At 35.0% G+C, this 71,533-nt stretch overlaps 7 protein-coding genes and 1 pseudogene across 8 annotated transcripts; 3 read left to right on the top strand and 5 right to left on the bottom strand.

The window, feature by feature from the left end:
• Positions 1 to 17,245: 17,245 nt before the first annotated feature.
• Positions 17,246 to 17,741, bottom strand: LOC112084448 (annotated as a pseudogene).
• A 4,655-nt stretch (positions 17,742 to 22,396) lies between these two features.
• LOC18014033 lies at positions 22,397 to 22,829 on the top strand. Its single transcript, XM_006418835.2, has 2 exons — positions 22,397 to 22,626; positions 22,783 to 22,829. The coding sequence occupies exons 1-2, from the start codon at positions 22,506 to 22,508 to the stop codon at positions 22,827 to 22,829; spliced, it is 168 nt and encodes a 55-aa protein (XP_006418898.1). The 5' UTR covers positions 22,397 to 22,505.
• A 919-nt stretch (positions 22,830 to 23,748) lies between these two features.
• LOC18014032 (UDP-glucuronic acid decarboxylase 5) lies at positions 23,749 to 26,690 on the bottom strand. Its single transcript, XM_006418833.2, has 11 exons — positions 26,509 to 26,690; positions 26,328 to 26,409; positions 25,571 to 25,657; positions 25,400 to 25,487; positions 25,100 to 25,256; positions 24,934 to 25,022; positions 24,768 to 24,845; positions 24,560 to 24,653; positions 24,343 to 24,473; positions 24,212 to 24,252; positions 23,749 to 24,124 (listed from the first exon to the last, which is right to left on the bottom strand). The coding sequence occupies exons 2-11, from the start codon at positions 26,403 to 26,405 to the stop codon at positions 23,942 to 23,944; spliced, it is 1,026 nt and encodes a 341-aa protein (XP_006418896.1). The 5' UTR covers positions 26,406 to 26,409; positions 26,509 to 26,690; the 3' UTR covers positions 23,749 to 23,941.
• Positions 26,691 to 36,264: 9,574 nt separating this feature from the next.
• LOC112084447 (helicase SRCAP) lies at positions 36,265 to 38,071 on the bottom strand. Its single transcript, XM_024153579.1, is given in 4 exon segments — positions 36,265 to 36,441; positions 36,443 to 36,487; positions 36,489 to 36,961; positions 36,964 to 38,071. Coding segments are annotated over 4 exon segments (1,731 nt in total). The 3' UTR covers positions 36,265 to 36,336.
• Positions 38,072 to 38,935: 864 nt separating this feature from the next.
• LOC18014031 (SEC14-like protein 5) lies at positions 38,936 to 42,180 on the bottom strand. The gene is made up of 7 exons (XM_006418832.2): positions 42,028 to 42,180; positions 41,394 to 41,824; positions 40,663 to 40,805; positions 40,379 to 40,474; positions 40,032 to 40,288; positions 39,731 to 39,951; positions 38,936 to 39,630 (listed from the first exon to the last, which is right to left on the bottom strand). The coding sequence occupies exons 2-7, from the start codon at positions 41,736 to 41,738 to the stop codon at positions 39,250 to 39,252; spliced, it is 1,443 nt and encodes a 480-aa protein (XP_006418895.1). The 5' UTR covers positions 41,739 to 41,824; positions 42,028 to 42,180; the 3' UTR covers positions 38,936 to 39,249.
• A 312-nt stretch (positions 42,181 to 42,492) lies between these two features.
• Positions 42,493 to 44,183, bottom strand: LOC18014030 (ubiquitin-conjugating enzyme E2 13). Its single transcript, XM_006418831.2, has 6 exons — positions 43,967 to 44,183; positions 43,775 to 43,877; positions 43,287 to 43,384; positions 43,094 to 43,194; positions 42,907 to 42,984; positions 42,493 to 42,800 (listed from the first exon to the last, which is right to left on the bottom strand). The coding sequence occupies exons 1-6, from the start codon at positions 44,007 to 44,009 to the stop codon at positions 42,723 to 42,725; spliced, it is 501 nt and encodes a 166-aa protein (XP_006418894.1). The 5' UTR covers positions 44,010 to 44,183; the 3' UTR covers positions 42,493 to 42,722.
• Positions 44,184 to 44,905: 722 nt separating this feature from the next.
• On the top strand, positions 44,906 to 48,587 carry LOC18014027 (2-oxoglutarate-Fe(II) type oxidoreductase). Of its 2 annotated transcripts, none has more exons than XM_024153934.1 (11): positions 44,906 to 45,054; positions 45,142 to 45,337; positions 45,421 to 45,519; positions 45,605 to 45,656; positions 46,010 to 46,131; positions 46,474 to 46,571; positions 46,678 to 46,727; positions 47,085 to 47,141; positions 47,285 to 47,330; positions 48,176 to 48,255; positions 48,355 to 48,587. In XM_024153934.1, the coding sequence occupies exons 1-11, from the start codon at positions 44,947 to 44,949 to the stop codon at positions 48,440 to 48,442; spliced, it is 996 nt and encodes a 331-aa protein (XP_024009702.1). In that variant the 5' UTR covers positions 44,906 to 44,946; the 3' UTR covers positions 48,443 to 48,587. The 2 variants fall into 2 exon arrangements, with proteins under 2 accessions (XP_024009702.1, XP_006418893.1); XM_006418830.2 differs by having other exon boundaries at positions 46,669 to 46,727.
• A 19,085-nt stretch (positions 48,588 to 67,672) lies between these two features.
• On the top strand, positions 67,673 to 70,332 carry LOC18014026 (sexual differentiation process protein isp7). Its single transcript, XM_006418829.2, has 11 exons — positions 67,673 to 67,780; positions 67,925 to 68,105; positions 68,185 to 68,286; positions 68,366 to 68,417; positions 68,659 to 68,780; positions 68,866 to 68,963; positions 69,324 to 69,382; positions 69,490 to 69,546; positions 69,641 to 69,686; positions 69,893 to 69,972; positions 70,061 to 70,332. Exons 1-11 carry the CDS (start codon positions 67,673 to 67,675, stop codon positions 70,152 to 70,154), a joined length of 999 nt encoding a protein of 332 aa, XP_006418892.2. The 3' UTR covers positions 70,155 to 70,332.
• Positions 70,333 to 71,533: the final 1,201 nt, after the last annotated feature.

Genomic DNA, 71,533 nt, shown 5'->3' with positions numbered 1-71,533 from the left:
ATAGGTTGCCAAACCATATATTAATAATGTCATTAACATCTATTTATTTATAAATTTTATTTTTCCAAATCAAGATACATGGAAAAAAAAATATTTTGAAAATAACAAATAGAGATATATGATATAAAATAACAAATAGAGATATAAGAAAATCATATATAATCACAGAATAACTTTTGAAATAAAATAGAGATATATGGTATAAAATCTGGCATGTTTGGAAAGTATATATTTTGTTTTGTTTTTGGTGTTAACTACATTGCATGTATGATTGTATAATATGGGTAAATTAACGTTTTAATGCATGAATATGACTTTTCCTTCTTTTTTCCTTTTGTATCTTTATAATATACATTAACATGATTATATTGTGCTTTTAATGTGCTTTTCCGTTTGGATCTTTATGACCATATAACTTCAAATTACAGCCATTGAATTATTTTAGATATCTTTTTAATTAACTAAACAAAATTATATACATCGTTATATATGTGCGTTAGCTAGTACATTAAGGAAAAAAAAATTTCAGAAAAAAGTAGATAAGGCATTGTTATAACACTTGATAAGAAAAACATATGTTTATGTCTTATTTACATTTTTAAAAGTCTTCTTCTCGCTACGATATTTTTTTTTCGACTCTCACTAAGACTAGTTTATATTAGACCATCTTCAACCCTATTCCAAACTTTACTCCAAAATAAAGTTTGGAGCAACATTGTCTCCAAATATAGAGCAAAAATAGAGTTTTTCCATTTTTTGGATCATGATTCCATTTTAGAGAAAAAATAGAGTTTACATTGGAGTAAAACACAACTTCATTTTAGAGTTACTCCAAAATAAAAAAATTATAGAGTTATACATTGGATATGCCCTTAAGAGTACTAAACCAGGAGCCCCTACAGTTAAAGTATATTAAATATTTAATATATTAAACTAATTATATTTGAATAATTAAACTAATTATATTTGAAAATAAATATTTATATATATAACAAAAAGTGATGATATATAGTGGCGAATATCTAATGTTTTTTTAACAAGTATTATTTTAAAAATAAATAGATATAACTGTCTAAACTATAAAAAAAACATAAAAATGAATGAAACCATAAACAAATAAATAATTATTTTAGATCTTTTCATTTGAGCTCATAGTATACAATATATGTAATAATGTATAACCAACCCAAAATACACATCCTTATCAAAAGCAACCATACAGTTTTAAGAAAATTGACATTGAGAATAAATGATTCAATGGTAACTCACATGCTCTTCAAATTTCAAAATGTCCGAGAAGAAGGTAAATAACAATTTTAAAAAGAAGAAGTTTAATTTTAACCAAAAAGATTTCTATTTGATAGAAATCAATGTTGATAGATATCTTTATGAAAAGTTTTCAAAAAAACTATCATGGTATGAAATGTTAAATTCCCAACAAAAAAAAAAAGAATCATTCTCTTTTAGTCCAAAATTATGTGGGCAAAAGTTCATATGAACTTCACCATGCCATGCTGAAATTTGTGTCCATATACATATTATCTGGTACAATGAACATAAGTGAATCATAACACTAATTAAACATTTTTGCCTTGCCAGAGAATATAGAACAGGTCGGTTGGCCGAGATGAGCAATGTCTACAGCTTTGGGATTGTTCTATTAGAGATTCTCACAAACCAACGTGTGATTGACCAAAACCGTGAAAGCGACGCATAACAGAGTGGGTAGCGTTTGTGTTAATAGAGGAGATATCACCAAGATCATGGATACTAATCTTCGTGGTGATTACAACTCAGCTTCTGTGTGGAAAGCTCTTGAAATTAAATGGCTATGTCATGTGCAAACCATTCTTCAGAAAGACGACTAACCATGTCCCAAGTTATTAGCGGGCTAAAAGAATGCCTTACTTCTGAAACTTGAAGAGAAGTAAGAATCAAGAAATGCAAGAGATAGTTCCCTTGAAATGACCATGAGCTTTTATACCGATGGTTTCCCTATTGCAAGGTAGAATGTGTAAGGAAACCCTGTTTATATTGATGTACTCTTGCTTTTGGTATGATTCTCTCGCCAATGTTTTTTACGACATAATAACTAAACAACACAGGAGAGGAGCAATCTTTCGATCTCATGTTTTTTCTTGTATTGAACATTGCTGTTTGGTATTTGCACAGTTACCCTCCACATTCGTAATCTATTTCTTTCTCAAAACAAGACTTATAGCCAACCATGATATCGGCTATATGGATGCGGAAGAAACTGATGCAACAAGTTATAACTTGAAATTTCTTATTGGATATATTATATAGGGGGCGTGACAAAGCCATGAGTTCCCTTCAACACCATGAATCAATCACAAGTGTTGTTCAGGACTAATAGCTTATATAAATCATAGAATAAGAAACCCTAATTGAAAACAGAGCTTTCACGGCAGAGGATACAATGGTTAAGCTATAAAAGACGGAAAAGAATGGCAAGCAGCAAACCAGAAAGGACAACAAAGGGTAGCAGCGAAACCTCCAGCAACGGTGACCCAAGATGGCCGTACATCATGTTCTTTTTTATGGCGCTTGGAACCCCGAGAAGAATCAAGGAGGCATGGGTTGGTGTTTTCAAGATGAAAGAGGAAAGAAATTTATTCAGGGGTCAGAAAGCATGTCTTTCATTCCATCCTCTCTAGTTGCAGAAGCCATGGCTCTGCGATCAGTGCTGAAACATCAAACATGCCACAACGATAGGGACTTTGGAGCTCCACGTTTTCTCAGTCCAGTGCCCTTAACTCGGGCTTTGATCTGAACGAGATTGCAGGCATCTTAAACGACATTAGAAACCTTGTGTCTCTTCATATCTTTATCTTTCTTTTACGTTTCTCGCAATTTTAATGTTCCTGCTGATACTCTCGCTAAATCAGCTTTATGTATTTCGAGTCCAAGATTGTACAGAGTCTTTTAAGTTTGAATGAAAAATTTACTGGTTGACCAAAAAAAAAAACTCTAGTTAATTTTGAATTTTAAAATTTAAGATATATAAGCTGACTTGAAAATCTATAATCAAAACCATTGAAAAATTTTCAAATTGTGGTAAACAAAGAAAGTCTCCAAATTATATATATATATATATATATATTATTAGCATCTGAGGTATTCAAAGCCCGCATGAACCCGACTAATCACTTGGTAGAGTGTGAGACCGCCCAGTTACAATCCATGTGGCCAAAAGTTAGTTTGATGATTCCACATTAGAAGAGAGTCAATCTGGCCTAACCATCAGGTCGGCTGTTCTCACAAATAAAAACCATCCTACTATAACCTTTTGAATATTAATATTTACATCTAAAATTTACTATCCAGATTCAAATTTAACCATTTAAAAAACATAATTTCCCAGAATGGATATAACCTCTTCGATATTGTTATTTACATCCAAAATTTTACCATTCAAATTCAAATCTAACCATTTCAAATACCTAATTTCCCATAATGGATTCTAAAATTAGATTTTCAATCCTCGTTAATAATTCTGGTTGGGCACTAGGCAAATACCCACTAATTTTCAGATACTTGCTATACAGCTTGGCTTATCTATATTAGTATTTGTGAAGTGAATTTGTGGTTTAACGCACAATTTTTTGTGTCGTTTTTATTAATGAAATTCTGATCATTTGATTGGTTGATAATTGTTATAATTTGATTGGTTGAATTAGTTAATTTTAAATCATTAAAATCGATATTAGTTGCTTTAAAAATGGAAAACTTCTTTAATTCAGATAAAAAGGGTCTAGGCCATAATCTATTCTCTCGAATAACTTGGCCCAAATTTCAAACCCAAAAAAATTATACATACCTTCCAATACGTCATTTGTGCTGAATGAGATGGTAGTTGTGTTGGTTAAGTGCTTTGTCCATTTATTGAAGGCTCACGGGTTCGAAACCTGTGATTAGTTTTTTTTTATTTTAATTGTTAGAATTTAGTTATAATTCGATTTTTGGAAATATTTTGTATTTATTAAATATTTTATAAAAGGGAATATACCATAATTTCTTTGTTATTATCTAGAATAAAATCTTTACATTTTTATTATTAATAACTACGAAATTCATGGGAAGATAATATCGCATATAGATCAATAATTACATTTTAGTATTTTTCACAAGAAAATAAATCCTAGGTTGTTTAGACGTATAAATATGAGCATTTTCAACCAAACTTCTCATAATTTACGCATTAGTTTTTCTATTAGGATTCCGTGATTATTTTGCTAGGGTTTTTATAATAGGATTGACGTTTTGGATCTCTTTAGAAAAGATTCAGCATGTTTGTCTATTTGCATGCAAAGCTAACAATGTGTTCGTCTAAGTACAACTTTGATCATCCATCTAAAGTCATCATCACTTGGGAAGTTCCGTCTACTGATTCTGGTATATATATATAACTATTATCAAATTTAATAATAGTATGTATGCTCTCAACTTTTTTAGATGAATTCTAAAAATTTATACGACTATAGGTTTTGATAACCAGGCTTATGCTCGCGGGTTAAAGTCTGTGTTGAAATCGCATCGTCAGAATATGGATAACAAAGGCATGACTGATTATCGTTACGTGACTCCATACGTTTTCGTGGATATCACCAAAAAAAAAGGTTGTTGAACCTCTTTAGGTTATTCATTCAATTTATAATACTTATTAGTAGTTGTTTGTATTTGTAGGTTATCCATGCAAGCTACTTATCGATTCTGCTATCGATGAATGGACCTTGCGGACATAAAATCCTGTTATCGAAGGTATTCCTGTCTATTAATCTTACAGTTTTTACCTTTTGTAATGCTATATCTTAGCCTTTCAGATGCATACCCTTATTATATATTAATCTATGAACGTTTTCAATTTTTATGTAGATATTGATTCTTCGTATCATATATTTATTCTTGATCACGAGCTTTTTATCAAAGGAGGTATTTCTGCTCTTAATGTAATATATTTTTGTTAATGATGTATATTAAGTATTTATGTTTGTTCTAATGTTTGTTTTGTGCATTTAGGTTCTGATCGTGTTAATACGAGTGATCATGCTCAAAAGACTTTTCTATGGGATTTTGCGAGGAATGCTTGGGTTATGAATAAAGAATCTAATGGTTTCAATTCTTTGTTTTTTATTTTGAACACTGTTTTTTTTTTTTTAAGAATACTAATTACACCGTTTTTATATATATTTATCTATGCAGAAGATAGTGACTCTGATGATACCGAGGTTTTATCGGGTCGTGGTACTGATGATGATTATGGTTTTGAGGATTATATGGGGTCTGATTCAGAGACGGGTGAAGATACTGATGATATGGACCAAACAGATGAATATGATTCTGAGGATGATTTTATTGACGACGATGAGTCTTGTGAAGAATCTGATGGTTCAAGTGATAACTCAGAAGATGATAGCGGTGATGACGAAGATGAAGATGGTGACGATGCCGATTCAACTGATGATAATGAAAATAATGATGAAGATGTTATGTTGGATGATGAGACTGATATTGACGATGATAGTGAAGATCAGCGAAACGTCGAACTGAGTGATATACTCATCGAAAAGAATATTAGTATATCTGGACACCAGGATTCGGTGTGTACTTATACAGTTTATCTTGGTTCAATGTGTTTTGGTGGGTGTGTTTCACGTTTGAGTCCTTCCAAAGATGGTTGTAATATCTTTGTTAAGGTTTTACAAACGTGGGTGCATATGCTAATTTCAAAACGTTCTTCCATGGAGCTCATATTGTCGGATGAACAGGTATTTATTGTACTATTACACAAAAATATTCTAAATTTTTGTCGGTGTCTAATTGATTGTTTTATTCACAGGGTGTAAAGATTCAGGCCACTGTTAGTGATGGTGAGATCAGTGTTGCATCGTCTCGCATAGATGTTGGTAGTTGGATTATTATCAGTCGTTTTTCTGTTATCGATTATGAGGATAGTTGTAGACCGACTTCTCATAGATACAAAATATTGTTCCTACCATCAACTATCATTGACAAGACTTCACGTAGATGTGAAAATGCCTATTTTGACTTCGTTGATTTTCAAAGGATATTGGATCGTGCCCATGATGATGACTATTTAGTTGGTGTGTTTATTTTCGATTTAGTTATTGAATTTCGTTATTATTATCTTACTGATGTTAACATTGTTTAATTTTTGTTGTTTATGAAGATTTAATAGGTCGTGTCTTAAATGTAACTCGATCTGGGACGTCCTGTGGTTTACTGACTGGGGAGCATTCTTTTTCTTCATATGGCAGTCTATGTAATGATATATGTGATTCCGAGATATGGGGCTCATATTCAACCGTCACGTTCTGTCTTAGAGATAAACGGTACTGTCTGCTGAATGTTTTAAACTGTATAATGTCGTTTTAATTATTCTATTCATCTGAATATGTGTGGCATGTTTTAATTTAGTGGTGTTGATTTGAGTTGTGAATTGTTCGGTGAGATGGCGAAAAACTTTTATGCATCTTGGAGACGCTGTGATCAAGATATCATTGTGTGTGTGTTTAGATGGGCAATTATTGATTATTTTGGAGGTATTTTTAGTATACTAATTTATATTCTCTATGTTAGTTTCGTTTTATTGTTTTGACTCTGTATTTGTTTTATCAACATAGGCAAGATCACTATATCTTCCACATCTCCTACTAAGTTCGAACTCAATCCCCGTATTCCTGAGTTAGATGAGTTTTAGGAACAGTGAGTTTCTAATACTTAATGTTTGTATTTGACTTTTTAGTATTAATTTGTGGTCGCCTTCTCTCTCTCAAATCTTTTTTATAACAATGCAGATATCCGCGTAAGAGGCCATGCACGCGTGGTAGTGTGAGACGTCTACATTGAATAGTGTTATGACGTTTACATTGAATATCATTTTAAAAAATGATTTACCATGTATACAAATTATAGTTTAATTATTCTTTGTTCTTCAGACCTCCTTATTTTAATCAATAAATATATTTTTTTTAATGTAATTATTATTGTTGTTTGATATTGAAGTATAGAAAGCAGAGAAAATAATATAAGTTATATATTCACATAAACAATGCATGTTTTTTATTGATTTCTTGGACTGCAAGTAACTCATATTTATAAATATTTAAGAGGATTCGAATATATCCTCGATCATATCACAACTTTTAGTTTTTTCCATTTAGTGTCTATGAAAATCATGGTGTTTTCCATGGATTATTTTATTGATTTCTTGAACTCCAAGTAACTCATATTTATAAATATCTAATAGGATTCGAATACATCCCCGATCATACCACAACTTTTTTTTTTTTCATTTAGTAGCTATGAAAATCATGGTGTTTGAATAAATTGTTTAATTACTTATTAAAAAGGAAAAACTCGGTAGTTGAGAGGTGTATAAAATGTAAATAAAGGAAAACATTACCCTAGAAAAAAATAAACAACGCGTATACCACATAATTCTTATATCTCTATATATATGCATATATTTTGGTATAGGTATATATATGCGTCTATCGCGACTTCACGAGTTATCAGTCTGCATTGTTAGAATTGTTTGCATTCGGGTTCTTCGATGGAAGCGTTTGGTAATTGAGTTTTATATTATGTTTTTGAGGACGTCACTAATCGTTAGTTTTTTTTACGGTATTCTATTGATTGTTGTTATTGTATATATGATTGTTGTTCTATTGTACATGTCTAGGTGCTCACAGGCGACCACATGTTAATTGGCAAGTTATGCCGTTTCATCTCCCGGGGGAAAATATTGTGTTTTCTAATAATTTAGATAGACGTGTTGCTGCTAGAAAACCTAAATTCCTTGCTTGGTTTAGGTGTAATCAGTCTTATCCAGAGGCAATGAATCTTTTATACTCGGAGATTCCTTCTATGTTTGTATGGGATCGTAAAAATAGGACATGGTGGCCAAGACTAAAAGGAAATTCTGGTGCTTGTGTTGTGGACGAATAGCCGACAGAGTACGGAGAAGAGTATTATCTGAGGCTATTATTGGACATAGTAGGGGTCCACGTAGTTTTGATGATATTAGGACTGTTGGTGGAGTCGTTTATCCTTCGTTTAGAAGTGCATACCATGCATTAGGGTTCATTGATTGATTATCAAAAGACAGTAATTTTTTACCATATTTTTTTTTTAGTTTCTCTATCGTGGTATACTTATTTCTTATTTTAACAAAAGTAATATATAATAAATGATATTAGAATAATTATATATATCAATTTTGTTATAATAATAAAGTTTAATTATAACATAGTATTATTCCGCTTTTCCGTAATCTTATCGTTGCTTATATTTTATCAAATTAAAATAAAATAAATATATATTTTGAGATATGATACGGCGTATATATAGAGTTGTTTATCATTCTTTTGGTGTTTTGTAAACTGCAAACTTCGGTCGGTGTATTTGTGATGGATAACTCATATCTATTGACATTTCATCGAGAATGCTTCAAAACCAAATTATCATGTCATCGAAATAAACTTAATAGTTTTTAGAAAATAAAACCAAGTACATACTGTCTTTAAAGTGATCATTACAAACAGGAAAAAAAAACATGAAATTGGTTTGAAACTGATATTGTTCTTGATTAAACTCCAGATCTCCTCTTTTTACGTTCCTTCGCCTTTCCCTTTAAACACAGACACAAACAATCCGATTTAGATTTTTGTAAAACTATATAGCTTTGAACTAACTCAATATTATATTTAAACATGAATTGTTTCTACAACATAGAGTTCAATGGGCAATCAATAACAAACTATAATGACTCAATAACATAGATTTTAGACAACTTTTCATAATTTAGATCTAAATATATTTCTGATCACGTACCCATTCAGCGGTATCCATGTGTCGAATTTCTGTCTCCACAAAACCGCAACGCTTGCACTTCAACCCTATCTCCAGATCTAGAATCAGGTCGTGTTTTCGTTTTGTGCAACTTGATTGGGGTGTCTCATTAGATGTGTTGCCTTTGTCATCCTCCATAAGTAGAATATACAGATTTTATAATTCATTGTGTAAGACATAATTAAAACAAACTTTAGTAAATAGGATGTATTACCTGAGGAGTGTTCTGTTTGGCTTTCTGATTTGATGCGGCGAATAAGTGTATTTGTTCCCACAATTCTTCTTGCTCTATCTCGGAATCTGTTGGTGAAGGTGGTGACTTTGGTTCCACGACACCAAATCTCATTACCAATGGTGGGGGATTGATGATCAACAAGCCATTTTCATCGAATTTTTTTTCGTTTGTGTTCGCCATCTTCTTATGAATTCTCTCAGAAACGATAATGGTACTTATAAAATATTTTAAAGTTTTTTGAAAAGAAACCATCAAGTCAGTATTTATAAGGTGTGCAATAATAATCAATTTTCACATTTTTCAATTTTTTTATGGGGAAGATTATGCGACTTTATGTTTGCAACTAACCGTTTGACTTTCCAGGTTTCCTATTTCATATAATTTTAAGGAAAAATGCTCAAGTAGATACATAAAGTTATAACGTAAAAGTCTACATAAATGGCATTTTTGTTATGATGTTGTATGAATATGTCATTTCCTAAAATATTGAAACATAAAATTGTCCAAATAACATAAGCCATAGAGAGAGATCATATTATTTTATGGAAAGTGTTGCAATTTAGCAAAAGTTTATATTTAGTAAAATAGTATATTTACTTATTGAGATTGCGTTTATATTTGGTGAAACTTAAAACATGGAATATATTCTCTCTGGCACGTGAAACAAACAAATCGGTCAATATCAATATGGAAGTGTCTTGACATAAATTAGTGGATTGTTGTTGGTTTTGACAGTAAAGAGGTTTTAAATGGTAACTGTTCAAATTTTTTCTTTTAAAATAATTCAAACGAAAATAAATTTATAAGAAAGTAAGATAATTCAGACAAAACCATATCGGGCAAAGTAAGATAATTATTTTGACATTAACCCTACTCCCTTAATATAGTTTTTTGTGATACTATATTGTTTACATATATGCTTAAATATTAATTTCAGACTTGGGTGAAGATACGAAACGATGTGCATGATTATGATTTAGCTAATGTAAATTTTCATTGCAATAAATTGTCATTTAACATATATAGATGGTTTTATAGTAAACTATCTTAATAATTGGTAACAATGAGAATTGGAATATTAACATAATTTAAAATAGAAAAGTCTCAATAATTTAAAGTAGAAAAATCTCAATATATATATACATATATATCTATTTATTTTACTCGAAAATAATATTGTTTCTTTATCTATATTTATCCTGAAATGTTAATATTCTTAATTTTTGGTTATAGATTAATATAAAATCACATTTTTTCTTATAAATATACTATAAATTGCATAACCCTAAACGATAGGCATCACGCAATGGCGGATTATGATTTTGTTCGTCAATTGGACTCTCAAAGATCTGACTGGAGAATTATAGTGAAAATACTCAAAAAATGGGTGGTGGATTACTCGGACGATAATCGAAGTCTAAATTTCATTATGGTCGATGAAAAAGTAAATTTCATTAACTTAAAATGTTATTTGTGATAATTATTATTGATTTTGCTTATTGTTTTAACATACAATAATTTGTTCTTTTGTTGATCTAATGTTATCGTATAAACTTCTAGGGTTGTAGAATACAGGCTCGGGTAAACAATCAGATGATGGAGCATTTCAATCAAATATGCGAAGAAGATCAATGGTTTATGTTGACTGGATTTCTTTTGAATCCTTACAACTGGACTAATATCCAAAGTATTACAAAACACGATTACGTTATTACACTGACACAGGGAACAACGATCTCACCAGCTTTACCATTAACAAATAATTCGTTCTATAATTTTGCATCATTCCTCTCGATTTATTAATTCCCAGATGCTCATTATTATCTAATTGGTAAGAATATTTTGGTATCTTCTTATAATGCAAAATTTATAGTTCGCACTAATGTCTTAATTTTGACTAATTACAATCGCAGATTTGATTGGAGTCGTTGAAAATGCTAGATATTTTACTATTACATACCCGGATGGGACGACTACATCATCAATTCGATTTAATATAATAGATGATGAGTATGTATATCTCAAACTGTAGGTTTTTGAAGTTTAACTAATTAATTATTAACTACATTCTTTGTCAAAATATAGGGAGTACATGCTAGAATGTGTTGCACATGGTGAGTTGGCAACTGAAATAAGAGATAAGTGTAGAGAATACGAAGGTCCCTTTGCTATATGTGTGTTAACCGATTGGTGTGTAGCAATTGACGGGGGTATGTTCTCTGATGATACATCAATATGTTATTTATAAAATCGTTGTATATAACATAACAATATTCCAATATATATGTTTTAGAGAATTTGTCTATCAAGGATCATGATGATGATGGTGTGTCCCGTTTTATCACTGATTCACCTATTGATGAAGCTTTGACCTTGCGCAATAGGTAAGTATGTTTCGATGTGTTGTTTAAATTGACTTATGAAAAAAAAATGTATATTTAGATCTACATGATTTTGTTAGTGAAATTTCAGGATTAGAGAGAGATTATATGGGCTGGATACAGATGATGTCTAATGGTTTGGGCCGATTAGAATGATTCAAAATCGATAACCCATATATATTATTAGTTTTGTTAGACACTTTTTTTTTGTATTTACCAGACTGTTTTGGGTCAAAAAATTTCGTGTTATAACCAAAATTCGACTCTTCCTTTAACAAATAAATTGTGTTAACCAATAATCTATCTAGAATATTCATCATAAGTTGCAACTTTCCAAAAATGAAACATTTTTCTTTTGAAAAATACGTAAAATGAACTGATTCACGCGACACTTTCTATAACCGTTATTTGGGTGTTATATATATCCTCATTTTCTCATATACATTGTTAAAAATAAACAACAAAGTAACCCTTCTCCCCAACTGTTTCTTTGGCTTTATAAAAACATTGTCCAGGAAAATTACGTTCACTGGCTTGATGTAATGATTATATACTGAAGAAACTATTGTATTTTTTGATTATTTTTGACTCGGTATGCTCGCGTATCTCGGTTGCGTGTATGCTTAGTACACCAGATGCAATTAGATTTTATTCTCTCATATTGCATGCTGCTAATGTCTCGAAAAAGTACATTAACGGATGAAAAGACGCCTTTGACAGACAATTGTTGTTATTTAAAATAAAACCTATAAATAAATTAATCTTTATTTTAATAATACATATTCAATGTTGTATGTTTCCATAAGTTTATTGGGTTGAAAAAGGAAATAACTGTCTAGAATGTAACGCGTATATATATATATGTGTTCTCTTTCCTTCTTTTTTTTTTACTTTTCCTTTTGTGTTCTTGACAGAGAAAAAAAAAATGTCTCATGTTGTTGATATCTCTAGGTTAGATTATTACACCACCCGCGGTGAAGTTCGTGTGCAAGTTGTTCGACTCTGGAAGAATGTAAATTTCTTTGGTGATACAATTGAGATGATTCTCGCTGACGATCGGGTATTTCGTTATGTAGTTGTTATTTCTTTATATATTTCATAGGGTTGTTTTTAAAAGCAATTTTTCTTTTTGATTTTACACTTGAACTTATGCGAAATCGATCTTAGGGTCATCGTATCGGCGCAACTGTCATGCCCGATGAAATCGCTCTGCATGGACCTGTACTTAAACAAGGTTACTGGTTTAGGGTTCGTCGATTCGTTGTTAAGAAGGCCAGTGGTTCGATATGCATAACAGTAAACAGGCATCGGTTTATTTTCGGATCTCATACGGTCGTGATTCCTATCTCTCCAGTAACCCATAATTTACACTTGCATCTCAATTGCACACGCTTCTTTGACATCGTGACTCGCGGATTAGATTTTGAGTTTTTAATTGGTAATATTGGTAACCATCTGTTAGTTTTGTGACAATTTTAGTATAATATATCGTTTTGTTAATATCACTTTTTTTTTGTACTCGATATAGATGTAATGGGAACCGTGTTGAAGATGGGTGATCTCTGTGAGATAAACAGCGATGCTTATGGGGATAATGCAACATATGTTCGATTCGAACTTCTTGATGCAGGGTAAGATCTATGAGTTTATATCCATAAGTCGTTTGTTTATGCAAAAAAAAAAACAATGTATCGTTTTGGTTTTATGACATCTAAACTGGAAGAACCTTTTTGTTCTATTTTAATCAATTATGAGAGATTGTGTATTGCCATGTATCACCCGTGGGAATTTGGCTAAGAATCTGCATAGTGTTTATCAGCGTAATCAAAGTGAATCAGTGTTGTGCTGAGGTTTTGGAAGATGACTAATGGTCATGGTAGGTTTTTATTCCTTTTTTTAGTATTTTAGAATAGCTAATCTTGCATTTTTCTAATTCTGATTCGTAAAATTAATGATAGGTGTTGATAAGAATTCGGTTGTCCTATGGTCTTACCCTCCTTGCTCTGATTTCCTGTGTAATCCTGTTGATGACGAGATTGACGATTTCAGGGCTAAGTAAGTATTAAATTTAATTTTTCTTTATTGACATATTTTGTTAGTTGATTTTTAGATATATTGATCTAACATATCGATTTTGTTTTTTGTAGGCGATACCGCCTTAACTAATGCATTATCGATGGAATGTCAATTCCTTATCTTTCTTTTTAATGTTTGTAAAACTATTATATTATGATACTTATTAAATGATATCGGTTGTTGTTTAATCTACTATTTTGGTTTGACTATATGCATACTGCATTATGTCTTATTTATATTATGAATGTTATGAATGATTATGTCTTATTAATATTATGAATGTTATGAATGATATCGTTACATTGTCTTTAGTGTTTAGAATAAATTTGTATATCAATGATTTTGTAGTGTTTTGTCTTTTTTGGTGATGTATGGTGATTTGAAAAGTTGATTTTTAAACTATAGTCTACTCAAAGGGCTAAGTATTCATTGCGTTTTTGAAAATATATCTGACAACTTCTTATAGATTTGAATAGATGGATATCTATAGTTTTTGATATATGTATATGTATAATATTTTGTAGATGTATATCTCCAATATACAATAAACTTAACATTTTTGATTATATATATAATATTAATGCCTAAACCGCATGTAAACGATAAACGATTGTGTCTTAATCGATTGGAGTGTAAATAAAATAAAGGAATGGATAATCAGGCATATGTCATTATTCTTAATAATGTTCTGTCAAAAAATACCGCGTGTTGGATCATTAAAAAGTATGTCAATAACATATATAATAACTGATTTGATTCTAAATCTGTTTGATGTAAACGATTTATTATGTTACATTAAAATTATATATCATCTGAGCCCAAAATTTGTATACATCTTATGGGCCAAAAAATTTCGTGTTGTAACCAAAATTCGACTCTTCATTTAACAAATAAATTGTGATGGTCTTGGATGGTCAAGAGGTTAGTCCTATAATTTATGAATATCTCGGTTATTGCCCTGATCTATTAAATTTATTAGTAATTAATAATGTTTTCAATATCAATCATATTGTTAATGTGTTATCTTAATATTTTCTAATTTTATTACGTATAATAATTCTTTCATCTAATTAAAGGGTTTTAAAATTCAAAATGATGAGAAAAAAGTCAAATAGAATTGTCAAACAAAATAAATGAAAACATCAAATGAAATTGGTAGATTCAATGGCTAGGGAAAATAGGTGAGTGATCAAAAAAGTAGCCATCTTCAATGTTGTTAAAATCATCAGTGTAGTCAAGCCTGCAAGAACAAGATAAATAATGAGTCGAATATTCAACAATTTTGTTTAGTAAATTTACAAGATGATAACGGTGAACAATGCTTACATAAAATGAGAATTTTCGACTTCAAGAATTGGAGGATCGAACAATATTTCAGAGAATTCTCGACCAGAACAAACACATATTTCATCTGTACAATATAGACAATTATATTAGCTACAATTGATATAAATATAAATTGATATATAGTTGGTCGATAGAATGAGAAATAACCTCCATATCGACACATCTCCCAAAATCTCAATACACAGAAAACGATTTTGCGACGAGGAGTATTTTTCCATAAGGACTCAAAATGTTCAGCATCTCTTCCCCACGCTATGCAATTGATGTCGACACCCCTAAAAATCAGAATTAATATATCATTTTCCTTAACATCGAGAATATGATAGTAAAGATTTATATATGTATTAGTCTTTGTATCAATGGATTCTTACTCAAAATCTCTTATTGTAAATTTTAGAACACTTGAGTTGATTCTCTGATTTCCGATCCAAAATTGGTCTTGACGTTCCAATTGACAAACTTTGATAATACCTCCGATCAAATCAACTAGCATAAAGCAATATATTCATATAATTAAGTAGAGTATTAATTAATCTAATTGAGTATAATGAAATACTAAGAAAACATACCAATGTCTATGTTTTCCATCAGAGATTCGTCAAGGAAATTTCTAAAATTAACAAATGAATACAACTGGTCATCTGATTTAGGCGATGTCTTCTTAACATGAGTATCCTCATCGATACAGATATGGAAACCATTGACTGTAATCCTCGAAGTTCCTATGTGTGGAGTAATTTTGAAGTTACCAATGAAATACCAATCTTTATCACACATCATGCCTTCATAATGGTCTACTAAACGATTCGGAATCGATGCACGTATTCGATCACCCTAGATTTTCAGTTAAAAAATAATGATGGTATTGATAATATATTAAGATTCAGACAGTAATATATTAAGATTCAGACAGTATGTTATTTTTGAAGTTATAGTTACATGTTCGTCTGCGAATATAAACGATCGCTGAATACCGTGAACACCTAGGCTTTCCTCGACACTCTTGATAACTTGAACACAGATAGAAGATCGATCAGATGCTATACCTAAATCAGAAATCATCGTGCAAGGAGACATTTTTTTCAAAAATAGATGCAGTTATTCTTAACAATGTATAGAATCTGATTACGAGTAACAAATGGGTACTACTTTAAATTGAAAATCACCGTTACGACAACCAATAGTAGTGTTTGCAATGTTTTGAAAAATAACAGTCATATTTACCACCGCTAATTTAGTTGACTATATATGTCATGTTTTGTTATAATTATAATATAATAATTATGAAAATCAAAAATAGAAAGAACCTCATCAGAATCATTACTAGGTGATAAAATGACATATAATTGTGATGATTATTAATATTTATTTTATTGTGATAATAATTGTGATACTAGCTTTTTTAGAGGCTTAGACATAGAAATTTTTTTTCTGAAGGAATATTTATTAGATTTTATTTCGTTTATTATATAAAGTACAATTTTTTCTATATTTGATTAATATTAATGGTATAATTTCATTTTATTATTGTAAATAAGTGTTGTTCATCTTAAAAAATGATATATACCGAAAGTTTGACAAAAAATATTATATAATTTAACTATTATTCATAAACTCAAATATAAAAATATTATACGATTTCTTAAATATATAAAGCCCGTGCTTGGCGAAAATTGAAAATAAAAATGTGATGTTTATGTTACGAGAATTTCAATAATCAAATTATAATAAGGTTTATATAATGATTATGTCCGCGCGACGCGGGCAGATACTTAGTTCAAATAATAAAATTTGTTATTTTGTAATTGACTCGTCTAAAACACCTATCCTTAAAATGTATCAAACCTTGGTATATCGAAAAGACATAGATACCTTTATATTAAAAGCTTAGACCACTTCCAATGATAGAGCGAGGTTTTAATCATTATTTTAATAGTTATTTTTGTTACTTTTATATTTTAGAATCTTCATTAGATTTTTAATGTGTTTCAGTGTCCAATGGTAGGTTCTTTAAGAAAGGTTTTTTTTTAAAAAAAATTTTCATTTGAAAAATGCACTTTTATTTTGTTTGTTTCTCAAGTAACTATTGTTTTATTTTGAGTGTCATGTAATAATTTTTTAGTCATCAGAAATTACCATAAAAATAGGCACACAAACATAAACGCTGATTAACTATAAGTTTTTTTTTTTGAACCTAAGCTAACTATAAGTTTTAGTGATAATAAATTTGAAAAATCCAAACGCAGTGAAACAATCGTTGTCATAATGTGACATCTTCTTCTAGCAAATGAAGATCATCAATCAATATAACTTAGGGAAGTAACCGACTGGTTTCATCGTCGTTTTGGTATATGTCTTCGGTTTTCTTAACAGCTGCGTGAGACAACACAGCCGCCGCTTCTGCCACAACGGCCACCGCGATATTGAGCTTTGCATCGGTTTAGAAAAGGATCGAAAGAGTGAGAACGGACATGAAGATAATGACGAGACGGTGGTCGATGTCGCGGTCGAATACAGTGAGCGGTTCGTCATGGAGGAAGTAGAGGAAGAGCCACGCGCCGATTAAGGTGTGTAGGATAGAGGGAGAAGTAATTCCAGACCAGGCTGAGGAAGACGGAGAAGAGAACGACTATGGTGTAGTTGGTTTGGAAGTAGACGGCATTGGCTCCGACTCTGGTGATCACGATGGCTATTTTGCACGGGAAGTCGAAGGAGTGGAGGTCGAGCATTTACTTCCATGGGCGGCGTGTGGCGAAGCCTGGTCTTACGTTGTGTTGGCCGTTGGCTCGTGTGATGTACTCGAGTTTTGGTCGTTAGCCGAAGGAGAAATGTCGAAGGAGAAAATGTCTTTCTCAAAAAAAATGTGACAAAGACTCTACCAGAGTATTTAATTAAAAAAAAAAAAACACATGTGACCAATGAGAAATGGACACGTATGAGTTTTAATAGAGGTTCTTCAACCTCTTAAATAAGACCATGTTTATTGGAGAAATCCATTTGAGTTTCTCTCTTATTATCTATTATATAAAGACTCATTTGAGTCTCACAATCTTGACACATCAGCATCCTTTTTTTTGACACATCAGATTAAAAAAAATTATGAGAGAATTAAATTATTAAATTATACTAATTTCATTTTTAATTGAACACAGAAACCGAAAGAAAAGTGCATATTAATTTATGGTTCATAATGAACTGCAAATTAATTTCCATTTTGGAAGTTGGAAAGATGGAATCTCAAACAATCTCAAACAATCTCCAATGTTTTCTAATATCGACTCAAAATTCCACAAGTCAATAGGTAAGATTTTTTATTCTTCGTCTCCTCTTTGATTTATGGGTTTTTGAAAGTTACATTATATTCCTTGTATTCAATTCATTCTGATTTTGTTTACATAGACATTGATTCATTTTCTTTGAATAAAGGCATACCCACCGATGACAACGCTATCACCGGGATAAAGGATTGAGACTTGAAGTCTCGGGTAGAAATCAACAAGAACAAGGAAGAACACAACACTGTTTGGGCACAAAGAAGAAGCACGACAACGTAGAGAAGACACTTGGTGAGACGAGGCAGAAAGTAGAGGATAAGATGGTTTTGAAGGGAAGATTTGAAGTAAAGAGTAAGCTCTTATAATTGTTTATGTTGGGAATTTGGCCTGATTGTTAAGAAAAGCTCATCTCAAAGGAATTTAGCTAATCTCGAACGATTAAGTTCAAATTATGCTCATTGATTTTTTTTTCCTTTAATCTTGATTGATTAGTCAAAGAAGACAAGGAAATGAGCTGTATTGTTTAAGCAAATCAATGACAAAGCTTCAAGGTCAGCTCTTGAAATTCTAAATTCTAATAAAATCTATTTTGAATTTTGGTTGAAAGTCTCTTACTTTATTATTCGATGTATGATTTGAAGTTTCAGTTATGATATTAAATATGGGATGGTAGCTATAACTTTTCGTCAAGAAGGGAAGTTTGAGAGTGGAGCTTGAGACAAAAGTGCCATAGATATGTGCAAAAAGTTGATGTCCTTATCCTTTGGTTGCCTGATTGGCTTGTGTCTCATCTGCTCTTTTAGACTTCTGATCTTCATCTATGATATCGAAGACATGTTTCCAATGGAAGGTAATGCGGAATTTTTTTTAAAGGACTTAATTCTTCAAATAAACATGTAATATGGACTGTGAACAGGACGAGTTTGTAGGGTTTAATTTCATTTAAATTCAATATTTGCTCTTTACTTCCAAGTGCACCAAGTCTCTCGACAAAAACCATCTTCCTGACGCTCTTCCTATTTGTAGTGATTAGACATAAGCTGAAGAATCATTAATAAGGTCAGTTGGGGATATAACATTTCAGGTTGCTCAGTTCATCACAAAAAATAGAGGTTTCGTAAACTACAATATCATATTTTTTCCACTCTCACTCTCTCTGCTTTAATCTTTAACACAAAATATATGCGAAAACATATCTCTGAATGATGGAAATGCGTTAAAAATACGATTTGGTGAATATTTTAAATTTGTCTTACAAAATATATATTTTATCATTAAAAATTAACTAACAAACAAAAAAAACAGGTTGAGAAAAATAATAATGAAGAAATATTTGGTTGGGTGCAAAAATAACAAGTATTACATCTACAAAAAATAATGACTACATTTTTACGAGTTCATATGATATTCATATTACCAAATACAAAAAATTAGATTAATCTTATAAAAAAATGTCTATTAATAAATTATATTAAACAAAAAATCACATTTAATGACTTTATTTTTACAAATCTAGATGATATTTATATTATCAAAAATAAAAAACAGGTTAATTTTGTAGAAAAATGTAGTTCTATAATGTATATTAAAACAAACAAAACACCCGTATGTACACGCGGGTATTCATCTAGTTCTATTATTAAAGTTAAGGGAAGAAATTCCTAAAGAAACTTATGTTATTTTGTTGTATATTGGAGAAACTTAGATGAATTTCTGTAAATTTTTTTTTTTTGAAAAGTTTATTATTTAGGAAATTACATTATTATTTTGAAAATAACACAAACTTAAGATATTAATAATCAAAATTAGAAAACAACACAAACTTAACAGAATATTCTTAATATTTGAAATAATCCAAATTTAACAATAAAACTCAGTTATTAACTTAATGATCTCCAAATCGTTGCCATATATGCTCAACCAAATCTGCTTTCAATTGGTGATGAATTTGTATATCCCGAACTCTTTTCCGATTATTGAACATCTCAACGATATTTGAACGCATGTCTGTAGAGTATTCTTGATCCACCTGTGCATTTCCTTCTCCTTCTCCTTGTTGGAACTCAGTAACATTAAACTGGTATCCGTCACGTTCGTCTTCTACTATCATGTTGTGGAGAATGATACAAGCCCTCATAATTTTTCCAATTTTTTCTTTATCTCAACTAAGAGCCGGATTTTTAATAATGGCAAATCGAGCTTGCAGAACTCCAAAAGCACGCTCCACATCTTTTCGGAACCCCTCTTGACGTTCAACAAATAATGTTGCTTTCTGACCCTGAGGAAGGTTAATGTTGCAAACAGCTTCATTTATCTTCTGCCACCGCTGCTTACATTGAATGGCTTCTCGGGTTTGACTTCCTGCTGGCTTTGACTTTGCGAAGTACTCTGCTATTCGACTCCAAAAAGTACCACTCCTCTGCTCGTTGGAGACCACCGGATCTTTAGAGGTGTTGAGCCAGGAGCTTATGAGAAGAATGTCATCACTCGGCGTCCACTGCTTCCTCGCTGTTCTATCCTTCTCCTTGTCTTCTCCGCAGCTTGCATCTCCATGGATCGTTTGTGAGCAGAAGAATGGAGGCTGTGATGATCCAAGTGCCACGCAAGGGTAAGTAGCTGCACTCTCTTGTTGACTGTTCAACAGTTCAACAAAATGAGAGGAATGGCTGAAGGGATATGAAGACATATCCTGAATGAAGGTGAACGAGTTGAAGGAGTTGAAGAAAACGAAGAGAAGAGGGTTTAGAAGAAAGAGAACAAGGCAAGAGGGTTGAGAAGAGATGGAAGAGAACAAGAATGAGAACAAGAAGAGAAGAAAGATAACAAGGCAATTTGAGAAGAGAGTTCAATGACTCGTTTAAGTAGAATGAGAAGAAGTAGATGCAAAAAAAGGTAACAAGAGAAGAGAAGAAAGAGCACAAATGCATTCAACACACACACAACCATATCGACATGACACAAAGCATTCATCACCATACCAGCATTCAACACAAAGCGAACCAAAGCCCCTAAACCATTTATTACTATCACTTTATTACACGCCTAATCACTAATACCTATACAAAGCTACACTAACCCTTTTACAAAGCTAAACTAACCAGAGCAGTGAACTAACCTTACATATTGGTTGAATGATCCCTCTCTCCTCTTTGTTTGATGAAGAACAAGGACAAACCTGCAACCAAAGCTTGGAACAAACAACAAAAGATTAGCACCAAAGCCAACTTAAAAAACAAACACCAAAACATGATTTATAAGAAGTTTACACAACCAACAAAACCATCGATCAAAAATAACAAGGTCTATGAAGTTTCATTCTCTAAGTCGAACCAAATGATATCAAATCATATCAAACCATATCGCTATACCTAAACCCCAAATCAAAACATCTTAACCAAATCATATGCATCTAAGAATCCAATACAAACGTCTAGCCAAATCCCAGAAACAAGATTTCCAACTCAATCTAATTTGAAACAACATTTAGCCTAAACACAAATCGATTAACAAAAGCTATATCGATTACCAAAGGGGTTTAGAGGAAATAACACTTGTAAGAGATAAATGAGAAGATTGATAACGAAATTACCTACCATGCAAGGATTTGAAAGCTCCGAATCTTCAGACCGATTTCACCACTCGGTTCGAAGTAGATGAAGAAGCATCGCCGACGCCACCACGAAGTCGGAGAAGATGCGAGACGCCATCACGAAGTCGGAGAAGACGCGAGATCAAGTAGAACCGTCGACGCCATCACGAAGTCGGAGAAGACGCGAGGAGGATTCAGAGGCGACGGAGAAGAGATGAATGTCTCCCGAGACAAGAATGGTCGCGGAAAAAAAAAAATTTGTTCAGAAATTTTCTCCCCAATTTAACCTCCTATCACATCCTGCCACGTACACAGGAGAAACGATCCTTTAAAGTCGCGAAAGAAGGATCGATCCACTTTATTAAACCCATTTTTGATTTTTAAAAAAGCCCAAAATTTAAAAAGAAACCCAAGAAAATCGACCGATAATCATGGTCTAAAGGACCGGTTCTGCTTTATTATGCCATTAAAACATTTCTTTTTAATTAAAAGTACCTGTAAAACCCCTATAGATACTTGCGTTGGAGCTGCTTTTAGTATGGGCCAATTTAGGGCTACAAGCCCACAGTAAATGCGAGCCTTTTTACAAAACTAGTTCAGATTTGTCTCTCTCACGCGAAGCAGTCAGCTGACAACAACCGGAGCTGAGAGAGAGAGAGAGAGAGAGCGAGAATCAGAATCATTTGCGCAGAGAGAAATTGAGAGAGATGAGGCTGTTCGATCCATGGCCGGTGTTCTTGAAGAGGGAATGGAAACGTTGCTGGCCATTCCTCACCGGTTTCGCCGTCACCGGCGTCCTCATCACCAAGCTAACCGCCGGACTCACTGGTAAGTCGTCGGATCCCAATGATCATTTCTCTTCAATAAAAAAAGATCCATTTTTTTCTCCCCACTCGTTTCTGTATTATGGGTTAAGATCGGATTTATGTTTCTATTGGATAAGTTTTAAAATTGTGGAAATCCCTAATTTCGCATAATTTGCAGAGGAAGATGCGAAGAACTCCAAGTTCGTCCAGCAACACAGGAGGTAAAGCCAAAACTCAACCTTGATTAATTTGATAGTTTTGGATTTCGAATTTCATGAGTTGATTAGATCAAATGAGCCTTCAGGTTTCTAAGGTTTATGTTAATGGATCCATATTCGTATGAAGTGGATGTATCTCAAATTGCATTTTGCTATTATCCCAAGTCGAATTAAAATTCATCAAATTTTAGTTGCTAGATTGATAATTAGACATTTAAGTCTATGAATTGCCTAGAAATGTCTGGTACTAACACGAGTCTCTTTCCTTGTGTTGTTCTTGCACGGTGTGACATTAGATAATAACAGTATTGATTGCTTTGGTTTGCTATTATTGACTCTCCTTAAAGTTGTAGCCAAATCCTTAAGATTTCAACTTGTGTTTTGGTGTTTCAGGTGATGATGAACAGAAGCAAATGTAGAAGTTGAGAGCCTTATTTCTAGCAAATAGGGTGGATGCTTCAGCTTTTGAATTGTTTCAAAACGTGAATTTCTTGCGTCTTTATTGAAACTGTCTCAAGAAAGTAATAATCTGAAATTTATGTATTCTGGATTCTCTTTTTCTCCATTTCTTCGAGTTTTGCAAAAAAAAAAATTCATGCAAGTTCACATCTCAATAAGGCTCTGTCTTCCTTCCCCAATGAATACGTTATATATGTTTTGGTTTCTAGTCTCAACAAATCATTGGCTTTCAATAAAAGCTTGTATCTTATAGATAGAGAGTTTCTTTAGGTTGTAGCGTAATTAGCTTTTGGTTTTAACTTTGATGATCGATTACAATGCGAAATTGTTTTCATAACGTAGTTCCTTGTCATCCGCTTTGAAAAAAAACGAGCCTCAAGATCAGACTAAACACATGTTTTTGAAAAGCGGAGTTTGAGCTAATATTGTGTTAAGCAGGACGAGCGATACTGTATAAGCAAACGCAATTGTAAGAAAGTAAATTTTTCTTTCTGTAATAAAAAAGGTTAAGTTCCTCGTACTCTTTATTTTTCTCTACGAACAATTTGAGAAAGTAGAAACATTACTACATATGAAACCAATCACCTGCACCGTGGAAACTCAAAGGTAGAATCGACTTATAGTGCATTTACGTTTGCTTTTGATTTGGTGATCAAGTTCTTAGTTCTTGGGGACTCCGAGCCTTAGCCTGAAGTCTTCTTCCATAAGAGGAAGGCCTTCACGGAGCTTCACCTTCGGTTCCCATCCCAACACTTCCTTAGCCTTTGTGATGTCAGGCTTCCTCTGTCTTGGATCATCAGGTGTGTTTTCAACCATCTTTATCTCTATGCTCGGGTTTATCAGCTGCAACCAAAATCAGCTTATCATTACAGGAACACACAATAATCTAAAGACACTTAACTCATTTCCATCGAGAAATCAGTCTCTCACCTCCTTCACTGTCTCAGCTAGTTCCACCATCGTAAACTCACCTGAGAAACCAAAGATTAAGACACAAAGAACAAGTTCAGGAGATTGGTGGGTTTGTGTTTGGTTTAATGGAGGAGTGTTACGAGGCTTACCTGGGTTACCGATGTTGATGGGACCAGTGTCATCTCCTTCCATGAGGCGCATAAGTCCATCGACCATGTCAGATACATAACAGAAACTGCGGGTCTGTGTCCCAGGTTTCTGAACGGTCAATGCCTCACCCCTTTATATTCACGGCAAGAATGATCAATTTGGGTTAAAGCTCGGAAAAAGAAAACTTTGATTGAAAGATTCAGCATAGAAGCTAACCGAAGTGCTTGAGCAATGAAGTTGCTTACGACACGCCCATCATCTATGTTCATGCGTGGACCATAAGTGTTGAAGATTCTGGCAATGCGGATTTCTACAAAGAACAAACAAACACAAGGTAAATCAGTAGAAGAACAATGAGAGAATCTTGATGAAACTACAGGCAAAAAAGGTCGACACATTAAAGTCTTGGGAAAATACAACTGACCAATTCCATGCTGCCTGTGGTAGTCAAACATTAAAGTCTCAGCCACACGCTTGCCTTCATCATAACAGCTCCTAACCCCTTTTATAATAGCAACCAACTTATAAGGCCGTGAACTGACATGCATATATAAGATATAAAATAAAATGTGATGAGTGTGTGAGCCTACCAATTGGGTTGACATTGCCCCAATAGCTCTCTGGCTGGGGATGGATGAGAGGATCACCATACACCTCTGAGGTTGAGGTAAGCAAAATCCTGTTTGGAATAAGAGTTAGTCACAAAGGCGAAGGGTGAACAGAAGTAAGGAAGAAAGAAGGGAACGTTTTGCAAACCTAGCTCCAACACGCTTGGCAAGACCTAGCATGTTCAGTGTGCCGATCACATTGGTCTTGATCGTCTTCACGGGGTTGTACTTGTAGAAGATGGGAGAAGCAGGACATGCAAGATGGTAAATCTGATCAACCTCGATCAAAAGTGGCTCCGTGACATCTGTTAATGCCAAAACCAAATAGAAATGAGGACAATGTTGATCTTCTTGAGATAAGGAAAGAGGGAGCTAGAAAAAAATCAAACAAGGAGGCTATATACTGTTCTCAATAGCAGCAACAAGCTAGAGAGTTTCAAGACCATACCATGACGGATAAGCTCAAATCTCGGATGACCAATCCATTTCTTAAGGTTGTCTTTGGAACCGGTAAAATAGTTATCAGCAACAATCACCTGGTAGAAAATTATATAAACCATGAGCAACTGATCAAAATGACGAATAAACTGTTCAAGGACTAAAGCATTTCAATCCAAACCTCATTCTTTTCGTTTTCCATCAGCTTATCGACAAGGTGAGAGCCAATGAATCCGGCTCCTCCTGAGATCAAGATCCTCATATTGGACTGTACAAGTGAGAAAACAAGCTCATTACACATGTTCTTGAGAATTCCTCACAAGGGGCTATCAAAAAACTTTACTACACACATAGTCAAGAAGATGAGGAACGCACAGAACATACAAGATCAGCAGAAGAAAGTACAACACGAACCTAAAGATTATAGTTCAGTTAAACTTAACTAAGCTCTCTCACAGGGCACAATGTAGCGAAGAAATAGGCCAAGACTGCTCACGGACTATTCTGCTCACAGGTCAGATCTGAGTAGAATATCCAGTATTCAATCTCAATTACCCATGTGACCAATTAAAAGATCCCTTAACCTAGAAATCCGTTTGATTCTATACAATGCCAACGAGATAAAGTAAATACAGACTTTCTTAATTACAAAATCCGGACGAAACAAAACGATCAATTTCACCAAACTAAATAGGACCAAGACCACAAATGATCCGACATAACAAACAAGGATCAGAACACGAGATTCACCGTCTAATCAAGCTAACGTACACGTGATTCCATGGGTGGGAAACTTTTTCTAGGTAATGGTAGATTTCAAATGGGGAAGACGAGATCCAACTCATGAAATTAATAAGGGTCGGTCACAAATTGATGGGTATCGCCAGAATCGAAACAAAAACCCAAAATTTCCACCAAAAAAAAAATGTGAAATTCACCTGACAAAACTTGGAATTGCGGAGAGGTGAAGGCGAAGGTGGAGGCTTTGGGCTAGATTGTTTGTCACTTGTCGCCATTTTTCTGAGATCGCAATTCGAGCACCAAAAAAAAAAACGAATCAGAAAAGCCGAGAAGTTAAGATTGCGATTAGAGAGAGAGAGAAGGTCGAGAGGAATTTACGAGATCGATTCCGAAATCAGATGAAACAGAGAACCCTAAAAAACCAAAATTGGTGTGATCTGAAGAGTGGGAGAGATCGTATTACTTATACTCCCAAGTCCCAAGTGTCGGAACTTCCTCTTGCAAAATTTTTGAATATATTTGGGAATTAAGGTTATTTTTTTTAGCAGATTTTTTATTTTTCTGTATAGACTTCAAAAACACGAAAAGCGGATTGATAATTAAATCGAAATTAATTTTGTGGTTCCCTACTAAATTACGAAAACGTTTGACCAAACGCAGATCTGATGTCGCATTTCGTTAAGTACGACATTTTTTTGGCTATTTCTTATTCCAATTGGAGTTATTAACTAATTTTTCACTTTAAATATACGTATCAATATGTTAAACATTTCACATATATTAAAAACATATTTCTTAATTGATTTTTCCCTGATCATAATTAATAATAATTTGACTTAAATTATGCATGATTTTAATTAATTTAATATCCCAAAACTAGTTAAAAATATTTTTATTTGACTTATTGACCTTAATTAATAGTACATTTCTTGAGGTATTCAATCAATTGTGTAAACTTGAATTAATATATTTATTTGACTAATTGACCTATCTATAACTATATGGTGAGATACGTGTTTTCAATTCAACAAGATATTTTTATTTTTAAGAATTTGAGAGAGAACTGAGTTGAGCTCATATCGTTTGGTGTATTTGATGAATAACATGCAAAAATATCTACATTCGAAATAGTGAAGTTGCAAGTTCTGCTACTTCCAAACTGAGTACATAGTAGGAAACTTTCAAACAACTTGTGAAGAAAATATTATGAGATGTCAAACAGATGGCGAGTATCTGTAAGTTCTAAGTTCAACTTATTTGTAATTATAAATTGTTGATATATACATTGTATGCTAGGGAAATGGAGTAGTACTTGTCCAAGATGATGTATACATTTTTTGTTTTGCTAATTAACTACGAATGATATTGCTTTAGGTATATGTTCTCTTCGTGCTCTTCACAACCAAGGCTTTACGTAATATTGAAAGAACAATGTGAGATAAAAACAAATACAATGATTTTTTTTTTCGATTGATTGGTATGCAGTTAGTGTAGTGTGATAACGCACCAAAGAAGAATATGTTTGGCAATGATTAGATAATTTATTTATTCTTCTTTGAACGATAAATGTTTATCTATATGATGTTAAATTACAGTCTGGTATGAATCCTAAGCCAGACACAGATGTAGAGTTTACTCAGATGGCCTAGTATAGTAAAAAATCAAAAATTAAGACACAATATAAATTTGCTTTGGTAGTGTATTAATGTAGTAGAGATTAAAAAAAAAAGCTTACAAAGAAATAATTGCAGATAAAACTGAAATGTGATAAATGTTTAGTGATCCAAAAAAAAGTATTATGGAGAGCTAAAACTTTATGGAATTCTATGACTTTCAAAGTTAAAATTACGAGAGAGTGAGAGAGGAAGGTTCTGCTCCAACAGATTTGCGTATTGTGTAGACAAGTAACTGCATCAACCACTACAAGAAAAACATCATTTTACGATGGTCAAAATAGTCGTTATTTCGTCGTAATAGAGCTATTACGACGAACTATCGACGATTACGAAATCGTCGTAAAGTCATCGTCGTAATAGACAAATCGTCGTAAAATCGTCGTATAATATACGACGGTTTCGTTTCGTCGTAACATCGAGGGAAACAAAATCGTCGTAAATACGTCGTACAGTTTACGACGATTTTACATCGAATTGCGTCGACTTGGTCTTCGCCTGGACCGTCGTTAAGTGGTCGTTAATGGTCGACGTAAGATCGTTGTAAAATATACGACGCAAAAATCGTCGTAAATCAATCGTAAAGTATTTAATCATTTCGTCGTAAAATCGTCGTAAAGCACGGACGTATAATCGTCGTATTTGTGGTCGTATATTTTGGTCGTAAATTTGTCGTAATATTTACGACGAATGTACGATGGTTTTAAATAAAGATATTACGACGATTAGACGACGTTTAATATAATTGAAAATTAAAAAAAAAATAATTCGAACTAAAATTTAAATTAAAAAAAATAATTTACAATTTTAAATTTATTAAAATTTCAAATTAAAATTTCAAATTAAAATTAATTGTAATTTACAAAAAAACCCTACAGCTCTAAATCTAAATCTATATCTATATCGTCGATCCTGTCACCGGCCTGCTCCCCATCGTCCTAGACGTGTTCCTTGCCGGGTATTCGGTTTGATGCTTCCGCCGGCGTCTGATCTCCGGCTCTAGGAGGCTCAACCCCGAGAGATCGGAACATCTCCTCGTCCGTCTGCACCGGCGGTTGCGTCCTAGTGGATGACCCGGCGGCAGACGATCCAACAATCCCATCAGCCCGCAGCTTGTCCAACTGCGCCATGAGCACCGGGTTGTTGGCTCCCATGATCTCGAAGAGACCGTAGAGCTGGTCGATCCTCGTCTCGTAACGGGTCCGCATCTAATCGATCTCCTGACGGATAACCGGATCCGGGACCCGGACGTGACCAGTCGCTGTAGCTCTCGGGGTATCACGGATGTACTCCATCCCTAATATCCGCCCCTTTTTCTTTGGGGCAACCTAAAAATATTTAAAAACATTATGGTTAGAAATTCAATTAAAAACTAAAGTTACATTAATTAAATATAGTAATCAAATTTACCTCTTCGAAAATATGGTCCATCTCCGCCACCGTCAGCGCCGGAGTCAATTGGACCGAGCTACCTCCGGGAGACGTTTGACGCGCCTGCTGAGTCAGCTGCGTCTCGCTCCTCGATCGCCGCACAGGCGGCGTTGTAGATCTCCTCCGCCCGAGGATCCGTGAATTCGCCAATCCGCTTCTTATGCGTCTCGGCGAAAACCTTTGTCATCGGAGGAAGTTCTCCTCCGTTATCTTCGACCTACAAAATCAAAATGAAAAAATTAGGATCGACAAATAAGGGTTAATTATTTGAAAACAAAAAAATCAGTAATTTTAATTTACTTACCATCATAAGCCGTCTTCCGGCAAAAGGAATCTGGCCGGAAGTGTGCGGAACGTTCTTCCGATTTCCCGCATCGTCAGTAGCGTTCCAGAAAAATATTTTCATTAGAATATATTATAAGAATTAATAAAAACAAATAATATAAATATTAAAGGAATTAACTACTTACCTAGATCCGGAACACTTGGCGGTCGTAGTCTGGTTGTGCGGATCCAACCAGTACTGGACAAGGCCCCGTCAGACGGAATTGGCCATAGGCGTCGGCTTGGCCTTGTCGCCGTCAACCTCCCACTTCCGTTTCCAGTCGAAAACGGTGTTGTTGAGGCGTAATTTGACCTTCTCCTTGAAGGCCGTCTCCACACGTCCGTGTGCGGATGTTTCCCAATGCCAGTTTTGCTAGGAAAAAAAAGTTAGTAATTATTGTAAAAAGTTAAAATTAAAAATTAAAATTAAACGAAATTGTAAATTACTTACCGCAAAACACTTGAACCAAGTGTCAAGTGTAGCCTGATCCAGCTTCTTCCAGCTGGTATGGGGTTGTACGAAAAACCCCTTGATGATATCCGCAACGTTACGACCGACTGCATTGTCGGTCGTAAACCTAGTCAAATGGAAAGAGAAAAGTAAATTAATTTCAAATATATAAGAATAAATATTAATTAATTTAAAAATATTGTAGGAAAAAATTTACGTACCAAAATGTTCTCGGGGCTCGATCCGGGTCGAGTTTGTCATGGTCTCACGACCCGGCTATACCAGAAGATCCTGTACTGTAAACTGGGCATACGGTACAGGCGGGATCGGATCAGCTTCAGGATCGGCCGGTGCAGGAGCCGCTGGTTCGGCTGGTGGTGGTGGAGGCGGTGCCGGCTGCGGTACAACGACCGGTTGGGAAACCGTCCGTTGTGTTCCCGAGGACTCCGGGATGGCTGATCCGGTCGCCGAGGTAGACGGGGCCGTACCATCAGAATCGACTAGCTGTCGGTAGTGAAATCTCTTAGCCCGAGGAGCCATATCAACAAAATCTACAAAATTTAAAAAAAATTGTTACTAATTTTTCAAATAGTTATTTAAATTTACAAAATCCGAGCCTATCTAAATTCCGAAACCTAAATCTAAATTCTGAACCTAAATCTAAATTCCGAACCTAAATCTAAAAGAATATGTAATAAAATTATTTTAAAACGAAAAACTTACAAGTATTTGGCTTGGAAGAGGTTTAGGAGATTAGGGAGGTAGAGAGAGAAAGTTTATTAGAGAGAGAAGGGAGAAGAGAGGAATGAGCGACGAAATGGGGAAAACTCGCGTCCCTTATATAGATTTTGTGATCGTCGTAAAATCGTCGTAACTTTACGACGATTTTACGACGATTTGGTTGTATTTCAGTCGGTCCACTGCATGACATGACACGTGTCATGATAAGAGCGTTTGACCGTTACGACGGTTTTACGACGATTATACCATAAACCGTCGTAAACCCGTCGTAACGGCTAAACATTTATAATCTCGTACCTCGGATCAAGAGCCTTTCCGGTGCAAACGTTACGAAGGTTCCACGACGGTTTCAGAGAACTTAGTCGTAAAACCGTCGTAAAGTTACAATTATATTACGACGATTTTACGATGTTTTTTAAAAAAGTAATTAAACCCTAAATCTTAAAAAAGGGATATTGCATAAAGAACAATGCGAAGGTTATTGTATCCTAACATATAACAAAAGGTTTACAACTTTGCATGTCTGATGGATTTATGACATGAGATAGTAAATATTGAAATTCCGTAATCTAATGTATAATCTTTTACTCATGCATTTACGAAAACATATAAGAACATGTAAATATGTATGTTTTTTTTCAAATTTTTAATTTTGCTCAGATTGATAGCATTTTATATAAAATAAGATAACCAATCAAAAACATTTGTGAAATACCTTACAACCAATAAGATATAAAAGATTCAAATTCTTGGATTTCAACATTACGACGATTTTACGACGAAATAGTGTACTCGTCGTAAAACCATCGTAACTTTACGACGATACTACGATGGTTCGTCGTAAAGACGTCGTAATGTTGAAACCCTATTCATTCTGGGCTTAAAACCTAGACTTAGGGTTCAGGGTTTAGAAAAACCGTCGTAAAACTGTCGTAAAATCGAATTTTAGGGTTTTTAAAAAATTCAAACAAACAAAGTTACAAATTACATAATAACAAACATTCACTAAATACAATGCATGAAACTCAATCAGATTCATCTTCCTCTATTACTTCATCACCATCACCGTCTTCTTCCGCCAAATCGTCATCATTGGTTTCAGCAAACTCATCATCACCTTCTTCTTCTGTATCATCGGGAAGATCTTCAACTTGCCTGTTCCGAGGGTCTATTAAGAAAATCTCCTCATCAACATCTGGTTCAGACAGATCTACGCAAGTGTCCTGTTGAAGTGGAACATCCTCAACCCCTACAATCTTGCCCCTCAGAGCCACTTTAACTACAGCTAACCATGAAATTCCTGTTGATCGAACTCGAGGGTATGGCATAAACGTTACCTGTTCTGCTTGAGAAGCTAATATAAATGGCTCAAACCTGTTGTACCGCCGTGATTTGTTCACGTCAACAACTCCAAACTTGTTTAGACGTACCCCTCTTCCAACAGTTGGATCAAACCAATCAAATTTGAAGAGAACAGTTTTCAGCCTTAACAATCCAGGATACTCTACTTCAATTATTTCTTGCAGAACTCCATAAAAATCTATTTCACCCCTCACACAAACTCCATAGTTAGTTGTCGCCCGCTTTGCACCATGACGGTATGTGTGAAAAACATAGCCCCGAGTGAAATACATGGAGGCTGTAGTTATTTTTGCCATCGGACCTAGTAGTAACTCATGGAACCATGTTGGAAATTCATCCGGATCATTAGGGTCCACCTAATAAGAAAAAAATTCCGCTTTAATTTCTTGATTTGGATATATAGCAAAATTAAAGTAGTCTTTTAATTAAAATTTTATACGTACTTGTCCTTTTAACCACTGGGCATAGTGTTGATCTTTACGATCATTGATTTCAGTTTCACAAACCCTAGATATGCATTCTTTAACCTCATCAACAAATGTGCTGAGAAAAACAACAAATAGTTATTAATACTGACAACTTATGTAAAGATATTATTAATTAAAAAGTACCTTTCATACGATGACAATTCTTCACAATTTAACAGGATATACGTATGTGCACTGTGATAATCTTTTTCATTGGACCACCAAACTTCTTTTAGTTTTCCACTAAGACGTCCGATCGGCGAGAATATGTCAGGTACACCTTCAACGGCATATGTATGGCCAACTCCTCCATCATCATATCGACGAGTAGCTCTTTTGCGTGTTCGTACTTTCGGTGCAAAATAGTATGAAGTGAAGTGTGAAGTCTCTTGCGTCAAACTTCCCGCCACAATTGAGCCTTCCACTTTAGCTAGGTTTTTGGCTTTACCTTTAAGATGCTTCATGAAACGCTCGAACGGATACATCCACTTGTACTGAACGGGTCCACCGAGCTCTGCTTCGTGTGGGAGATGAACAGGAAGATGTTCCATAACATCAAAAAATGATGGTGGGAAGATCTTTTCCAAATTGCACAACAAGATTGGAATATTCAATGCCAGTTGTGATATTACATCAACTGATAATGTTTGTGTACTAAGATCCCAAAAAAAAGCACCAATGCCTCTAATAGCTTCATGGACATTTTTGGGCAAGAGTTCAGCAAATGCAAATGGAAATAATCGTTGCATAAACACATGGCAGTCATAGCTTTTCATCCCAGCAAACTTTACCCTCTTCTCAACAGATTTGGAAAGATTAGAGGCATACCCATCAGGAAATTTAACGTCAGAAGAAACCCATCTGAACAATGCTGACTTTTGATCTACACTCAACCGAAATACAGGAACTGGTGCTTTTCCATTTCTCAGTAGATGCAACTCACTTCTATTGCATAAATCAGGCAAGTCCAATCTTGACTTACCATTGTCTTTTGTTCTTCCCGCTACGTTCATAACTGTATGCATGATGTTATCAAAAAAGTTTTTTTCAATGTGCATGACATCAAGATTGTGTCTGAGCAGATGATCTTTCCAATAAGGTAGTTGCCAAAAGATAATTTTCTGTGCCAATTATGATGAACTCCATAACCTTCAGGCATATTTGCAGGAGTGTGCCAGTTTCCCCCACGCGTTACTGTTTCCTCTGCCCTCCAATGATCGATTTGCGCCTGTATATCAGCTCCTCTTAAATTAACGGGTGGAGGGACATGTACACTTTTGTTCTTCATAAATAACCTCTTGTTCCTCCGATATGGATGGTTATCTGGTAAAAACCTCCGGTGACAATCAAACCAACAAGTTTTTCTACCATGTTTTAGCTGAAACGCATCAGTTCGATGAAGACAATAAGGACAAGATTGCCTCCCATGTGTAGTCCATCCTGATAGCATACCATAAGCGGGGAAATCGCTTATTGTCCACATAAGCACAACCCGCATAGTAAAATTTTTCCTCATAGAACAGTCATATGTACGAACGACAGTATACCATAACTGATTCAACTCATGTATGAGTGGCTGCAGAAATACATCGACAGCTCGCTTCGGATGATTTGGACCTGGAACCAAAATACTTAAGAAAAGAAATTCCCTTTGCATGCACAAATCTGGAGGAAGGTTATAAGGAGTTAGGATTGCTGGCCATAATGAATATTGTCTACCAGACATACCAAATGGACTAAAACCATCAGTGCACAGACCAAGATAGACATTCCGTTTGAACTTAGCAAAATCTGGGTATACCATATTGAAGTGTTTCCATGCCTTTGCATCTGATGGATGAACAACTTCTCCATCTACTTGTGTATGTTCTGCATGCCATCTCATTGATGCAGCTGTCTTTTCAGATTGATAAAGCCGTTTTAACCTATCAGTTATAGGGAGATACCACATACGTTGGTACGGTATCCTTTTACGCCCACCAGTTTGCGGCATGTATCTTGGTTTTTGGCAAAATCGACATTCCTCCAGCTGATTATCATCTTTCCAAAAAATCATACAGTTGTCAGCACATACATCTATCATCTCAGAAGGTAGACCAAGACTAAAAATCAACTTCTGAATTTCATAGTATGTTCCCGCTGCCAAGTTATCCTCCGGTAGATACTCCTTCAGAAGATCAGCCCAATCATCCATGCAAACCTCAGCCAGGTTATGATCTGTTTTAATTGACATCATCCTAGCTGCCAACGATAATTTAGACAAGCCTTCTCTACATCCTTCGTAGATTGGTTGATTAGCATTGTCTAACAAATCATAAAATCGTTTGGCATCTACATTAGGTTCCTCAACAGCATTACCAGTATGCGTTTCATGAAATGCATCAGTCACCATTTCGTGCATCCTATCATGATCTACACTTTGATCATATTGATACTGATTAGGCTGATGACCATAATTCGATTCATCAATATCAACATGAATTTGATAATTACTACTACTACCAGCATTCCCATAAGTATTACTGCCATATCATTCTCCATGTAGATACCAAACAAAATATTGCGGCATAAACCCTCTATTTAATAAATGCGTCCACACGGTTTTGGTTAGTGTATACCTCGTATTCTTGCATTTCAAACAAGGACAAAACATCTTCCCACTATCTTTCGTTCTCTCCATATTTGTAGCCTGAAACATAAATCTTTCTAACCCGTTCTTGAACTCTTCCGTCAACGCCCCAACTGAATCTTTACGCATATACATCCAACTTCTTAGCTCGTATATAGACATCTTGAAAATAAACTCAAAATACTATCTCTTTTTATTGATTAGACAATTGTGTCACGTCTAGCCACGTGAATGGAGTAAATTAACCTTATAACATTATTACTTCTTTTTTTCAAAGTAATATAACTCTTAATTCGGGTTTCCAGCAATGGACAACCCAATATATAAGGATTTACAACACTATACTAAAATTTAAGAGACCTACAATGGGTCTCAAAGATGAAGATGCTCTTATGTTTGAATGATGATGTGTTCTGATTGAAAGAAGGAATGAAGATCTATTTATAGGAAAATTTCGGGCTATACAACGCTTTTACGACGACATTTTACGATGAATTTACATTCAAAAATAATATTACGACGAGTTTACGACGATTATGCGATAAAATATTTCCCCTGCAATTGTTAGGTAAACATGTTTTAAATGTTTTCCACCTAACTTCTTTTTTGACGTAAAATCGTCGTAATATGTACATCGAAATGCAGTCGTCGTATATTCTTTGTAATTTTACATCGAATTTGCGACGATTTTACATTTACTAGCAAATCTCTCGTTATCGATGTATAATCGTCGTAATTCGTCGTTGTACGTCGAGTTTACGACGATTTTTTTATACGACGGTGTTACGACGATTTTAAAATTAGACGTAAGATCGTCGTAAAATCGTTGTAAGCTTGCGGCGATTTGAAAACCGCCGTAATGGACCGTTGGAAAACGATTGTTTTCTTGTAGTGAACATGAGAGAATCTATAGACAATTGAACAACATAGCTCCGCCCTTTCAGCGGTTAATATATAGACTTTTCGTGACTACTACTACATTGGCACATGTCTGCAACTTTGTTTTATTCTTAGAGTATATATATATATACCACCAAAAGAAGGTGATAGTAGTGGTGTTATTAGTGGAGGAGGCAAAAGTGTCGTTGCTTGTGGAGTGAGTGTTGCAGTCTGTGGAGGAGGTGATGATCAAGGATTCAACGGTGGTGGTGGGATAGTTGGGGATAGTCCGGGACAGCTAAAACCTTGTGGAATTCTGCGACCACATACCTTGAAGAAAATATTAAAATTAGGGAGAGAGTGAGGATGGTCTTGCTCCAACAGATTTGCATAGACAAGTAAACTGCATCAACATCAGAGAGATCCCGGACGATGGAACAACACGGTTCCGCCCTTCCAGTGGTTAGAAGACCGTCCGCAGCTGCTACTATATTGGCACATGTCCGTAACTCTGTATCATTTTTATAGCATATGCCACCAGAAGAAGGTGATAGTGATGGTGTGGTTAGTGGAGGAGGCAAAAGTGTTGTTGATGGTGGAGGGGGTGGTGCGATCTGTGGAGGAGGCGGTGATTGAAGATTCAACAGTGGTGGTGGGATAATTGGGGATAGTCTGGGACAGCTAAAACCTTGTGGAATTATACGACCACATACCTTGAAGAAAATATTAAAATTAGGAGAGAGTGAGGATGGTCTTGCTCCAACAGATTTGCATAAACATGTAACTGCATCAACATCAGAGAGATTACGGACGATGGAACAACATGGTTCCGCCCTTCCAGTGGTTAAAAGACCGTCTGCAGCTGCTACAATTTGGCACATGTCTGTAACTCTGTATCATTCTTATAGCATATGCCACCAGAAGAAGGTGATATTGGTGGTGTGGTCAGTGGAGGAGGAAAAAGTATTATTGATGGTGAAGGGGGTGGTGTGGTCTGTGGAGGAGGCGGTGATCGAAGATTCAACAGTGGTGGCGGGATAGTTGGGGATAGTCCGGGACAGCTAAAACCTTGTGGAATTCTACGACCACATATCCTGAAGAAAATGTTAAAATTAGGAGAGAGTGAGGATGGTCTTGCTCCAACAGATTTACATAGACAAGTAACTGCATCAACATCAGAGAAATCCCGGACGATAGAACAACACAGTTCCGCCCTTCCAGTGGTTAAAAGACCATCTGCGGCTGCTACTATATTGGCACATATCCGTAACTCTGTATTATTCTTATAGCATATGCCACCAGAAGAAGGTGATAGTAATGGTGTGGTTATTGGAGGAGGCAAAAGTGTTGTTGATGGTGGAGGGAGTGGTGCGGTCTGTGGAGGAGGCGGTGATTGAAGATTCAACAGTGGTGGTGGGATGATTGGGGATAGTCTGGGACAGCTAAAACTTTGTGGAATTCTATGACCACATACTTTGAAGAAAATATTAAAATTAGGAGAGAGTGAAGATGGTTTTGCTCCAACAGATTTGCATAGACAAGTAACTGCATCAACATCAGAGAGATTATGGATAATGAAACAACATGGCTCCGCCCTTCCAGTGGTTAAAAGACCGTCTGCGGCTGTTACTATATTAGCACATATCCGTAATTCGGTATCATTCTTATAGCATATGTCACCAGAAGAAGGTGATATTGGTGGTGTGGTTATTGGAGGAGGTGAAAGTGTGATTGCTGATGGAGGGGGTGGTGTGATCGCTGGTAGAGGCAATGGTTGGGCACTGGATGATGATGGTGGTGCTTGCTTATTGGGTGGTGGCAGCAACGATGGTGTTGGATTACAAATACAAGGTGGTGGTGGGGGACATTGAGCGGATGATGTATTAGGGTTATAACTGTTTTTGGCTCTAACGAAGTTGATCAATAGAAAGATACAAAATATGAGGAAAAAGCTTACGGTGGTTGAGGTGAATTTTGATTTCATATTTATTTGGTTTTTGTAGTTGCGAAATTTGGACTATATATAATAGATGAGTGTGGATATGAAGATGAAGTTTGTGTTATCTTTTTGGTACAATTGTAGTACCATAACATGTTGACTAAATTCTGTTTGTCTAACCTAGCGTTTACATTGAAGCTTTGAAGTTTGTTTTCCATGCGTTTTTTTTCTCCGTTTGACCTATGATATTTTATGAAATGAAATATCAATCTAATTTTGCCTTTGACTAGTAAGTCCATGCATCCAGAGGATCATTGTTAATATGCGGATTCAAGGTGTAATTACAAGCTTCCAAGAATTTTATAAGTTGTGATTAAAAGTAGGCAGATGCTGAAATCTACAGCAAAGTTTTTAATTCATTTGTTAGAGTATTACCGTGTAACCAAAGCAATTCAAATGAACAATTTTTTTGCCAATTTGGATATTATCAGATGCTCTCGCTCAAGTTCCGTTATTTCCACCAATAACCAAAGAGCCCCATTTTTTGTTCTAACTCTTATCTATTGGCTTTTTGTTCCAAATGATGTGAATCTCATTTTAGTCTTCTCGAATACTATGCAAGTGGACAGAAAACAAAAATCTGCTGGACAGTGTCATCGACATTTTTTGTCTCAATTAACAGTGCTAACACAAATATGATTTACTTAGTTCAGAAAGTAAAACTCTGAAATAAAATATTCTAGATTTCTTTTGAAAATGCTACCTACTAAATATTTTATCCAAGGATGTAGACTCAGTGACTATACATTTTCGTTAGTTTTAAATATTTATCGTTATAAAGTTTTTTTTTAGATACACATTTCTCATTCTTAAACAAATCTGGCTTTAACAAAATATCACCAACAATGGCAACAAATCTTGTTCACAAATTTTACTGCAGAGCCCAGAGGGTGACCAAAGTCTCAACACAATACTAAAACCGTACTTACTTTCTCCCAACGTACAATGTACTGAACCACAACCATCAACCATAAACCAAGACCCAAAACTAAGTCGAACCGATTGATTCCCCTCCTCGTTCGCAACGAAGACTCTAAATGAGAGACTGATTTATTCACTATTGACTATACATATCGACGCATACCACACATATACTATATACACAGAAGACATACGTATAAGCCTAAAACTGGTTATGGTTGGTTTGCTACCTTATGGAAAGCTTAAAATGGTCTGCTCTCAGGATCGGCAAAACCAGCTAGTAGTGCACCGAAGAGCCAAAGCATGAGCACGAACACTACTGCTGTTCGCAGCACTTGGTTACATACGTTCAGGCTCGGGTCGTCCTCATAGACTAAATCAGGTGTCTGGACATCGTAACTCCAGCGGCTGACGTCTAGCTTATCTGCCTCCATTGAGCTTCTTCTCTTGCTTCTTGTTTGTGTTAGTGGTTGTGGTGAATCCTGTTCGCTGAGATTTGAGCATCTTTTGCAGTTGCAGTCACCGCCAAGGTATGAAGGAAGCATCTGGAGATATTCAGAAAGGACTCGCTGGAACGTTTCACCTTCAATTCTCAGCTTCTTGCGTGTTGTTGGTCTGAGAATCTATGAGAGAGGAAGATAAGTTTAGACACAACAATCATAGACCCAATAACAAAGGCAAAGAAAACCGAAAATTTAAAGTAAGCTCATGTAGATTCTTTACTTGGATAAAAGTCTGGGAAATGACTCGGACAACAGGAGGGAGACGAATGATGAATAGGCAGCCGAGACGGTTAGGGAAATGATCTTGAAGAATGGAAGAACAAGATCTCATCATCTGCATGGGAATCCTCAGAGGAGACAAGCCTTCACAATCCACTAATACTGTAAGTTCTGAATTCTCAGGGTTTAGAAGATGCAAAACGCCGTGCTCTACCTGAGAAACTGAAACAAGGACATTTGATTAGAAGAACACCTTAGGAAATACTATATCGGGAAATGACATAGAGCCAATACGAACGTACTGATTGCCTGAGCGAAACGAGGTCTTTCATGAGATGGCAACTTTAGAAAAGCAAGCCCCAAGCGGACAATGAGACAAGGTCGTTGGTTCCTGTCAAATCCATGCCAAAAGACTAAGGTTGACCATGTCTCAAGTTCTTCTTCAGATAGGATTCTGTACGTCTCCCTCCAATGGATCGTCTTTTTAATTGAAGATAGTAAGGATGTGAAGTCTCCGTTTGACACTCTATAAAACCTATGAAGCTCGTCTTCGTTGAGTCTACATTAGAATAAGACTGGATGGTTATGATCTAACGCAGAAAATTTAACGTGAAAATACAAGAAGTACAACACTAAAACTTTAAAGTACCTCTCTGGCAAGCTAAGTTTCTGCTTTTCCAGTTCTTCGTAGAGTTGTTTAAGCCAGTCTTGTGAAGCTACAGGATTTGGAGCCTCATCTTCAATTCTGAATTAACAGAGAACTTAACATATAAATATCTAGATAATACTTAAAATAAGAGTATGCTAAATAAGAGTATGCAGGTTTAATAGTTTTAAGGGATTTGCAAAACTTCAAAGTGCTTCATATTAAACTTGTACGGTCTCAAATTAATTATAATACAATATTACAGGTAAGACTTTGACATCACGTACCTTATGTCTGATGGAGGCTGAGACGTCTGTGGCTCAGAATGTGATTCTGAAGATGCATTAGAGCCAGTACCACCTGGGGCTTCTTGCTTTAACTCTGTGAAAGCTTCTGCAATCGTGAGGACCAATAATGGCCGAGACAGCATCTGCATAAAGATTAGACACAGTAATTGAGACTCACGGCAGATCATTATGGTGAAAGAAATATCAAATAAGCACAACGAAGGGCCCCTGCACAATCTGGTTTTATACATAAACTTATGAGTACAAGATCACAGAACCACTAGTGAAGGATATCAAACAGCAATACATTTGTTGCCACCAAAGCACAACTTACAAAGATAATTCTAATTCGTTCAAATGTGAGAAGGACGAAATGAATGACCTTTAAAGCACAGAAGAGAGCACAATAAATATTCGTCCACATAAATATATTACAACTGACATGTAGTTAAAGCGTACATACAATCTCCATCTCTTACATGCTAAAGTTGAGAGAGGTGAAAAAATCCCAAAGACTTGGAGCCTAGAGGATCATTTGTTTTAAACTTCTTATTGCTGTTTCATTTTCATTCATCTTAGTATCTTAGGTTGTGCAAATTCTACACCAAAGCCATGCGACGATTGTTATGCAATTCTAAAGTTGCATTCATCAACAGCTGGTAAAAAAAAAAAAAAATCAACAACAAAAAAGGGGCATAGTGCCATACTGCCATGGAGAGAGAGCAGCAAACCTGCATTGCCTTGATCAACTCCTTGAACGGAGCCCATCTCTGAATCCACTTAAGAGGAGGATAACAAAGGCACTGCAAAGCCTGAAGACTGTTCCACAAAAGAGGACATTTGGCCCTTGAAATTCTCCGAACGACTTCTAAAACCGCGATTTTCAGCAGAAACACGGCTGCAGTATGCACTGTGCCACTGCCAACGCTACCATTACTTGCCAAAGAAACATTCTTATAGATCGTCTGCTGAACAGCTCTTGGAATAGCAGCTATTAAGCTTCTCTTAGGAAACTCTCTCCCAGAAGAAACAGTTGCCATCACAGAGCTTCTACTTCTAGCAGAATGGTCTCCCATTAAAACAATGCTAGCAACTTAGGATGAGCAAATACGCCACGGAACTCTAACGAGATCACGCCAATTCCATGTCGAACAACACCAATCTACAAACAGATTCGCATTAAAACTTTCGCAAATCACGAATTTGACGCAGAAAATATGGAGATTCAACATTATGATAAGCTCAAATCCTCCAAAAACAAAACTATAAGGAGCGCATAGAATCGAACGAAATCAGAAAATTCTTTTAAGAAATAACCAAAAATCATATAACATCGGAGAAAATCTCAGTGGTTTCTTCATTAACCTCGAATTTATCGACGGACAACAGATCGGCTTAACGAATCGAGAACGAAATTCAGAGCGTATCTGTGAAGTGATCGGAGAATCAAATTCTCGGCAGCGAGACGAGAGTTCGTCTTCTCTCCGATGTCACAAACCTTAGAGACGAACGAAATGTAACTTCGAAATAGAAAACGAAACAAGAGCAACACGATATGTGACACGTGTATTGTCCCAACTATCTTGATAGCGATTGATGGTAAATCAACGGTCCAAGAGCGACAACGTCACGAGACTTATAAATACGTAGGACACAGTAAGAAAGCGAACATCCCGCTGTTTTTTGTTTATCCTCCATAAAGCGGAACTGTAAGAAGTTTTTCACGGGAATGTAACAACGGCGTGGAGTTGAAGCGCCCAAAGAATGAAAACGATGAAGCAACTATGAAGAACAAAAGAGCTTCAACAAACCAAAACAAAGTTTCTTCACAAGAGAAAAGGATGAATAGTGTATAAATTTAATGTTAATTTCTCCATAACAACACATTTTTTCGACCAAACACTTCATTTCACGTTCTGGAAACGCGATAAAAAGATGAAAGACGGGTTTATTACAAGTAGTGTTTGGACAGTTTTTCTCAAAGGGTTTTTCGATTTAAGACAAATAAACTTTTTGATCTCCAGAAGAAGTTTGGAGTTTGAAGTGAGAAAAGGCTTTGATCACAGCATTTCTTGAGACTTTCTGACACATCGGCTCACTTTCTTCTTGAACTCATCTCTCTTATCTCTCCATTCTTTCTGTAAGAGCAAACCAACAAGCCAAAATGGTTAACGAGCAAGCTCTGATACATACAAAAGAGAATCTCATGAAATAATTAGCTAAACAATTCGAAAGAACACTCACAGCAGCTTCAACGTTTGCTGGAGATTCATCATTGGGACCAGAGAGCATTGATATGATACTCAACATGATACTCTCAACCTGAAAATCAGCATTGATTTTTTACACTCATCAAATCTTATATGACATCAATCCTTGCAAAGATATTGATTATCAAGACAATACAAATGCATCATTTTTGTAACCATACTGTGTGAACAGGTGTCCAGCGCTCGCTTGCAAGCTCATACCCGCTTGGATCATCCCCAGGAGGATGTAGAATCGATATGCAAACACGCCCATCAGGATAAACTGTAAAAAACCTCAGAGATTCAAACACAAGCAAAGGAATCAAAAGAAGCAAAGTTGCCTCAGTACAGGCATGTTCGAGAGAGAGAACTAACCATTAGGGTGCCAAATATCTGAAGTAAACCGCACCGTAGGTGGGCTATTTGGGTAGTTTTGTGGGAAGGACATAATGGCATTAAAGAATCCTCCTTCACTGCAAATTGTTAAGGTAGTTTATTAATCTAACTATGCTTAATCAAGAACATCTCCAAAAGAAGTCAAGAACACTAATCCAATGTAATCCCAGCAACATCAATTCAAATTTCTACATAAGACTACACAATTAACAAAAACTTGAGATTCTACAATCACATGAATCTGATAATTCATGTAAATTATCAATCTCAGAAACATGGTATAAGTAATCCAATGCCATTCCAACAAAATCGATCCGAATTTCGGCAGGAAACAAAATACAAAATTCACTATTTCCAAGCTCAATCAAAAACCCAGATGGATCATCGAATCAAGAACATGTACAATAACTAGATCTCATTATAGATCATAAATCTAATGGATCAAAGGAAGAAAAAAAAAAGCGTACTAGAGAGTATCAGGAGGTCCGATAATGGTAACGCTCCATTCGAATATATTCTTCTCATCAACCAAACCAGCAGAGAATCCATCAACCGGATGCTTACAAAGATCTGAAAAAAAAAAAAAAATCGAATTCAGTAACAGAGAACACACAGCTCGTAGAGGGAACAGGGAAAAGATTCGATTGGTTTTTGTGTACCTTTGAGCTGTTTCTGAAGAAGAAGACAAGCTTGCGAGGCCATGGCTGATGATAAGAAATCGAGCTGGAGCTTGCAGTGATCTAAGAGAGAGGAAGAGGAAGAGGTTGCGAGAGAGAGAGAGAGAAAGCAATTGAATTGAGCTTTATATTGATACAAGGTTCAAAAAGATGAAACTGGGGATTTTTTTTTTTTTGGTTGGCGTCGATGTTCAATTGTGTTCATCAAGGGAACACATGGGAGTGGACTAATCGGCTACGGACGTGTCTTGGCTACTCTACGATTTTTAACCAATAGATATGCGGTGTTTTAAGTTAAAGGTAAATGAATGATCACTTCCCCTTTAACATATAGTTGCATAACTATTGTTTGGATCCAATTGTGTATAAACTACTGTTTGATCCCATTTTTTTTACTTTTCATTGAAACAAAAAACTTTTGTTTCATCCAAATATATAAACTGTTGATACAAATCTGTCACAGATTAAAATGATTTTTTTTGTTACTAAAGTTTGATAACTCGACTATAAATGCATTGTATGATAATCTAAAAAGTCATAAAATCAATGCTAGTTGGGACAGGTAAAAATATTAAAAGATTGGTTGGGATATAAGGATGTATGAACTTCTGCCAGAATTTTTGGATTATCAAAAAAAAATTAAGAAACCAATGTATTTTAGGATCATCATCATTTTTTCTGTAGTTCTTGAATAAAATAATTTATGAAACAAAAAAAAAGTAAAGGTATTAATTTGATATTTTTTGAACGATGTGGTTATTTTGGCCATATTCCCGAGATTTTAATATTAATACAGTTAAAAACTAAAATATTTGAAGGTTAAAAAAAAAACTAAAATATGTGGCGTGACAAAGCCTCTGGCATCATGGGATTAACAAACAAAGGGAAAATAAAGCCAGTACAGTATCTTCCCTTTTCTTTAAAAAAAAAAAAAGAGTCAACACAGAGAGTGAGAGAGAGAGATGGAGAACAAAACTCCGGAAGTGGCTTCGACCATCAAAGTTTCTTCCCTGACTTGCATAGATCTCGCAAACTCTGATCTTCATCAATCAGCTGTTTTGCTCAAGCAGGTGAGTCTCCATCTATTTTTTTTCTTAAATATCATGATGGTGTCTTATGTGAGAAAACATCGTTTTATTGGATATTTCTTGTTCTAGGCATGTCTGGATTGCGGATTTTTCTATGTAGTAAATCACGGTTTAAGCGAGGAGTTGAAGGACGAGGCTTTTGAGCAGAGCAAGAAATTCTTCGCTCTTCCTTTGGAGGAGAAAATGAAAGTCTTGAGAAACAAAAAGAATCGTGGCTATTCACCTGTCCTGGATCAAATCTTGGATCCAGAGAATCAAGTCCACGGTTAGTTGACACATCTTTTCACTTGCTTAATCATAAAGTGTCCTTGAGGTATCTCAATCTTGTTGTCAACTAATGGACTTTAGGGGATTACAAAGAGTCTTTTTTCATTGGAATCGAAGGTCCCAAAGATGATCCCCATGGGGATAAGCCATTCTATAGCCCAAACACTTGGCCTGACCCTGGTTAGTTTGATTGTATCCTAGTGAGTTCTTTTTTTTTTGTTGGTAGTTTTGTTTTCCTTTGAATAAAGTTTGATGTTTATGGTAGATGTTTTGCCCGGATGGAAGGCAACCATGGAGAAATATCATCAAGAAGCATTGTAAGCATCATGTTTAATTTCTTCCATCTTTTTACGTAGCTATTTCTCATCTTCAGATTTGCATAAATGGGTATTAAGGCTATTTACTTGGTGTGTGCAAGGAATTTGGGCTTCTTCTCAAGGTTTAAAGCTTGCTTACATATATAATTGGGTTAAAAAAAAAGTTTGAATAGAATTGTTGGCTCTTATACGACCATGTTAAAATTCACGAGTATCCATCTTAAAATCAATTGACAATGAAAAAATATGTCTGTGTTTGTCTCTTGCATTTTGTGATGCAAGGGAGTCCTGATAGAGAAAGTTTTTCTAAACTGCATACTTATGAATTATGATGAAACTTTCTGCATGGTCAGGAAAGTTTGTAAGGTTATAGCGAGAATATTGGCATTGGCACTCGACTTGGAAGCGGATTACTTTGACACACCTGAGATGCTTGGAAATCCTATTGCAGTTATGCGCTTACTTCACTATGAAGGTGATGCATTTTCTTCATAGCGTAAGCTTTGTATTGAGGTTTCGCGAACAAAGAACTAGCTAGAAAAGAATCAAAACCTAAGAGAGAAATCAAATTAAGGCGCAAATATCCATCTTGTGTAAATTAATAATTACAAAATCTTTAAAGCCATATTTGTAATGCCCCAAAACTCGCATCTGACTCGTTCAGAAGGGTTTAATTGCCGTCCATATACATTCAACTATTCAAGTCACATAGAAACAATAATTTGTATGTCAATGATGTATTTTCGTGATTGCATAAACTTTGTATGTCAATGATATATTCGTCTCCAATAATTGTATTCTCTCTTTTATCTTTTAGGGAAGTCTGATCCCTCGAAAGGAATATATGCATGTGGAGCACATACTGATTATGGAATGATGACTCTCTTAGCAACAGATGGTGTTATGGGGCTCCAGGTACATTCTATACACAGTTACACAGTTTTCGCAAGTCATATAAATTTTGATGCGACTGGAGTTTAGTCATGAGAAAATCCTAATATTTTGAGAGAAGATTTGCAAGGATAAGGAAATGAAGCCAAGGAAATGGGAATATGTACCATCGATTAAAGGGTATAGTGAGAATCTTTGTTTTTGGGTCTATGATATTGTTAAAGCACTACGTACACTAAGAACACTTCCAATGGTAGAATATTCATTTTAGATATATAAACAAATAAATATTAATATTTTAATATAATATAGTTATATAATTAAATTTTAATTCTAAAATTAAAAACTAATCAATGTGAAAGAGACACATATAGATACTCTAGACAATGTGGTTCTGAAATAAGGATTTTTAGAACTCTTTCTCTCATTTTTTTAATTTTATTCTTTATTTTAATTGCTAAGTGTTTTTGTAAAACTCCCCTTGGTCTGACTCCCATATTAAAATTTTGTTTTTACATGGTTTGTTTTTGTCTGCAGAGCATATATCGTGAATCTTGGTGACCTGCTGGAGCGTTGGAGCAACGGCATGTTTAAGTAATTTCTTTTTGTTAAGTGTCTTTCTAATATGTCTTTAATTATGATCCTTTTGCATTGTGATTTGTTTCACGATAAAAAATTTCTAGCTGACATAATTCTCACATGCTCGTTTTCTTTTCCTTTTTTTTTGGAATATACAGGTCCACATTGCATCGGGTACTTGGGAATGGTCACGACCGATATTCCGTAAGTCTCTTACTAATACTCATTTGCGTCTACCAAACATGTAATATTGGGTAAGGATATCTTTTTTTTTTTTTTTTGGTAAGGATATCGGGAACAGGTTATTTCAATATTAAAGTATTATCTAAAGATTCAATGAAATACATGACTAGAAATTTGGGTAGCATGTCAGATTGTCAGGATAGAGAAACTTTTGTAACTATGATTACTAGACGAATTTAGTAAAAATCAAAATTTGAGTTGGATAGTAATAAAAATTATAAAAGATTTTAAGTATTTTGTATTATTTAAAATATTTATGAATAATTTTCAAATTTTAAATTACTGAAAAGGATAATTCAAGTAGTCTCATAACCTACTTGTTCACATACGGACGTATTCATTGGAAAATTTTAAAGTGCTCAAAACATATAATCATGTCAACAAATATGGGTATAAGAGCATCTCCATTAGAGTTTTTTAACCAGATTTTGGCACAAAAACTTAAGTATTTTCTCAAAATTTTGATGGATCGCTCCTTATATAAGAGATAAAGAGATTGTCTTTTACGCCAAGTGGAAGGCTGTGATTGGTTGGATTTTTTTTGCTTTTAATGTTTTAATTTTTTTTCTCTTTCCAAAAAAATACTAAACTATCCCTAAAAGACTCATAGTGAATAACACTAATGGAGATGCTCTAAATATATAATCATATGGAAATTTCGGGATGGACATCTTTTTCGATATGACTCTTTTTTCCAGTCCCGTTATTGTGGAAGAAGTCAATGTTGTTGTTTAATTTAAACATGTTAATGAGTTTGGAAAATTATTATAACGCTGAAAATGTGTTTTCTGTGTTTCTAATCTCAGATTCCATTCTTTGTGGAACCGAGCCACGACTGTATAGTAGAATGTCTTCATACCTGCCAGTCCAAAAACAACCCTCCCAGGTAAGCCAATTTTATTATATATTTACATGTTATATAATATTGATGAGTTGGACGAGTACAATATCTTAAAGACGTTAATAATTGTGTGTTAATGAATAGATATCCAGCGATCAAATGTTCAGCGTACCTCACCCAACGTTACGAAGAATCACATGTGGACTTGAGCATATACGAAAAACAAACCTAAGTGAAGTATGTATTTGATCAAACTACAATAGCAGAATTGTGATTCATTCACAACTTAATGTTTTTTTTTCTAATTCAGTATTAAAAATTTTATTCTAAACTTTTCCTGTTATCGATAGTATTGCGAAATATTATTTGTTGCTCATATCCGGATTATTAATTTATCACAATAAAAAATTATGAAATAAGTGTTCGATAACATACTCTGTAAGGCACATCACTAAAGTGATATGGCTGTAGAGAATAAACGTGATTGAGAGAAATCTACAAACGAGATAGAAAAAGAAAGCAAAATGAGTTCCTTAAGTCTCAACAAAATTTTGTTTTTGTTTTTAAATTAAAATTTAGTGGTATGACTCATAATTTCATTAGTTCCTACTGTATACTTAAATTATTAGTTTTGTTTAGTATTACAAAATTGTAAAGCTGTCCATTTAATTATTATTAATTGTTGGTAGCATACTAATCCCTTACATTTTTGCGTGTTTTTATCGCACTATATATGATTGGATATAAGAGAAAAGCAAAGAAAAAAAAATCTATATGTCTTAAATATGACAAACCAAGAAATGCGAGATGTGGAGACTAAAACTCAGGAGGCTTCGATTATCCAAGAATCATCCCTTACTTGCATTGATCTTACAAACTCTGATCTTCATCAATCAGCTCTTTCCCTCAAGCAGGTCTGTCTGTCTTCATTTAGTTTTGTCTTTTTTTTATATATAAATTAAATAATACAATGATTTGCTTGGGAGGGGGGGGGGGAGTTTCTTGTTTCAGGCATGTTAGGATTGTGGATTTTCCTATGTTATGGACAAGGCTTTCGAGCAGAGCAAAGAGTTCTTCGCTCTTCCTTTGGAGGAGAAGATAAAAGTGTTGAAAATCGAAAAGCACCGACTCTACTCTTTGTCATGTCTTACACCACTTGGCATTCTATTTCAGTGTGTATATTCTTTCTTTAGTACGTTATCAGCATTCCATTTGATAGTTTCCTCTTTCCTGCGTAATGTAGCATATACTAAATGGGTGTATTCCAGATTAATTAGCTACATATGTTCCTCTCTTACTCTATGATGAGAGGAATAATCTGAAATACTCATTTGAGGAATTATTTATTCAGACGTATACTTTTTCATTCTTTTGTACTCCCCGCCGATCCCTCACCTTTTAATGAGTTTGGAAATGTTGAAGTAGTCTTTATAATTTTCTATAGAAGAAAATTAGAAATAGAAATTCGGCCAATGATAATTAAGCGTTGATGAACCAATGAAAAGTGGTTTACCAAATTTCGGCCAATGAGATATAAGAACAACTAACCAATCAGAAACGAGCGTCTAGAAAATTGACCAATCAAGAGGGTGTAGACGAATATTAGGCGCCAAAAATTTATCCAATCAGGAAGAAATCAGGAACAAGGCTTTGTGGACCATCTTTAAACCATTTTTGACCAGCTTCCTCTCCCAGCGATCCCGACAGAGAGAACGAGAGATCGTCGAGTTCTTCTTGACATTTTGCTGTACTGATCTGACATTTGAAGGCTATTCGAGGTAATTGACATTCCTGTCGTTGGATTATATTACCTCGTTTTGATTTTGGAAAGTCGTTGCCCTATAACCACTATTGGAGATTAAATTCGATTATTGAATAGGAAATTGTAGTAGACTATAGAAATGACGATTGGTTGCTAATCGGATGAGTATTTAGTGGATTGTAGGTTTAGATGTTATACCGCAGTAAATGGGAGTTAGATTAGAGTATTTTCCCAGAGTGAGAGGAGGACGAGAGAGAGTAACAATTGGTATCACTTGCGTACAACTGGAAACAACTGGAAACATGGTATCACTTGCGTACAACTGGAAAGTCCAATTTTTATGTAGTTGAGTATGGTGTATGTGTTATTTTTTCAGGTGATAATGATTATGAACTTATTTTTCGATTACGGGGGATATTATTCAACTTCGGAGGATAAATGGATTTCAGCACCAGCTTCCATGTATGGTGTAATGTTTAAGTCATCAACTTTGGAGGAGATTACTTATTCTGGTTTAGTGGATAAGATATGCACGAAGGTTGGGATTGTCGAATCTTTGAGTAAGCTGAAACTGAGTTACATTCCGGTACAAGTGCAAACTCAGAAACAATTCTATATTTCGAATGACGATGACCTAGCTGTGTTCGTGACCTCATTGGATAAAGAGGGACGCAGAAGTATTATTCATGTAGAGGTCATCAAAAGTGTTGAAGTTGGAGAGGAATTTTCAAGAGTTGAGAGGGTAAGTTCAGTTGGTATCAATTACGGGGGGTTGCGTTTAGGTAATGGTGGATTAAATAATGGTGTACTTGCTATTTACACAGACAACTGTTCAGCAGAACAACATCAACAGAATGTCCCGGTGATATTGGAAGCTGATGATGATGATGTTGACGAGGGAAAAGATTGTGATGATGTAACACGTGACAATGGAGAAGGTGGTGATGATGTATCACATGACAATGGAGTAGATGATGGCAATGGAGTAGATGATGATAAAGCGAAGTTTGATAACGAGGAGGAAGAATACAGAGAGTTTGATTTTGATGATGGTCCCCGTGCTGAAGTAGAAACACAACATTTTGAATGGGATGATGGTATGAATTTGAGAGTAGGGCAACAATTTATATGTAAACAAGATTTGATAAATTTATTATATAGAGCTTCACATCAGAATTGTTTTGGTCTGAATATTAAGAATTCAGATAAGAAGCGATACGTGGTGAAATGCGGTGAAACGGGGTGTAATTGGTATTTACGAGCTTGGAAGGATGCAAATACACCATGTTATTCTATTACAGTATACCGGAAGATGCATAGTTGTTCTCGGGTCAGTGCGAGTACAAACATCAAACAAAGGAAAAGAACACCAGGATTAGTAGCATCTGTTGTTAAGGAAGCGTATCAAGGTCGATTAGATACACCAACTCCTCACGATGTCATGGTTACGGTTAAAAATAATGCTTCTGTGAATGTGTCATACTCTACCGCATGGAGAGGAATACAGAAAGTAAATCTTTGATTCGTGGTTATCCTGAAGACAGCTATAGAGACCTGTACTCGTATTTGTACATGCTAGAGCAGGTGAATCCAGGTACAAAACACAATGTGTTACTGGACGAACAACGAAGATTCAAGTTCTTATTTGTCGCTTTGGGAGCTTGCATTGACGGGTTTGTAGCAATGAGAAAAGTGGTAACTGTTGATGCAACTTTTTTGAAAGCTGGAATGGGTTGTCAACTAATCTTTGCTGCTTGTCAGGATGGTAATCGTCACCATTATCCGATTGCTTTTGGAGTAATTGATGCAGAAAAAAATGACAGTTATGGCTGGTTTTTCAGGGAGTTGAAAACTGTTATATCCGATAGTCCTGAATTGGTTATTGTTTCTGACAGAAAGGTAAGCCTCATCAATGCAGTATCTGAGGTTTACCCGGAAGCTAAACATGCGTATTGCATCTGGCATCTGAGCCAGAATGTAAAATTGCAAGTTTTAAGGGATAGAGAAATAGTTGCAGAAACATTCATGGAGTGCGCAAGACAGTATATAGAGGCCGAGTTTCTTGATCATTATACGAGGATGGGATTAAAGTATCCTAAAGTGACCGAGTATCTAGAAAGGCGTGTAAAAGTATGGAAATGGGCCAGGTGCTATTTTCCAGGAGATAGGTACAACCTAGAGACTAGTAACGTTGTGGAGTCCTTGAGTAGTGTATTTAAGGATGCAAGGAGGCTATGCTTATTACCTATGGTGGATATGATTGTTGCGAAGTTGTGTGAGTGGTTTAACAAGCATAGGAACGAGGCTGCTTCTACGCCATCAGGACGTAAACTGGTGGCTTTTGTTGAGAATATATTTCACAGTAGATGTGCTGAAGGGAAGAGGCTAACTGTCACCGAGTTAAACATCAGTCAGATTGAATACAGTGTAATCAGAAGCGATGGGATGAATTACACGGTGAACTTGAAAAGTAAAACTTGCTCGTACAAGTGGTTTGATATAGACAAGTATCCTTGTGTGCATGCCTTCGCCGCACTTGAGCATTACATGAAGCGGCCAGACAGAGAAGAGGATATATACGTAGAGGACTTGTGTTCAAAGTATTATTTAACCGAGCAGTGGGCTTTTGCTTATAACAGAACAATCTATCCAGTCCCACACAAGTCACACTGGGTTGTCCCCAATGATATAAAGCAATTAGGTGTTTTACCCCCGGAACACGAGATAAAAAGGGGGGCAAAACAGTAGAAAAGGCATACATCCTTTGGAGAACGTCGACGGAAGTCTACGAAGGCGAAGACGAATAATAAGCGTCACCCTGAATCTTATGGAATTTATTCCTATTTTACTGCAGGTCAAAATGTTGGAGCTGAAAATTCTGCAGGTGCCTCTGAAAGTAGGTGATAACGTAGTTACTCTGAACTCCTGTAATTGGAGATGTGATGTTTTACTCAGGATTACTTAGTACAACTACAGTCGAATATTGTATTTGGAAATGTGATGTTTTACGATTTTTTTAAACAAAAAGAAACAAAGAAATAAAAAATGAAACAAAGAAATACAAACGACGTGTCGTTTCGTTTTCCAACAGCGACTGCAAGAGTTTTTGGATAGTTGTGCCCTCTTTTATTTAACATAGACCCAAGAAGTATCTGGAAACACTTTTCGTCTCCTATGGCAAAGCAAGTAGGGTTTTATGATTTGTCCATCGAGATGAAAACCGAAATACTAAAGAAGATAATCAGTAATTACGTACGAGATTACTGTTTTGCTAAAGTGGCCCTTAGGGATTTTAACGAAATCTCCAAGGATCTAATCTTCATACGGAGCGTGGATCTGTTAAGCGTGCCCACACCTTGGGTCTTTGATATGGCATGGATGAGAATGTTTAAGGACATATGTATGGCAGCAAGTAATCCAACGGCTTTATTTGAAAGAGGTCTTTCAATTATTTTCTATGACCGTAGTATCGAGGCAGGAATGGCTATGATTAAGGAGTCAGCGGAAGCGGGATAATCTATGGTTAAATACTGCCACAAAATGCTTGTCCTCATCATGTCCAGATGCAAAGTGAGCTTAACATCTGTGACAGATATTACCCAGGCGGAGGCAGTACAAAGGCTTTGAACAATGGAACATTCAAGCCCGAGGGATTTCAACTCTTTCAACGCTAACCCTCCGCAAGTGTTTGAAGAAAATGTTACTTTGGTTTTTCACAAAGCTTGTAACTTGCACTGCAGAAACATGGACGAGCCCCACAGTTATCTTGTTATATACGGATACATGGAGGAACCAACCAATATGTGCGATACTTGCCACTGGACAATGCAGGCGGCAAAATTCAGTCAAATTATTACGAGGTTCGCGAAGGCATGGCCAACTTGATACTATCAATGTTCTTCGCGAAGGAGTGGTATATCTATTGTTCTCTCTCTCAAATCGATGTTCTCAGAAGTTCAATAGAAAATCGAAGTGTTTGTTGTTACTTAGACTATTTATTTTCTATTGGACAATTTATTTTTTTATTAGACAATTTGTAAACAATGCTAAAAAATAAATAAAATGATGTGTTGCTTTTAGTGTATCTATTTTTAATGTTTTGGTCAGAAAAACTTGGTAGAACTACGCTCTAGTTATAATGTTTAGTACGGAAATTTGTTGTTCAGTCGAACACAAATAATTGTGAACTAGGGAAGAGAAGCAAGAGCGAAAAAGTTGTGAAAAATAAAAGTGAAAGTAGTACTTTTAGGTCAGAGAATGTCGTGTAAAAGTTAAAAACGCAATGGAATGTTCGTCGGAAGAAGAGAAAGGTGATCATGTGTCATGTAGAATATTATTATAATAATAGGAACTAAGATTAAAAAAGATCTGTTTTCAGGTGACGTCGTTTTGAAGAAGTTAACCAACCCTTAACCACCAATAAACCAATTTAAACTGATTTCATAATCTGGAGATGGCAAACTACGACCACGATAATAACCAGTATTTTAAAATATGGTCGTTTTCATGTTAACACTTATCAGGGACTAGTAAACAGTGTTTTAAAATACTAAAAATAATGAAGAAATAATACGAATCTCACCACACCCGACACTTAAGTGTCAATCTCCTTCTATAGTCACATTGTCAAGCTTAGACCATCAATGATGGAAAGAATACGTATCATACATTTTCTCGAATTTTGTTTGATGAACAAGTTGATAATTTGATTTTATAATCAATTATGAAACGTATTCCGGAATATATTCTTGATATTTCACTATTATTGCGAATACAGTATATCCACAAAAAGTACAACTATGTGGACGATGTGTATAACTGGAAAACAAGGCACAACTACGTTTTAAATTCCCAGTTACAATAAGCGACATGTGTCCATAATAAAATAAATTATGTCTGCCACACGTGAGTAACGACAGGTGTTCTTTACCTGAACACGTGTCTATGTGTTAGGTAGAATATTATTATAATAATAATAAATAAGATTAAAGGAGACCCATTTCCAGGTGACGTCATTTTGAACAGGTTAACCAACATTTAACCACCAATAGACCAATTTAACCCGATTTCATAATTTAGAGATGGCAAAATACGACCACGATAATAATCAGTATTTTAAAATATGGTCGTTTTCATGCTAACACTTATCAGGGACTAGTAAACAGTGTTTTAAAATACTAAAAATAATGAAGAAATAATACGAATCTCACCACACCCGACACTTAAGTGTCAATCTCCTTCTATAGTCACATTGTCAAGCTTAGGCCATCAATGATGGAAAGAATATGTATCATACTTTTCCTTGAATTTTGTTTGATGAACAAGTTAATAATTTGATTTTATAACCAATTATGAAACGTATTACCGGAATATATTCTTGACATTTCAGTATTACTGCGAATACGGTATATCCACCAAAAGTACAACTATGTGGACGATATGTATAACTGGAAAAAAAGGCACAACTACGTTTTAAATTCCCAGTTACAATAAACAACATGTGTTTTCACTTGAACACGAGTCTTATTGGGTGGATCAAATAGACCCCACTATAATTATTTATTATTTTCTGGGTTTATCCATGAAACTCAAATTTGTTTCCCACTCTCCCCCAAACATACATTTCCAATTTTGAGTTCCCCTCCCCCAAAACAGACATTTCCAAATTTGAGTTTCCCCCCAACATCAAAATTCATCAAAATATATGGGTTTAAGCACAAATCACAACCAAAACATAAAACACTCAGTTTTTTGCAAAATCACAATTTCTTGCAAGAATGCCAAGTCTCGGCTCGTCGTCCGACTCGGAGATTTCAAGCGGGAGCCCTTTACCCGAATTGTACGAAGATTCTCGAATCCCGCGATTCTGTTATTGTCATCGTAAACCGATCATCAAAACTTCCCACACCGTTTTGGATCCGGGAAGAAGATTCTTTGCTTGCAATAAGGAATACGTAAGGCAAGTTCAGCTGTTGATTGCTTTTAATTTCGTACCAAAAATATTTATACGGTTTGTGTATTGTAGAATCCCAGATGTCATCTCTTCAAGTGGTGTGATGAGGCGATGCTAGAAAAGATTGCAGATGTTCGGCATGATTTGACCGAGATGCAAGGCTGGAGTGGTTGAAATAGAACCATGAACCGGATTCACTCGACGGAGATTTCTCAGCTACAGGAATCTGTAAACAACCTGAAGGAGGAAATGGTTGAGGCAAGGAGGTCTCATGCTCTATTTTATGAGGTGGTTTGTGACTGGGTTTTGAAGGAAATGGATAGGGAATTGGAACAGACGCGACAAACTAAGATATTTAAGGAAGTTAAGGACATGGTTCTTCTATCTGTTCTTGTTGTGGCCTTGGTTTCTTTAACTACCTACCTGTTCAAGTAGTTACGATTCATGGTTCTACTCAGGACTTACTCAATTTTCCGAAAAACATGTGGTTTCACCAAATGATACTGAGTATTAAATATTTTCGATTTTGGAATTACATGTGGTTACACCAAATGATACCGAGTATTACATATTTTCGATTTTCCGATGTGGTTACACCAAATGATACTGAGTATTACATATTTCGATTTTCGGGAAAACATGTGGTTACACCATGATACCGAGTATTACATATTTTCGATTTTCCAAAAAACATGTGGTTACACCAAATGATACCGAGTATTACATATTTTCGATTATCCGATAAACATGTGGTTACACCAAATGATACCAAGTATTACATATTTTGATTTTCGGAAATACATGTGGTTACACCAAACGATACCGAGTATTACATATTTTCGATTTTCCAAAAAACATGTGGTTACACCAAATGATACCGAGTATTACATATTTTCGATTATCCGATAAACATGTGGTTACACCAAATGATACCAAGTATTACATATTTTGATTTTCGGAAATACATGTGGTTACACCAAACGATACCGAGTATTACATATTTTTGATTTTCGAAAATACATGTGGTTACACCAAATGATACCGAGTATTACATATTTTTGATTTTTGGAAATACATGTGATTACACCAAATGATACCGAGTATTAGGGTTTCCTTATTAGGGATTCTTTATATATCGACTGAGATAATATAGTCTTCCGCCACCGGCCCTGCACTGAACCCATTCGCCGGAAACCGCACCAACTCCCTCAGATGAGTCATGATCCACGCTTTAGGGGCCATTTTGAAGTGTTAAAGAGAGCACCGATAGCACTAAATAGAGAGAAGAGGATTTAGAACTTAGAAGATAGATATGAGTGTGAGAGAGAGCGAGTTATATTTATAGAAAGAGAAAGGAAAACCCTAGAGTGCGACTCATATAATAAATACCCTTCAAAACCGTTCAGCCTTATAGTACAGAGCAGTTAAAAGTCACATCTTTCTCTCCCCTAATAAACCCAAAAAAATTTATTTACTTAATGTATTGGTAAAAATCAAATACAGTGTTGTTAGTTGTACCAGTCGTACGGCAGTTAATGAAAGCATTAACAGCCGTAAGACTGGTACAACTACCGACACTAATGCAACGATTAAACATGCAGTGTGATTATCTTTTAGACAGTTATTATTATATATTTATTTATTCACTTTTACAGAGATAAATAAACACGTCGTTTCTTCTTTCCTCGTTTTCCATCCATGCAACACGTCTATACAATAAATAAATCCTTTCACGTGAGTAAATGCTGTGTAGACAAATATCTAGGGAACATTGTCTATACACTAAAAATATTAGTAGTCTTCCCCAAAAAACTTGAAATTCGTAAAAACTGAATACTATTGCCCACTCTATAAATAGACACTTGAGATATTGTACTTCTAAAATTCTTAAAGTAGGCTCATCGTTTCTAACAACACATAAACAAAATGGAGAAATCAGATGGAAAAAAATATGATGAGAATGGTCTGCTAATCATCAACCCACCACCTTTGAACATGAGATTTGGTGTGGTGAAACCTAAGTCGCCACCTTCGCCAACCGAGATCGAGCAAGCAGAGCTATGGGAACAATTTCATCTCCTCAGCAAATCAAATGATCACGTCAAGCAAAATCTTCCAAATGTAATATGATCTCTCTGTTTAATGGTATATAAAATATGTCCTAATCATGAGTGAAAATTTATATATATATTTTTTTTGAAGAGAAGGACAAAGACATCTCAGTCGATAAAACTCCCCAAACACGTTGTACAAAAAGGGAACACGAATTGATTCTGGATCTGGAGATATGATTGAAGTGCATGCATTGTGGATTCGTGGAGAGAGAAATTCGAAACATGGACACATCCAAATGGGTAAGTAATTAGTCATTTTTTTGGTTATGACAAATCTAAAATAAGTTGAAATCTATATGACTGAATTCTAATCAGTAGATGATGTTAGGTTTTTTAAATTTTAATTGTAGACATAACTCATGATTAAGTAATAATATTGAATGCAAATATCGGCTATATGATTTTTAAACATAAATGAGATTTTCTACGTTTCTGTTCGAAGGGAGAGATAAAGAAGATAAAGAGGAAGAGGTCTGGAATGTCATCGAAATTCAAATGAAGCCTATTTTTTTTTTTTTGAACAATTCATATATGTAATCTCTTTTTTTTTCTAAGAACCTTGAATTTTATGATATTTGATAATTTATCTTTGGAGAAATTATTTATGGTTGGTTTAAAATTTTAATAAGAAAAATTGACGAGAACTTGATGATATATAACATGCCAACATTTTAGTAATCCAGACATAATGTTCGAATATCACAGTATATGAGTAAAAATCAATCAGTAGAAACTCTATAAATTAATATTCGATAAATTAATAAACTCGATTAATGAATAAATTTCTTTCGTCCCAAATTTATGTTTTGATTCAATTAATTTCTTTATGAATTAATAACTCTCTAAATTAATAAAATATAAGAGTCTCAATGTTATTAATTTATAGGATAGAGTTTTTACTGTATATTTTCAATAACGCAGTAACGAGAGTAGCAGTTATTCCGATATTCCTCTCTCTCTCATACGGTCTCGTTTATTCGACGTGACTACTCACTTCCTCTCACTTCTTCCATTTTCTATTATTTAAGTTCACAAAGAAGTTCCGAAATCCATTCTACTTCTTCATTACTTTCCCTAATCCATCATTTTTCCCTTCCTCCTCTCTCTTAGGGTTCCTCTCAGATTTTTCTTTTATATTACTAAATCCATCATTTACTCTTAGGGTTTCAGAACTTTCACAAAACTCGGTCTCGACAACTTTCATATATAAATCCATGGCAGAGTACTCCTACCTACTAGCTCTACCAGACGAACTACTGGAAAAGGTTCTAGCAAAGTCGGCTAACACAATTGGTGACCTTATACGGATTCGCTCGATTTGTCATAGGTTCAACGACTGCACCAGAGGCCCTGGCTTCTACGCTGAAGTTGATCCCTCTAATATGGGTCATACAGAGGATCAAGATGTCCATCTCATCATCGATGTCTTCAGAGAGTTCTATGATGCACGAAATCCAGGCATGCTTTTTATGCGAGGTATGCAACTCTTTTTTTGTCGACACGATTTTGGAGGGATTCTACTGATCAAAGAAGCTGTGGATAGAGGGTACACGCGTGCAGTATATGTCTATGGGATGTTCATAAAATTTGTTATGGAACATTCCGAGGGTGATGAGTACCTCAACAAACTAAGCCAGGAAACAATAAGGAAGTGCACCCGTGACCTTGTTGAAGAAGTATATCTTGGTTGGCCAATGGGATTGCCAGAGATATTCGATGAAAGCCACCGTCGCTTTTTACCGCGCCTCAATACTCTTATCCACTGTCCGTACGGTACAGTTAACCGATGGGAGCGTTGGTGGAATGATGAGTATAAACCAGGGAAAATCTGTGACTACTGCTTCTTAACTCGCAAATGTGGAAGGTTCTTCCTATATGTGTACCAGGTAGTTAGGGTTTTTCCTGATATGGAAGACTGGTGAATGTGTCTGATGTTTTCTGTCTTATGTTTTTAGTTTTTTGTACTTTCTTATGTTCTGGATTCTGTATGTGCACATTTCGTAATGTTTAGTACTCCCTTATGTTGTGTACAAACATTATTCTAATAATTTTAACTCGAACTGTTTAGGCCTAGTATTCCACATATATAAGTGGTTACACCAAATAATACTAAGATGGTTACACCTAATAATACCAGGTTATACCATTTATATGTGGTTTTACCAATAATACCAAGTTTTCCCAATATTTGGTTTTCAATAATCCAAAATCAATAATAGAAATAGAAGTACACACCCTAATTCAGTTTAATCCAAATACAAATACATATATCAAATGTCATAGGAGACTTAACGTCTCTGCCTTGTGTTTGGCCCTAGGTTCGATTGCTCTTGTTTCCGTTTACCTGCACCCATTTCTGCATTCACAACGTCAGCACCGTCTGGTTCTACCTACACATACCAAGTAATACAACATAGTGTTACCACGAAATATTAAGTATTACCGAAACAATGGATATTACTCTTCAAACTTCAATACCTCTTTACTTCTAAGCAGGTACGGAGATCGGGCTACAAGCTGCTCCGCCTCTTTCAGCTCCGCCTCATTCATCTCTGGCTCTTTCTGCTCCGGCTCTTTCTACTCCGCCTCCTTCTGCTCCGCCTCCTTCTGCTCCGCTTCCTTCTGCTACACTTCCTTCTGCTCCGGCTCCTTCTGCTCCGGCTCCAATCCTTCTGCTTCTTCTTCGGCTTCTGCTTCAGCTGTTTCTTCTTCGGCTGTTTCTGCTTCCTCGCTTTCTCAGTTTTCACCAGACTTTCAAGTTTCTCTCCAGCTTGATCATGTTCATGTTCTACATCATTTCGAAAAACTTCTCCTCCCTCATCTCCTGGTCCTTCCCTTTCTCTTCTTGTCTCTTTTACATGTTTTTCTACAGAGCAGAGTCTTGTATCAAAGTCATCCATTCGGGCACTGATTCAGAGAAACTGAGCATCCATACTCTTCTGCTAGCTCTGAAGCTGTTCCACAAATCCAAGAGGCGCCACCTTCTCCGTCCCCACATTATTTCTTAGCTGCTGCAGGATGGTTTACCCACTCCTTATTATCTCGGGCATCAACATTGATCTTGCATATCTCTTTCCAGAATATCGGCTTCTTTTCCTCAACTAAACGCCTCGTCCAATTTTCAGGAACGATATCACCGATATCTTCCTCTTCATTCCTCTCAATGACTCCAGCAAGCATAATTACCTCATCCTCGGATGGTTGCAATATACTCTCGATGACCCTAGTGTTACCCAGTGTTTCATTGCGTTCCGAAAAAGGGAAACCTTTTAGGGTGAATGGTTGGAACTTCTGCCTGCACATCCGAGGACAATCTCTCTCTGCTCCTCTAACATCTTCTCTGTATTTGTTCTTCAGACATGGGATGGCCTCAAAGGCTAGCAACTACACATAAACCCAACAAATTACACTTACGCTCATAGTATTACATAGTTACAAATTCTTTATAATGTGACATATCTCCAAGGGAGTAACAAAGCTTGGAAATGTCCAGGCATCAGTTTCGACGACCCCATTGAAATGCCTTATTGTGTGCTCAATCTCCTTCATATTTACATCGAATGAATACCTACCCCAAGGAAACCTTTTACAAGCCTCGAGATCATCCACAATCCTCAGGAATAAGGGGTCAACAGATGGTGCTCCCTTACCGGTTTTCGTTTTACCACTAATTATAGAGGATAAGAAGTAGACGACACACATCTTCAACCGATCAAGATTAACTAGCCCTCGCATCGACTCTAGCTTTTTCTCAACAGCAGCAAGGGAAGGGACGGTTTCCTGGAAATATCTATTCTTAAACGAAGAACTTCTTATGCTCTCATAGTCCTCTGGGTACGGGAGACAGTTTAATCCACACAAACTGGCATGCTCTCTAAGGGAATAGCGAATTGGTACGCCATTCACTACAAACCAAGCTTCCTTCTTCTTATTTGTGTTTGCTGTCCGAAGAAGAAGCAACCACATTCCCATCATCTTGTGTGTTGTGTCCTCATGCATGACCCTATGCATATGCCAAAAGTGCTTGAACTGTGGGTGTTCTGTAAACCATAACAGCTCATGGGGTTCAAGGTCTAGGGACTCCAATTTCGCAACAGCTTTGTGGATATAACATCTTGTTCCCAGCTTTATTGCATTATGATACTGACTGGGCTCGAAGAACATTCTCACGGGTGGCAATGGTTGGTTCTCCTCCTCCTCAGCCTCAGCCTCAGTTCCCCTCCACAACACTATCTGATTATTATCCGTCTCTGATTCGGCAACTCCTTCTACCATTTTCTCCTGTGACGATTCGGAATCTGAGTACAGTTCTAGTCTAGCATATCTAAACACTCTTTCGTTACCTAAATCCATGACTCCTATTTTGTAATTACCAACCGAATAGAGAACATATAAATCGAATTTTGGATTCTACACAAAACCGAGTTGAAATCTACAAAGTAATCTAGATAGAAATTAGAAATCAGAGGACGAAGACGAACGTACCTGATTTAGCGAGGCGTTGATTCAAGACAGGTAGCTGCAAATCACTCGTAGTTGTTCCAGAGAATACTAGGTGAAGAGGACGATTTCGAAATTTGATTTTATTTTTTTTTAAAATATAGGATTTGAGTTAGAAGACTTACCACAATTTTGACCGAAAACCGTCTCGAAAACCCGATTTCTTCAGATTCAACCCGATATGACAGATTGGGTGTGGATCTTCGTGGTTGGATTAGTAAATATGAAACTTTAGTAAGGACCTGCAATTATTTGACCGCTTTTTTCCCCTTTTCTTGCTTTAAAATAAATCGAAAACAAATTAAATATTATGAGGAAGAGATTTGAGAATTTTTATAATGCGGAAGGAGTACGGGAGATTATTCCTCTTATGATGATGTTTTTTAAAAAAGAGTTTCATGTTATTTTACTTGTCTCTAGTGAGTTATTGCTTAATGTCACTAGTAAAAAGAAGCCATTTTAGGAAGTCTACAGGACAGAAGATGTATTGCTTTTTTTTTTCTCTTTAATTTCTTGTTTCGAAGACTTCTGTTACATCGTCTATGATAATAAGAATGTTGGTTTGAAATTTGATAAATACATTTGATACTCAGCGTATGAAGAAGGACGGTTGCTCATGATTTTGTGGCATTGCCCTATCAAGAGTAAAAGTAAAAATATGAGCCTTCAGTAGAAAAAAACAAGTTTAGCAGCTAAGCAAAAAATGAAAGATCAGGTAAATAAAAACTTTATTTTACCTTTCTTCGTCTTTTTCTTATTTCTTATGCACAAGTCTTAAAACTGCAAACAACTAAGGTTCTTCATGCAAATTCTATAGCCAACGATCAGTGAAGAGTCAAGTAATTTCCTTACTCTATTCTCATGTCTAATTGTCTATTGCTTAACCCATAGTAAGCTGGTCTTATGGTCTAAGTGTTCACATTCCCTAGAAACTAGAAAACACACATAACAGTTAAGCACAACAAAAAGCACGAAAAACAGAGCAAACACTCAAATAGAAATCACAACGCAAAAGACGACGAAAACCAAAAAAAAAAAAAATCTCAAGCATACCCTCAAACACAATCACACAACAAAAGTCAAACACAACATCATTAACGAATAAATATTAAAAAGAAAATGTTAGCATCGATTCTCTCCTAAAAATATACAAAGACAACCTTGTGTCAAGTCTTAAAAAAAGGTCAACAAAAGGTATTTCTGCAGGATTGCAAAATTCCATTTTTCACTACAACCACTACTAAATTGTGTTTTTCAGCCAAAACTACAAATTGTGTTTTCTAGCCAAAACTGCAAAATTGTGTTTTTCTGCCAAAATCATGTTTTCTAGCTAAAATTATAAAATTATGTTTTCTTGCTAAATTCGTAAATTTATGTTTTTCCTTCTAAATCGCAAATCCATGTTTTCTGCTATAAGAAACGGTTTCTCAACAAAATCTCAACGATAATTTGCATTTCTCGCCAAAATATTCATTGATAAAAACTTCGATTTCACACTTTGGATCAAAGACTTTCAAATTCAAGTTCTCTAGTCGAAAAGGTTTCATTTGTAGCTAATTGTTTTTTATTTTTAGATGAAAATCCATTGACTTTGACTTTCATAATCCTTTTCACTTCTACGCCTCCAAAGAAACCCATGTGGCCAAGTTGGCTTTGAAAACAAATTGTTTGAATCATATTAATTTTGTTACACTTGTAATGTTATCTGTGTACTATACCACATATAATGTAATCAATGTATTTTATACAAGAACATTCTGGTGTCGAAATATTGGATTTCAAAACTGTTGCCAGTATTTTATCCCAAAAAAAACTGTTGCCCGTACATAAATTTACAATAAGACTACCACGTTATGGTCTTTGTATAGTTGCCAGTACATAAATTTATAATAATACTACCAAGTTATAGTCTTTCTATATTGCAATATATTAAGATGCTGAAATTTAAAGTAATACTAATAATATTAATACTAGAAATTAACACTGAGGGGTAGTATTTTTTTTTAATATTTAAAATTTTAATTTTAAAATTTTTGTTAAAATTGGTTGACATGTAATAATTACGTATATATAAATGTTACACAGCTAATATTTACATATATATATTCAAGTTGGTTAAACGTCACATTAATGAAATTATTTCATCATTGCATGATTTAATTTTAATTTTTAAATATAAAAATGATATGATATAATATATACATATCTATCAACATGAATTAAAATCTAAATAAGTATATTAGTAAGAAATTTGATTGTGCGTGTTTTTATTTGAGATCAGGTTATCATTTTCATTTACTGAATATTTATAATATGTCTTACTAAGAATTATATATAGATTATCAAAACTGACTAACCCATGTACTTATCTGTTTTATAATAAAGTAAAATGTTTTTAGACCGATCTGCAAAGAACTACAGTTTTGAATTTTGAAAACATATTTTAGTTTATTTATTTAAATATAACTGAATTTATTTTCATATATAATACAAACTAGTTATACAAATCCAAATGAAAAATATTACAGAATTTTTAGTAGATTTTTTTTGAATAGATATGGATTGATTATTATTTAAAATAATATAATATATTTTAATATCTTAATAAATAAAGAAACTAAATACACTTCTATTCATATTCTCTTCAATAATTTCAAAAAGACATTTTTTACATTTTTATTCTAATTTATATTTTTTTATTTGGAATGGCATTTCATATAATATATTACAAAACAATGTTCATTTTTTTTAAATAACTACTTAAATAATAGTATAGAGATTACGAACCCTAGTGGCCTTCAAAAAAGCTTTATATAAGAACACAAAAGAACACAAAGAGAGAGTTCTAAAACAGAACAAGTTTCTAAAAGGGAAAAAATGGTGGTTTGGAAACAAGTCTTGCTCTTCAGCTCTTGATCATCGATTTCACAAGTCCAAACCTATAGCTGGGAATTGTTGATTGATACAGAGAATCCTCGCTTGTTCAAGCCATTTGATTTGGAAGCATGCTTATTTTCAGTTCACCACTGAGGAATCTGGAAGGAGAGATCTAGCTGCTCTCAGAACTTACTGTGGCCTTTAAAAGCATATAAGAGCATGTACTTTCATCCCTTAACAATTTTTAGGTGGGTTGCATACTAATATTTTGGGTTAAAATATTAAAAAGGGAGCCCAAAAGAATAAGGGTCGATCCATCGCTAAGGGTTTTAAGGGCCGACCCATACAGAATCCCTTAAGCGACGTATCACATTTTTATTGGGCGGACGAAAAAATTATCGGTTTCTCGCGTGTGGGTCAAAAATTATTCGTCACTTGACATTTTCTGAGAAAAAAAAAACCCGAGAGCTCTCTCCCATGGCGATTTCAAAGGCGAGTGCATGCGATTTCTTGTCGGAGCAAATCGAAGGCGATTTCGACTGTTTTCCGGCGGATTGGGTCCTCGAATCGTGATGGTTAGTCGTTTTTGAGGGATTTGTTGTATTTTATGTGTATTTGTTCTGTTTTCTTCGAAATTAGGGTTTTGAATCGGGGAAAAAATTTGGAGGTTCTTTGTGTTCAATGAAATTTGGCTAATCTCTGTGAATAATACTCGTGAATAGAGTTGTTTGAAAGCGTTTACATGAAGATATAGACTGTATTTTGTGTATTGAGGTATATGATCGGTTCTTTGTAATCGGTGAAGTAATTTTGAGTTGTAATTCTTTTGTTAGTGATGTTTATGATCGGTTGGTGATGTATATGATAGGTTTTGTTTAGTGTATGCATATATATCATGTTATTTTGATGATGAAGTTAAAGTTGAAGTATATGATCGGTTGTTTGTAATCGGTTAAGATAATTTTGAGTTGTAATTCTTTTGTTAGTGATGTTTATGATTGGTTGGTGCTGTATATGATAGGTTTTGATTAGTGTATGCATATATATCATGATATTTTGATGATGAAGTTAAAGTTGATGATGAAAATGTTGTTGTGAATTTTTTGGCGACGGTAAATGGAGAGAGAGCACAAGGGATTCTTGATGATGATGTTACTTCCTTCTAAACTCAGCCCAAGGTAAGTCTTCTTCAAACCAACAATGTATCTTCTCGGGTCTTCATTTTCAAACCGAGACATGTGATGTTTGGGTCATATTGTTTGCAGCCATGGAAGTCTGTCCAAGGTCCAATGATCGAAGCAAGCATCCAAACAGCTGTCATTCCTTAAAAGGTTAGTTTCATTCTAAACTTGTAGTTAGCATATTGTTTAGGGTTGATAGTTGCTTTCTTTGTATATGATCGCTTAGTTAGGATTGATTGTAAATGGTGGTAGTTGTTTGTTAGGTGAAGAGTTATGGTTTAGTTGAAAATATATGGAACAAGTTTGGCAATTCTCAAAGGTAGAACTAAAGGTTTTACAATTTAAATATCTGTATTTTGAATTTTTAAAATTTCATGTACTGTTCTATAATCTTGTTTATATGTAATGAATGTTTAAATTAAAAATTAAGTTAATAAATTTTTTAAAAAATATATTAGATTTTTTATTATTAAGCAACTCTTACCGAATCCACTAATGAAACACTTAATGATAAGAGTTGCTTAATTATCCTTAAAGCAAAAAAAAGTATTATAATAATCTTAAGCAACTTTCTCTAAACCCCTCTAATGTACATGCTCTAAGATGATGTATTCCTTCCAAAATAACAAGAATTTTTTTTTTATTTAGTGTTTCTAACTTTCCAGATAAACCCATCTCTATCAGAATAATAAAGATATATCTTTATTATCAAAATTAAGTTTAAGATCACTTATAATATAATGTTCATACCAATTTTGTCTTCCATTGCCAATTGGAAGAAGAAATTTTGTTTGCATTTCCTGTTCGAATCTATAACGTAAAACATAATTGATAGAAATGGAGAGTTTTACTTTCTAATAGCACTTTTACAACCACCAAATAATTTTAGTTTTATTATAGACTTCTACACTCCGTAAACGTGATGAAGCCATTAAACTTTATACAAAATGGATTGGTAGTAGTTAATGACTGTTAGTTGTAATTTTAAAATGTCTAGCGTGACAAGTGTATGTGCATAAATGGAAATACCAACTCTCCTCCTTATCCTCAAAGAGTCAACACAGAGAAGAGAGAGATGGATCACCAAACTCTGCAGGAAGCTTCGACCATCAATGTTTCATCCCTTACTTGCATAGATCTCGCCAACTCTGATCTTCATCAATCAGCTGCTTTGCTTAAACAGGTTTGTCTCTAGTTTATTTTATATTTTCTAAAAGATGATTACAGTATGACAAATGACCATTGATTATAGCTCATGTTTTGGACCCAAAAAAAAATTATAGCTCATGTTAAAACATTGACTTGTTGTGGGTTATTCTTGTTCAAGGCATGTATGGATTGTGGATATTTCTATGTCATAAATCATGGTGTAAGTGAGGACTTGAAGCACGAGGCTTTCCATCAGAGCAAGAAATTCTTTGCTCTTCCATTGGAGGATAAGATGAAAGTCTTGAGCAACGAAATGCATCGAGGGTATTCACCAGCCTTTGAGCAGAATCAAATTCACGGTTCGTGTGTTTACTTGCTTAATCAAAAAGTGTTGTTCATGAGGTATCTCATTCTTGAAGTTAACATAATTAATTTTAGGTGATCACAACAAAGAGAGTTTCTTCATGGGAACTGAAAGTACCAAAGATGATTCCCATGGGGATAATCCATTCTATAGACCCAACACTTGGCCTGACTCTGGTTAGTTTGTGCTGTGTTCTAGTAAACTGTTTTGTCAAAATTCTTTTTATCTTTGAATATACTTTGATATTTTTGGTAGATGTTTTGCCGGGATGGCGGACGACCATGGAGAATTATCACCAAGAAGCATTGTAAGAGTCTCATGTTTGTTTTCCGTACCAATAATGACTTTAAGCCTTTGACGCAAGATCTAGATTTCTTGACTTTATAAAACCAAATTAAATTTATGGAAATATATTTTAAAGTCAATTAACAATGAATATAATTGGTGTACAATATTACAAAAAATAAATTTTCTAAGAAACTCCTAACACAGAAAGTGTGAATAGTATATATATATATGATATGATGAACCCTTTCTGCAATGGTTAGGAGGGTTTGCATGGTTATTGCGAGAATACTGGCACTGGCGCTCGACTTGGATGCAGATTACTTTGATACGCTGGAGAGGCTTGGAAATCCCATCGCATATATGAGGTTGCTTCACTATGAAGGTGATGCATTTTCTTGATTTCATAAGCTTTGTTTGTCAATGCTATATACTCACCCTCCGGCTCCAATAATCTTCTTCCTTATTAGGAATTTCTGATCCCTCTCGAGGAATATATGGATGTGGAGCACATACTGATCACGGAATGATGACTCTCATAGCAACCGATGGTGTAATGGGGCTCCAGGTACTAGTTTACGCTAGTCATACAATTTTTAATGTGACCGGGTTACAAAAATGTTGTCAAAGTGACTGAATAATATGAGTGATTTCGAAAGGATCTGACTAGAATTAGTATAGGAATTAATGCAGCGAGCTGTAGACTAGAAGAAAGATGACGAATTAGGGTTAGGAATGGTACGGTCCAATTATGAAAATGAAAATTTTATGTTTATGTTTTACCTAATAGTATCAAAATTTTTTGGAACTTATATAAAGAATCTAAAAGCTTGTTAAAATTATAGACAAAAAGGTATACACTTCAATTTTAAGTTGATCGTTTTTCATCGAAATTTATAACACGAAATATGCTAATATATAATGGCAGATATGCAAGGATAAGGACGTGAAGCCTCAGAAGTGGGAATATGTACCATCGATTAGTGGGTATAATGACAATTGTTAGGTTTTGGGTTCATGATCCATTTAAAATAGTACACTAGCTCCCATAAATAAATAAAAATATATGACTTTTTTTTTTTACTTTTCTACAGAGCATATATCGGGAATCTTGGTGACGTGATGGAGCGTTGGAGCAACGGCCTTTTTAAGTAAGTTTCTTTTGTTTTATTGCATTGTAAAATTTTCGAGCTCACATTTTTCTCGAACATTTTTCTGATTCTCACATAAGTTTATGATATACAGATCCACATTGCATAGGGTACTTGGGAATGGTCAGGATCGATACTCCGTAAGTATCTTAGTAATACCCATTCACGTCCACTTTTACATTTTTTCGACATGACCACTTTTCTATGTAATTATGGTGGAACGATTTTTAGCCATATGCTCTATGTCGTTGTTATTAATTCTTAACAATCAATGACTGTTGAACATATTCATAACTGAAGAAGGAAAACACTGAAAACTTATCTAACGCATGTGTTCTCATCGCAGATTCCATTCTTCTTGAGTCCGAGTCACCACTGTCTAGTAGAATGTCTTCCTACGTGCCAGTCCGAAAACAATCTTCCCAAGTAAGGCTTGAACCCCTTTACCTTGTTACATTAAGACTTTTGACCAAAAATAGTGTAAGACAGTTTTATGATTGTGTTGAATGAATAGATATCCGGCGATTAAATGCTCAACGTACCTGACCCAACGTTACAAGGAATCACATGTGGATTTAAGCAAATCTACGGAAAACAGACCTAGATGAAGTTTATGGTTAAACATCTTTTCCACAGTAAATGCGTTGGTTTTCTCGTTGGATTAATTGTCTTTCCTCGTTGTTAAAAGTACTGTGTGTTTGGCTTGCTTACCAAGGTTTATATTAAATAAATGGGGACCTGTGGGTTAATAAAGAACATCAGTGATCACTGAAGAGATTTACTTTATTTGGGACATTTTACTTTTATCTCATTCTATAGTGGATAGTGGCCGGGCTTTCTTCCTTGGCCTTACACCAAAAAAAAAAAAAACTCACAATTTACCTTTATACACTTACTCATAATTAGAACTTAGCAAGATTGAAAATTGGATGAGAAAGACAACCAACATAAAATTCAAAAAGACAATAAGAGTTATTATCCCTCAGCGGAAAGAAAGGATAGAAGTCAGTTTCGGTCCACCAACTAAAATAGAACATTATTTAAGCTATAATCAATACTTCTTAATAAATATAAAATGTTAGATGCAAGACATCAATCAGAGAATTATAAAAAATACTCGATCGACTCAAGAACTACAGCCAGATTACTAAAAAAAGACGACTAAAAACATGTTCACTCCCAAATTACCAAAATAAATTTGATTGTTGGGGTATCTCAATCTCGTTGTAACCTAATGGACTTTAGGGGATTACCAAGAGAGTTTCTTCTTTGGAACCGAACGTCCCAAAGATGATCCCCTTGCAAGTCATATAAATTTTCATGTAGTCGAAGTTTACTTATAAGGATATCTGTCAAAATAATTTATTCATCAACCTAAAGACGCGCACACATATACATATATATATATATATATATTAGTCAATTTTGAGTTAAATTAACAATATGGGAAAAATTACTGTAATAATTCTAATAACTAATTATACAAGGCCCAATAAACCTTATATCTCTTAATAACTTCCCCCCTCAAATTGGAGCATGGAGATCTTAAATGTCCAACTTGCACAAAATTCTTTTGAATAGACGTCTTCCAAGTGCTTTACTGAAAATATCCGCCAGCTGTTGAGTAGTAGAAACATGTTGGGTCTGAACAATTCCAGCCTGTATATCGTCTCGAATGAAATGACAATCAATCTCCACATGCTTCGTTCTCTCATGAAATACATGATTAGCTGCAATATGAAGCGCAGACTGGCTATCACAATATAAATCCATTGGACCAGAATGTGCAATACCTATCGTTAACAACACACTCTTTATCCACTTCAACTCCTTTAATGCTAAAACCATAGCTCGATACTCTGCTTCAGTTGAAGAGCATGAAACAACATCTTGCTTCTTTGACTTCCATGACACAGGAGAATTTCCCAACTGTATCAACCATCCACTCAAAGATCTCCTCGTGATTGGAAATCCAGCCCATTCTGAA

This window comes from Eutrema salsugineum, unplaced genomic scaffold (assembly GCF_000478725.1).
Source record: "Eutrema salsugineum unplaced genomic scaffold, Eutsalg1_0 scaffold_4, whole genome shotgun sequence".
Classification (NCBI taxonomy): Eukaryota; Viridiplantae; Streptophyta; class Magnoliopsida; order Brassicales; family Brassicaceae; genus Eutrema; species Eutrema salsugineum.
Note: the sequence above shows the minus strand (reverse complement) of the source record. Positions and strands in the feature narration are given on the sequence as shown.

Coding starts and splice junctions, on each gene's coding strand:
- LOC18014033 (XM_006418835.2), top strand. CDS start 22,506: ATGAGGCTGTTCGATCCATGGCCGGTGTTCTTGAAGAGGGAATGGAAA. Junction 22,627..22,782: donor GCTAACCGCCGGACTCACTG/GTAAGTCGTCGG, acceptor CATAATTTGCAG/AGGAAGATGCGAAGAACTCC.
- LOC18014032 (XM_006418833.2), bottom strand. CDS start 26,405: ATGGCGACAAGTGACAAACAATCTAGCCCAAAGCCTCCACCTTCGCCT. Junction 25,257..25,399: donor ATTTGAGCTTATCCGTCATG/GTATGGTCTTGA, acceptor TGGCATTAACAG/ATGTCACGGAGCCACTTTTG. Junction 24,474..24,559: donor TTCATTGCTCAAGCACTTCG/GTTAGCTTCTAT, acceptor GTGAATATAAAG/GGGTGAGGCATTGACCGTTC.
- LOC18014031 (XM_006418832.2), bottom strand. CDS start 41,738: ATGGGAGACCATTCTGCTAGAAGTAGAAGCTCTGTGATGGCAACTGTT. Junction 40,806..41,393: donor AGTTGATCAAGGCAATGCAG/GTTTGCTGCTCT, acceptor ATCTTTATGCAG/ATGCTGTCTCGGCCATTATT. Junction 39,952..40,031: donor TCGTTTCGCTCAGGCAATCA/GTACGTTCGTAT, acceptor TCCTTGTTTCAG/TTTCTCAGGTAGAGCACGGC.
- LOC18014030 (XM_006418831.2), bottom strand. CDS start 44,009: ATGGCCTCGCAAGCTTGTCTTCTTCTTCAGAAACAGCTCAAAG. Junction 43,385..43,774: donor GGACCTCCTGATACTCTCTA/GTACGCTTTTTT, acceptor AACAATTTGCAG/TGAAGGAGGATTCTTTAATG. Junction 42,801..42,906: donor CAGCAAACGTTGAAGCTGCT/GTGAGTGTTCTT, acceptor TTGCTCTTACAG/AAAGAATGGAGAGATAAGAG.
- LOC18014027 (XM_006418830.2), top strand. CDS start 44,947: ATGGAGAACAAAACTCCGGAAGTGGCTTCGACCATCAAAGTTTCTTCC. Junction 46,132..46,473: donor GCGCTTACTTCACTATGAAG/GTGATGCATTTT, acceptor TTTATCTTTTAG/GGAAGTCTGATCCCTCGAAA. Junction 46,728..47,084: donor TATGTACCATCGATTAAAGG/GTATAGTGAGAA, acceptor TTTTGTCTGCAG/AGCATATATCGTGAATCTTG.
- LOC18014026 (XM_006418829.2), top strand. CDS start 67,673: ATGGATCACCAAACTCTGCAGGAAGCTTCGACCATCAATGTTTCATCC. Junction 67,781..67,924: donor CAGCTGCTTTGCTTAAACAG/GTTTGTCTCTAG, acceptor TTCTTGTTCAAG/GCATGTATGGATTGTGGATA. Junction 68,287..68,365: donor CAACACTTGGCCTGACTCTG/GTTAGTTTGTGC, acceptor TATTTTTGGTAG/ATGTTTTGCCGGGATGGCGG.